The sequence below is a fragment of the Lepidochelys kempii genome, chromosome 8, assembly GCF_965140285.1.
Source record: "Lepidochelys kempii isolate rLepKem1 chromosome 8, rLepKem1.hap1, whole genome shotgun sequence".
Classification (NCBI taxonomy): Eukaryota; Metazoa; Chordata; order Testudines; family Cheloniidae; genus Lepidochelys; species Lepidochelys kempii.
Window position 1 is genome coordinate 92,215,472 of NC_136387.1, and position 72,089 is coordinate 92,287,560.

Sequence of the window (72,089 nt, forward strand, 5' to 3'; positions counted from 1 at the left end):
GAGGAGCAGAGCAGGTTGGGGCCAGGTTGCTCTATTTACCACTGCCAGTGAGTGCAGGGAGCCCGACCCCTGCTGCTGTCCTCAGGGGAAGGGCTGGCTGGAGTGGGGGGTGGGGGTGGGGCTGGGCCAGAGCAGGGGCAGGAAGAGGCAGGGCAGGGGTGGAGCTGGGGTGGGGGCTTTGGGGAAGGGGTGGAGTGGGGGCGGGGCTGGGGCAGAGCAGGGGTGGGAAGAGGCGGGGCTGGGGTTGGAGGCCATGGGGAAGAGGCGGAGCAGGGGCTGGAGTAGCATGCAGCTGTATACTTTGCATGTGGGTAGGGACGGCCCTGGGTGTAGATACCGCTGTAAGTTGACCTAAGTTACAAAAACTTCAGTTCCATATCTTACGTAACTGAGCTAGCGTAACTCAGAATGACTGACAGCGTTAGTGTAGGCCAGCCCAAACAATGAACTTGATTCACTCCATGAGTTGATCAAAACCTTGTGGTGATTTCTCTTCGATTCGCTTCCTATTCCAGCGGACTGCTTTGAAGTCCTGGCAATAATAAAGCTACTCGAGGCAAAGAAGAGCTCTGAGGATCTGGGCCATAGTGATTATGAAGTATTTTGGGTTCTTTGAACCACAGGCATTATGGAAGTGCAAATGAATATTTAATTGGAAAATTGAGTGATCATGGCTGGAGTCAGTGTGGGCACTTACTGGTTCCTATGTCATTTCATCATGCCCCAGCCATTAGGTATAACACTAAATTAATTCATAGCTTATGGGATGAAGATCAAAAGAGCCTTTGTTTGTCTTTGTAAAATCAATTCTCATTGCTTTGTATAACTTCCACTGGATGGCGAAGGATGAAGTTGCTATCTTGAATAATGAGCTGCTGTTGAAGAACTACTGTTGATTATTGTAATTCCCTGTATCTGTGTGTGAAACTCCCAATGTTAAAAAAGGTGCAATTCGTTCAGAGCACAGCATCCTGTTAGCAGCAACTCATGCTACCGAGAGATGTTACCCTGACGTTACTCCATTCTCTTCACATTCACTGCACTGAATGTTGATTAAATTCAAGATTTCAGTTCTCATCTTTGAAGACCCATGTTACCTGAGGGATTGTCTCACCCATGTTATCATGGCCTCCCATGACAGCAATAATCCAGGGAGACAACAGGACTGCCAACCTCAGAGCGAAACCCATGGGTGCAGGAGGTGGAGCTTTCTCAGTGCCTAGCCCACAAGCCTGGGACTCACTCCCAGGTAAGATCAGAGCATCTGTGATTCTCAGCACCTACAGAGCAAAAAATGAAAACACCAGGTATTCCTACAGTCTCACTACAAAAATAAGAGCCAGACTAGGGTGACCAGACAGCAAATGTGAAAAATCGGGACGGGGATTGGGGGTAATAGGAGCCTATATAAGAAAAAGACCCCAAAATCGGGACTGTCCCTACAAAATCAGGACATCTGGTCACCCTGTTAAGCCAGACAAAAAACAAAGCTGAGTCCTGCTGTCTGAATCACAGAGAAAGAGAAATATAATGTGGCATGCTTAATAACTCAGGAAAACACTTAGGCCCCAGTTCAAGAAAGTAAATACGCATGTTTAATTCTTATTACCTTCAATGGGATTTAAGCACATGGTTAAAGTTGAGTCCCTTGCTGAATTGGGCCTTAGATGGTGGTATAAGCATCGTATAGAAACCTAGTTGGATGGAAATCAATATTAGGTATTTTTAGGCTTTGCAGCGCTATGCTTCATTTATGAATAACTCCCTGATCTTTAAAAATATCCATGTAATTTACAAAAATACTATGGGTTTTGTCACTGACATAAATTCTGATCAGCAGAGGAATTACAGCTAGGGTTCTTTTTCTTCTCTTATTAAAGATTGTTCTTCGATCCAAAGGAGACGTTCTGATGTTTTTTTCATCTCAGTCCAAATTCCAAAACCTTTTTCTCCTTAAAGAATGAGCCCCAGGACTGCATTTGCATTTATAAAGAGCGTGTGAGGAAAAAACAGACTTCCTACATCATGTTTGGACTTAGGATTCATGGGTAGGTAGCTTTTATTTTAATATATATTTGACACGAGTGTATTATTCATTATAGCTCCATGAATAGAGCCCTTTATATCTTATTTTATTTTGTACCTGGCACACATTTTATTACATAATAGAGTACTGTATCTTGGTGCTTATTAATATCTTCTAAAAGAGGGTGAAGTTTTCACTGTCTTCAACTGTGTAAGGCGGGGGTGGGAGGGGAGGCAGGGGGAATCTCTTTCCAGGTACCTTTTAATGTGGTATTTATTGTTACCACGTTTTGGGCTCTTGTCTATTAAATGTGCTACTGAAGACTGGAATGAAGTCACTTACATATTAATTTCCTCTGTGAACTCTATTAAAGTACTAATGTTCATTTACTTAGGTGTCTTGCTTAGAGCAGGGTGCTGAAAAACTTTATGAATGGGAGAATGGCATCATTTAAAAAAAATAACTTTAAGTCCCTACGGAAGATCTGTTCCCTGGCATTCTGAAAGCAGCATACAATGTTCCACTGGTCTGAAGCCAACCTATTTTGATTTATGCTTTTTAAAATGTAAGAAACAATATGATAAAAACATACACAAACTTGGCATCAGGCTTAAATAATCATTTTTTCCTGCAATGTCTGATTTGGGTCATAAAAAAAAAATCTGAAAGATGACACAAATTTTATTTTGCTATCATATTCTGTGAGTGGTTTCCAAGAAATATTGTTTCATCAATGCAGGGAACCAGAACTTGCTAATACCAGAGCCAAGGAAAATTTCTGAAAATTGTTATTGTAATGTTTCAGAGTAACAGCCGTGTCAGTGTGTACTCGCAAAAAGAAAAGGAGTACTTGTGGCACCTTAGAGACTAACCAATTTATTTGAGCATAAGCTTTTGTAGCTCACGAAAGCTTATGCTCAAATAAATTGGTTAGTCTCTAAGGTGCCACAAGTACTCCTTTTCTTTTTGTTATTGTAATGTTTACCTAGTGAGATCATTTTTTTCCCTGATGAAGCACAGGTGCAAAATCTAAATACACTGGTTCCAGTAGTACAATTTTCTAACCATTGCCTTTCTTTGCAGGCCTAGCAAACTTAGCCTACTATTAACAGGATACCAAGGAACCCTCTGACTCTCATTTTCTTCGCTCCACCATGACAAAAAAATCCAAAATCTTTCTGCTCTTGTAGAATTTGTATATTGTCTGGTCATATATTTTTTTCAAGGCCCATTCAACCTATACGATAGCATCTGCTGGGACTGGGGAAGCAGACATGCAGAATCCTCGCAAATGGAAATGCCAGGGATGGATCAGATACCAGATGGTATGAATGTTAACTCTTAATAGGGCTAGGACGTTCTTTTGCCTTCATAAGAAGGAAGGCAGCACCCTCTAGTACTGAGCCTTTGCCACCACTATGATGACAGGAACTGCCAAACATAAATCAGAGTGATAACAGCCTCTGTTGGGGATTCAGACCCACATTTTCCAGCATGGAAGGTAAAATCTTTTCTTGGTTCTTAATTCAATCACATACCCAACTGGCAATCTTGCATATCAAAATGGGAACCCTGGGAGGCTGCTGGAATATGCAGATCAACAGAAGCTAATTAGCATTTACTCGCAGCCATCCTTAACTGATTGGCAGCACAGCTGTGGGGACCAAACAAAACATGCTGAGTTGCATATTTGTAAGGCCACCTGCCACTTGGTGAAATCTAAAATTGTGTAAACTACCACTTCATAATAACTCAGTGACCTTAATTTTGAAGTAATACTGAATGGGCATATTTGGCTAAGTGTATAATTAGTGCTTATTTCACCTGACATGCAGTTCAGCAATAGACTGTGCAGCAATACCTTTTTAATTTGACATGTTGATGTCTTAATTAAGATTGACAACTTGTTAGAGAGGTGCTGTATTTCCAGTGCAGGCTGATATGTACCCATTAGCACTGACTTCACTACCAATATGAAACAATGCACTTTTATGGCTTTATACACATCCCAGCCATTCAAGGTGGAACAAGCAAACATTGAAAGAAAAAAGTCTATTTCCTGTATATGTTTATGTAAGTACTTTATTGCCTTACACTCAGAATATAAATTGGGAGAGGATGGGGGAGGAAGAGAGAGATATGGGGAAATCCCAGAAAATTAAAACATCAAGAAGCATGACAAAGAAAATAGAGGAGAAAGGCGTGTGTAGACAGAAGGAATTTCAGCATTGTGGTCTTATTTGGAACATGATGCTGAAGTGAAAATTATAACAATGATATATCCTAGGTTGTTTAGAGAAGAATGGTATCTTTCATGGGTAGGCAAAAAAGCAGGTTTGTAGACAGGTTGCCTCATCCCCTATCTGGGAAACAGGGCTATCCATGTTTCAAGATGCTCATACTGAAGCAAAACAAAGAAGGTGAGAAAGAGCCAATATGTCTGCATGTGATTAGCCAAATTTTTGACTGGTGTAAGTTGGTACAATTCCATTGGCTTCAGTATGCTGGCTTATACCAACAGAGAATTTGGTCTTAAATTCAGAGTAGACCAAGGAGGGTTGAAAGGGGAGGTATAAATATATACAACAATGTCTGGAAGATTGTGGAGAGATAACATTTCATTCAGAACTGTTAATCTTAATGAAAATAAATTGACCATAGTAAAAATTATAATGTATAGTTTAGGCCACCTGAAAGAGCCAACAACATGATGGTGAACAATAGAGGAGACAGGTCTAAAAGACTTAATAAGAAAGCCAGTGAATCGTGAAAAATAGCTGTTTGGAAACAAGGCATGCTTTCCTTGGAGACAGTACTTAACCAGTGTCACAGTGTGGGGGTAGAGTGCTGTGCTACTGAAGGCCCTAAATAGAACAGAACTGGAATCATAACCACCTGTGGCCATTAATGGCCACAGATCTTTCGCAACTTGAATTTCAGTAGGCTACGTGCAGTTTGCATATTAATTGTGTTCCGTTTATTTAAATCCTCCCCCATAGTTTCAGTGGGATGCACTATTCTTCACTCCTTAAACCTCAACAGTTATACAGCATCTTTGCTCGCTGGTTTGCAGTCGTCATGCTCTGCACCAGGTTGGCTGCAGTTCGGTGAGGGTGGTGGTGAAGTTATTTCTGTGCATTCCATTAAAAAAGGACTTTGGGAATGGAGGTGCAATGAGAGATGCAAAGTGACCTGGCTGTATGAACTAACCCTGCATCCTTCTTTCTTGTAGTTTAAGTTTGAATGTTTGACCTTTGAGCTGACAGTTGTTCCTGAGGAATATAACAAGATATTGAGACAGCAGTTTCCCCGCAAGCAGCAGATGCAGCAGCAGGAGCAATCAGATGCACATAAGAATGATATGGCATGCTGTAGCAGTTAGTTGCCTTTCATAATATCCTTGTGATATGTACATTTATAGGTATTGGGGTTTTTTGTGTGTGGGGGGCATGCAAGACATTTCACGGTTACAAAAATATTGTGCATTTCTGATATGGCACATGAACAGGTAACCATTTACCAGAAAATACCAAAATACCTTGGTGATTTTCATAAATCATAGAGGAAAAGGACTTTTTAGGTCATTCAGTCTATCTCCCTGCCACTGTATGAGTTACTCCTATGAGCCCCTTGATAATGTTTGTTCTGAGCGCTCCTCAATTGTCAGTATCTTCCTGGTAAAGTGGTACCCACAGTTGAAAGCTATAGGGAGAGGGAATTAACTTCCTGCTCTGTGACGTGCGCTTTCTACAGCCATATTGCATTTCAAACCCATGCTTCATAGGTTCACTCAGTAATTATTTCCCAGGTTGCTCCCTCCTACACTGAGTGTTTGTGTTTGTAGAATATTTTACTCCAGATCTATCACACTGCATTTTGGTTTTTACACTCTGCTTCTAAGCACCTCCAAAGCCCTTTGCATTATTTCTCTTTGCTGAATGATGTTTGTAGGTCCTCCCAGAAAAATAGATTTGTGAATTTCATTAGTGTGCTGTTCTGTCCATCCTCTCTCATTATGATATTATATCAAACTAGACATGGCACCAGTCCCTGCTGTTTCCCATGACTATATAGGTAAGCATCACCTCCATTTTAAAAACTCTAAAACTCAAGTTCAGACCAGGAAGTGACTTCTCTCAGAGACACTGTGGTTTAGTGGCACAGGCGTTGGCTTCAGTGTGAAGAGGCCTGTGTTCTAGTCAGATTCTGAACGTACCTTTTAACCTTTCTGAGCTTCAGTTTCTGACTCTGTAAATGGCAGTGATTACACAGATTCACTTCAAAAGTAAATAATAATTGTAAGGTGCAAAGTATCGTGCCTAAAGGCCTTACCTGAGACTCAGGTCTCATTGTGTCAAACACTAGACATAGAGAAACAGGCAGTCTCTGTCATGAAGTGCTTAGTTGGGGGGCAGAATTTCCAAGCCACAAAGGCAAGTTAGGCACTCAACTTCTATTAAATAGACAAGACAAACAAAGGGTGGGCGAGAGGAAATATTATAATCCCTCCCAGAGTCCCCAGTCCAGCCTGCAAGATGGACTGCCTAGACCCACAGACTTCCAGGTCCTTGGCTCAGGGCCAGCAGGACATGCAGGCTACCATAGAGTTGGGCAACCCTGGGCTCCCTAACTCCTGGGCTAGCTGACTGCTTGCAGGGGTGGGAGTGTGGGCGATGCCCTGGAACATCCAAAGTCTCTGGCTTCTTTGAAGCTCACCAGTAGGTAGGGATGCAGAAACAGGGCTTCAGGGCTGACAGAGCTGGGGGCATGGAAGCCCTGAGAGCAGTAGCTGTGAGGACACACTACTTTCCATTAATGATGAAAATAAGTCAATTCACAGAGGACTGCATGCTGGATTTTCATTTAATGGCAAGTATCCATCCCTTAGAACTAACTGAGATCCCAGGAGTTACAGGATGGTTCATGCATCAGGCAGACTATGGCAAATATCTTCATGAGGATTTCTTCTGACCTGTGATGATGCCATTGATTGTTGATGTAATGGTTCCAGTTTAAAGTACTGGGTAATGTCAATGGGAAACCTTTTTCGCTAAAGATTTTGCTTCTTTTTTTCTACCATGTAAAATAACAAAAAAGACTAATCTTAAAAATGTTCTTAATGACTGTAACCAAAATATTAACAGTAGTAAACAAGAATACATTTGCTCATAACTTGTCATATCAGTGTAATAAATTAAGCCAGGAACACATTAACATTTGACAGCTTAAACAATGCAGGAAAAAATACAAACCTCACAGGGACTACGTGAAGCATGTTGGCAGTTTAACAGACATTTTGAGATGCAGATACATATATCAACCTCTCTGAATTTAGTCTTGATAACTCCTTTTCCAGTGTGTGCCAAAACACTGCCATCCAAAGACTAATGAGTTCCAGATTTGTTTATCTATGGTGGCTAAGGCAGATTCATGAGCCCCCTGAACCCATTTTACAGCAGTCATGTGATTTTTATCATACAACAGCAGAGACAGAAATTTCTCTCTAAATTAATGAATATAGAACGTATAAAAAGATCTTATAAGAAAGATTGGCCTGGCCAAAGGACCATATCAAACCTGTTTCGGAGGACTCAGCTGAATGAGTAGTCCTGCACAATTTAATATTTTTTAAGTTTCATCCTTGTTTCTGTTCATGTTCTGATGTATGGTAACAAATATTAGAAGTAAATCTTGTAACCAGAACCACGTGAGCTGATGTGTAGCATCAAGATGGCGTGATGTGCAAGCCACAGATTCATACATATGGATTTCTTTCTTTAACTTTTTGCATTATGTAAATCCTAGGACAAGTAGAGTGTTTACAAAGAAATATTGTGCCCTTACTCCAAATAAGTAAAACTCCCTCCCTTTATATTTCCTCTTTTGGACTTCTGCTGCTTTGTTTCTGCTTTTATTGTTTTTCTGTTATGATTTTATGAATGAGTATTTATAATTCTCTGCTAAGATCTGCTCACTTTTGCTGGTGGTGGGGATTCTGTGAATAAATGTCACCATGCTTAATAGATTGCATTTTGTATAGATTTTTGCAATGCAGCAAAGTAATGGAGTCTAGCAGTTTCCTGTTTCAGGTTCCAGTTGATTAAGGTCAGAAGGGACCATTGTGATCATCTAGTCTGACCTCCTGCAAACTGCAGGTCACAGAACCTCACCCACCCACTCCTGTAATAGACCATAACCTCTGATTGAGTTACTGAAGTCCTCACATTATAATTTAAAGACTTCAAGGTACAGAGAATCCACCATTTACACTGGTTTAAACCTGCAAGTGACCCATGCTGCAGAGGAAAGTAAAAATCCCCTCGGGCAGTGTTTCCCAAACTTGTTCCACTGCTTGTGCAGGGAAAGCCCCTGGTGGGCTGGGCCGGTTTGTTTACCTGCTGCGTCCGCAGGTTCAGCCGATCACGGCTCCCATTGGCCGCGGTTTGCTGTGCCCGGCCAATGGGGGCTGCGGGAAGTGGCGTGGGCCGAGGGATGCACTGGGCACCACTTCCCGCAGCCCCCATTGGCCTGGAGTGGCGAACCGCGGCCAGTGGGAGCCGCAATCGGCCGAACCTGTGGATGCGGCAGGTAAACAAACCAGCCTGGCCCACCAGGGGCTTTCCCTGAACAAGCAGCGTCCCAAGTTTGGGAAACACTGCCCTAGGGTCTTTGCCAATTTGACCCAGGGGAAAAGTCCTCTATGGATTGATTTTTTTTTGTTCAGTGTTTTGAAGATAGCTAGCCAGACACTTGGGCCTTCTATGGCTGCTTTCCATCTCTTTGAAAGCACAACATGAATGCAAAGTTGGCTTAAACAGCCAGTGGAGGAGTCTGTCAGTGTGCGAGGGTTCCTGGATGGGTGATAGTCATTGTAGGAGCTCTTCCATATTGCCCCTTCCAGTTGGAGGAAAAACAGGGAGTGGGTAGGGCACTTCTGAGCACTAACAATCTCTGGTTGCAAGAATGGCCCCTGGGGCTGGCAATGGGGCATAAACTGGAACAGCGCTGAGGTGGTTCTACCTTATGTCAGGGCCAAGCCTAGTCCTGGCCAAGACTGGAGGTTTGTGAAGTCACATTTCCTCCTCTGCCCTGAACTCCTGTGCTCAGTGCAGCTTGGACATAACCCAGTGTTGAGACGGTAAACTGGAGAACAGCCCTAAGTATTACTAATATTATAGCAGGTCCTATGGCCAAATAACCCTCTTGCTTTCTAGAGTCCCAAAATGATATGTTTGCATTGAAATTTGGTGTAAAACATTAGATCATGATGTGGTTCTTTTTGCCTTAGCAGGTGCACTTGAATCAACTAATCTATTAGAGTTTGAAATACCACTGGAGTCATACCGCAGCCAGCTGTTTGTTGTAAGTAATATTTTTCCAATGTTTCTTTGTACAATAGTTATTTGATTATGGTCTAGTAGCATTCTTCAGATCTGCAGCGTCAAAATGTTAATAATAAAACTATGAAGACCTTTTCTAAACAAAATCCCAACTCAAGAACAATAAAATCTAAACCCAGCCAAAACAATCTCGGATTTTCTTCAGAAATCTGACTCCAGATCATTTCCTTCCAGTGTTTCGTGCAGCAGTGGGAAGTTGAGGCATTTATGGATATAAAGAGGCTTTGTGGGGGTCTTCTAATTATTTGAAAACATAATAAATCATCTGGATAGTTGGATAGAATTCTTGTTCTCTTGACACTTGGCAAAACAGACTTGAGTCCTGTTCATTGCTACCTCTCTAGGCTAGAAATTCTGCCTTTGCTGCACCCATGCTACCCAGGTGAAATGAAGCAGTGGTCAGATTTGGCTCACAGCAATGCACTGGACTCCAGTCTAGTTAGGTTAGCCACTGTTGTAAGACAGGCCTGAACATCCGCTAATTGATTTTTAAATTGATTACAATGTCCAGCTGTATTGGGTTTCACTAATCCTGGCTATCTTCCTTATTTACTATGTGTATTACAGTCATGTCTATAGGCCCCAGCTGAGATTGTCCTAAGCACTGTACAAATACAAAATGACAGGCATGCCGCGAAGAGTTAACTATGTAAACAGAAAAAGCAGGTGTGGGACGAGGGGAGAGGAAGGATTATTATCTTTGTATTAAATGGGGAACTGAATCAGATAAGAGGGATTGCATGACTCATCCACAGTGCTAGCAGGCATCTGTGACAGAGGCAGGGATTGAACCCTGAGCCCCACTTCTAGGCTTTAATAACAAGTTAAGGGCTTTTAAGGGTACTTTTCCCATATGTATGTCAGGGAGGCTGAAAGCAGCCTCTTAATTCTCTTAACAAACATTAAGATTTGCCATATCAGATCAGACCTAAGCTTTCTGTTAAGTGTGATATCGTTCCATCAGCAATAACTTGTAATGTTTTAGTAGAAACCAAACCTCCACGTATTTTGTACCTTCTGACATATTCATTATAATTTCTTTCTCGAACACTTGGACTTGGATCACACTACTCAATATTTTTATATATCTATATATGTGTTTTTGAAGCTGCTGGGTTTGGGTTATATCTTTTCCATATGCCCAACCCACACAATCCCATCAACACTTTCACACACTAGTCAAACACTCTATATTTGTGTGAAACTCACTGGAGGAAAAAAACCCAACCTATTATTACTATTAATAAAAACTAGTTTCCCATCAGAATTATTAGTATTTTCTTTAACACCACAAAATGGATCCAGTGCATTTGGATGTCTAACTTTTTCTCCATTGACTCAATGTAGATTTATGAATTATAATCAGAATTACCCCATTTCTACCACTGCCTGCCCTTTTTTCTTTTGATTTGATAAAGCTCCCTTTACAAAACTTAATCACTTTCTGTATAAGAAATTCCCTAATACATTTTTTATTCTGTTGTTAATGGGAAATGACGTTCTGAAAGTTGATATCCATTGTGACACCAGGTGTTAAGACAGAGAAGTAGGGAACAAAAGCACTGACTACATGAAGAAGTCTAATAATAGACAATTTGCTCACCTGGCACTGGGTGCATTAGCATTTGAGATGAGCTCATTGTTGTTTGGCAATCAGCTTTTTGCTAGCCCTAGGGATATAAGTATGGAAAATCCAGGTTGTGGAAATAAGGGCTTGCTAATTTTAGCATTACATTATACATTATATGATAGAATTAGAAAGCTACACATTGGCATTTTTTAAAAGAGGAGAGACATGGGATTGTAATTGTTTAGGAAAGTAATTAATAAAGAGACAATCATTATATATATATATTTATACATGTAAGCTTTTTTGGCAAGATTTTATATATATATATATATATATATATATATATATGTTTCTAATTTTTTATGTATAATATATAAAATCTTGCCAAAAAAACTTACATGTATAAACATTTTAGATAGCTTTACAACTGGGCAAGCTGTTCAGGGCAAGCTTGCACTCTGAAGAGCAGCAAAAGCTCTCCCAGGCTCATTGATAATGCAGCCGTTAACCTGGGAAGCTCACCAGGAAAAGCAGAGTTATTCAGAGTGTTCTAAATTGAATCAGTGCTCCATCAAGGTGTTCATACTCCACTGTGCAATGTAGTCACCAGGGCTTCAGAAACCACTGACAATAGTGAGAACACTTCCACCAGTTGCATCACAATATAGCTCAGGGAATAAGTAGTTTTGAGGGATTGAGGCTTTATGCAGCAGCGCGATTAGGAAAAGGGGGAGCATGTATTAAGTACCAGGAAACACTCTTAAGCAACAGTTATTTGGTTGCAGACACTGCCTTGAGTGTTGTTTGAGCCTCCTCCTTAGATGGTGAGGTGAGGACATACCAGAAAGGAAAATCTGAATGGGGGGAAGCAGGAGCTGGTGTTTGGCTGGGCAGTTTCTGGGGCTCTTGATGCATTGGCAGTTGGAGTATGAGGGGGAAAGAGAGGGTAACACAGCTGAGCATCACCCATCCACTTCCTGTCTCTAAACAAATCCTACTCCTGCAGCCAGCTTCCCTTCGGTGGAGGAAGAGGGGAAGAAGTCACACCAGCTCCTTCCAGAAAAGAGAGAAATGCATGTTTATACTTGGTATTTTAAAAAAGTGTTTAAAATCTTCTATAATTCAGCAAATTGCACTAATTATTTCATGTTTCTAATTTTTTTAATGTCAACACGCATTCTCCATTCTAGTGAAGTGGATGATAGCTTTTATAGGAATGGAGATGGGAGTTCTAAAAGTGTTCCCCTACTCACTTCTATAAGCTGTGCCCGCAATTTTGTTTCACTTGCTATGAGGTTATGAATATCTATGTATTTATTTCCTGTAGCTATAATGTCAGACCTATGATGACAACCACCAGATTTGGTGAGCTACCGCTCCTGTCTTGTTGTATGTTAACTCCTGATAAAATCCAATATTTATTTTACAAAGACAGTCCAACTTTACAACTCAGTTTTTAATAAAAACTTTTAATGTCTCAGGTTTATAGGTGCAATTACTGGGAAGTAACAATCTGCTATACAATTCTACCTAAGTTTTATCACATTTGTCATGTGCCGTGGTCCTGGACTACCATGTGTACATTGGGATTAAACCCAAACTATGAGTGTATTGATGTTTGAGTGTTAGTGAACATGTGTTCTTCAGAAAGTCACATCTCCTAATAACAAAAAAATGAAAGTCTGTCAATCATGTTTGAGTCAAACAGGGCTAGTCTAACTTCCATGCAATCACTCAACTGCCAGATTTGTTGTCATGAGCATTCACAACAGAAATCTGATTCTAAGAGTTACACTTATCCAATGAGGGAACAAAGACACACCATGTGTCAATGTATGTACAGTAAAAACACATCGAGATCAGATACCAAATGCTTGTAACGAATGGCTTGCAGTTGAGCTATTGACCAAAAATTATTCGTGATAGTTCTTCACTGTACCACATTTTGAATAACAAATACATTGGAGAAATTAATAATCTATTGGTGTTCAAGTCACAAATAGATAACGAGCTGAAATTTGTTGAATAGGGCCCTAATCCTCCAATGATGACCCTTATGCGGGCATGGAGCTCCATTGAAGTCAATGCCCACCGGCATGTCATTGCAGGCTTGGGTTCAAATAATTAGTTGCTCAATATTAGACAACTTTTTAATCTTCCATTAATTCTTTCTGTATAAATGCCAGTTGGAATTCAGAGTGATGGTATCTCAAGAGAGATTAACGCAGAACAGCAGATCAGGTTGCTTTTCCATGCAAAACTCCTCTCTCATATCCCAACCCTACAGAATGTTATTGTAGTTACATAATATACAGATAACCAAGTGCTTTAAAATGCTAATTAAAATATATGATGCCTATCTCTTAGGTTATGTTATTTTGTTTATGATGGAATAGAATGGGAAAGCAGAGTTATCCATTCTCATGATCAGCAGAATGTTCTTTTTTTCCTGTTCTTATCCAAGTAATATATCTCTCCAATCAAAGGAAGTCAATCCATCTAAGCAGCATAATTTCTAACAGAAGCTTTTACTAAAGACAAGGATTCTTTTTTTGTCCACTTTCCCACCATAGATTGTGAATGGATTGGAGGATAAAACTATCCTAAAACAATACATGCTAAGCCCTTTGGGTTTCTCCATTTGAAAACATGTATTGGAATTGTGATACCCTGTAATGCTTGCAACCCTGCTCACTGTGAGCAGAAATACATTCCCATTAATCAAAGGAAAAGCTGAGTAAAGTGGTATGACATGCAGTCCCATTCAAGAAAATTAAAAGGCAGTATGATTATTAAAAGGCAGTTCTGCTAAATGTTTTCTGATGGAGGGAGAATTGGGACACACTATACAGTGTCCAGTGACTTTGCCAAAAATATGACACCAGGAGACACAATAAATGAATGTATAAATAGGAATTTGTTCTGAAGGGGGTAGTCATAAATCACTAAGCAAGGTGCAAAACATTTCCTTTTTGGTGGTGCTTAAAATGTGATCTACCTTCAATTAAAAAAAATCAGATTTTTCTTTTTTAGTTGCATTAAAATGATATCAAAACTGGAAGCATAATTTTCCCCCTGGGTGAAGTGCTATGCAGGATGTAATACTCCACACTAAACATCAGCCCAGATAACAAGCTTTGCAAAGAGGAGAGATTTGTTGAAGAGTGCAAACCAGCAGTTTGTTGGAGTAAGAGGTTATTAATCATATAACATTTAGGAATCTCTGAGATGATGAAGTTCTGGCCTTGTATCAGCGATGCACTTTAATAAATTGGATTGCATCAATAGGAATAGTTACGGTGCTTGTTTAAGTTCCTGGGGCTGGGGGAGGAGTCCTATGTCTCTTCATCACTGTTTAGATCTAGAAAAACTTTTTCCTTCATGAAGCAATTGGTTTTAAAACTAGAGCTGGTCTTATAATTTGTGGACATCAGTCTGGAGAATTGGGCCCTTCCTTCTCTTTATGACTCATGTGGCTCTGCTGACTGTTCTCCCTCTGAAGGGTTAATCCATCATATTGAGTGATCAGGGGGTTCCCTTTGTTTCCTGAGGGGGCTTCTCCATCAGTAGTTGCATGAGGCTAGGAAGCTGCAGTAACAACTACTTAGAAGCTGAAGTCAGGAAAGTTTGAAATGGATGGAATATGTAAATTAACAGGCAGTAAGTAACCACTGGAATTTATCAGGGGAGGTTGATGGATTCTCCATCACTTTGAGTCTTTGGAATAACATAAGATACCTTTCCAAAAGATGTGATCAAGCTCAACCATTAGTTATTGGGCTAGATGCAGTAATCACTGGGTGAGTCTGTGGCCTGTTCTACACAGGAGGTTAAATTAGATGATCATAATGGTCTCTTCTGGCCTTAAAAGCTGTTAACACCCCCATCCACAGGGCCCTTCACAGCCTACCCCATCTCCCCTATCATGCGGATGCTGGTCTTGAGCTCCCCAGTGCCAGCTTCTTCCATAAATGTCAACCTTGCTTTCTTCTTTCATGCTTCTGTTAATCCACAAAGCCACGACACACTCTCTCCTTTAAATCCCTCCTCAGATCCAACTTGTATTGCGACAGCTCCAAGAAATCAGCCATTCAGTTGTGGCTAGGTTGAGGGACAGGCATGGCTGATGATATGTATCTATGATTTTTGCAATGACTAATGCAATATTAGTTTTATGACCCTCAACTGCCCATTCCCCTTCCTTCCTTATTGTTTGTCAAGCTCACTTTTGTCCTGTTTCAAATTAGATTGTAAATTCATCTAGGGATGGACTGTGACCTGCCATCTCTTGGTACAGTTCCTAACACCATGGGGCTCAAATCCTAATTTAGGCCTTTGGACTCTACCACAATGCCCCAGGGTCACCATAGACTCAGCCTTGGTAGGGAAGGAGCAGTAACATATTGGAGTGTCCCATTAGGCCACAAAGAATCCTCCTAAGCCATGCAGGGGCATGGAAGGAGCATCACCCAGTCCTCTCATCCCTGCCCTGTCACTGGGGTCAAGTAATTGTAGTGGAGACGCCCCTCCCCCACCTGACAACTCAGGAGGATTTGAGATGAAGGGAGCAAGGCCTCCTGACTCTCCTACAGGACTAGGAGAGAATGAGGCCACACAAATGGCAGACAAAGTCCCTCAATCCTTTCACAAGTCCATGAGTGAGAGGAGGAGGAAGATGGTTTTAGGAGGGGAGGTGCTGCTAGTGCCTCCCTAGGCTGGGAGGAAGAAGAAGAGCAGTGGTGTCATGGAGACCAGTTTCCCAGTCCTGTCACCCTTCCACAAGCCCAAGAGGAGGTAACAGGGGCCTGGTGTAGGACCAAGAGGGAGAAGAGGAGCCCCTTTCTTGGTTCTGGCTCAGAAGTGCTTGTTATAAGCAGCTGTCCCAATAGGGGCTCAGTGACTACTGTAGGGTAATTTTAAACTTAAAAATGGGAAATTGATTCAAAATAAATTTGTAGAGTGTTCATTACGTCTGAGCTGCAATTCAAGTTTCACACAGGAGTGGGCTTTTACAGCTGATTTACAATTTCCTGTTGTCAGGGATTTAATATCGGAAAGGCAGACTCAACACATAGGTCACAGGCATATTATTCTGAGACCAAATTGTTAGTTGCCTCACTGGGTCCCTAAACCGATAATATTTACTATGTGATTCAGTCACTAAAGATGCTTAGAAAATGTTGGTGACTGTACAGATCTGAAACATTTGAAGTTAATCTCTCATTCTCATCCAGCACAGGTGATTCAGTCCCATCTCAGCTGCAGATGAGAAGTTAGCCTGGTTGATGAGCTGGCTGGTGGAAGGACATCAGGGAGAGAGGCCAAGATTTCCAAAAGCGATAGTGGAAGTAGAAACAGTTGCAGGGTTGGGAGCTTACAGGGTATTTTTGTTCAATGTGGCCCTCAGATTGACCAACACCTGGTAATAAACAATTACTGACAATGTTGCCATTCTGCTGTTCCTTCATATTGTGTTTTGAATCTATATGACATAGGAAAAATAACCAAATGTGTTGTCAAACTTTTCTCCTGCTGATGCTGGTAGAACTGTGCATATAATCAGTGCTCCAGGCACTGAACAAATAACACCTTTGGCTCAGCAGCTAACTCTTCTGTGCAGGTATGTGAATCTCATCCAATCCTGACGTGTCTTCTGCCTCATTAATATCTGTATGGTTGACCTGCTTCCTTGCTGGAGATCATTCCATCAGTAACTAATCAGCTTTCCAATGACAGGTTAGTCACTCTATAAAATAAAGAAATCTGTCACCATCGTTTCCTTCCTCTCACTCCATTCTGTGTACTACACACCTTCATCCACACCATTAAACCTCATTAAATAAGCATCTGTGAAAGAATGGATGCAGTGCATTTTATGCTATATTTCCAATAAATGAAGAGTTTTTTCCCCCCAATTATTCACCCAGTTTAAAGCTGGGCAAATAATAGGGGAAAATAATTCAAAATATTTTGTTTGAAAAACGTTGCCTGTATATTCATGAACACTCACAAATTATTTGTCCAGCTCTATAAACAACATTAAGAAATAAAAATAGTCATAGAAGATAGAAAAGGAACATTCCTGTTCACTCCAAGACCCCTCAAAGAGAAGTGTTATCTAACTGATGGTAGTTCATCAAATAGCTATAACTAAAACAGAGAATATCAATATGAAAATTCTGGAACTAACAAGACAGGCTCTGTGTCACTGCTCTTTATTGCTTACCAGTCCCATCCCTTGTTTGTACATTACAGGCCAAGCTCCGTAGGCAATTGCAGACCCTATGCTCAGAAGACTGCTCCTTCCTCCAATGCTAATCTGCTTAAAATGGGTCTGGAGTATGGGAACAGCCCTACATTTCCCCCTCCCTCCACAGTGGCCCATGGAGCTGGCTGTGTATGTTAAAGGGAGCACACTTCATCATCCCAAGGGATGATGCAGATTGTGCCTTCCCCTGGGAATTCTGGAAGGTGTCATGACTCCTAATGTGCTCTCTTGTCATAGTTTTGGCCCTGTTTCCCTCCCCACCTGACAGGCTCTGGCTAAATGGTCTGCAAGCCATCCCTGTATAGCTTGAGCTTTTTTTGGGGGGGTGGGGGCAGGGGCATTGTTTTCAGACCTGCCGGTAAAGTGTCTACCTATTATAGAGGTGTTATCAAAATGAATAATCCATAATCATTATGCATTCAATCTTCTGCCAATACAGGACTGTTCCATACAATACATTGTCTAGTATTTTATTCCGTCTAATTTTGTGTGCCAAGTCAAAGGATTTCTTCCACTTTCCTCGAGAGAATCTTCTACAGCCTAATACATCTCAATGTCAGAAAGGTTTTCATGATATTCCATTTTAGTGTTCCTTGTCTATCTCATCCCATTAATCCCAGTGTGCCACTTTGAACATTTTCTCTCTGCATCCCCAAATGCCTTTAAGTCCACTTTATTATGCTAATGGATAAACAAGAATATGGCTGTGTGCTTTGCCTGCCTTCGTTTGAATCTTGCATTGAGCTTTAATTAACAGGATTTAAACCAATTATTTTGGCAGCTGTTTCCTTGTCCAGAAATCCAGCTCTCTCGTTGTATAGCTTTTTCAGAGAAAGGGAGTTACTAATCCTTCAGAAGTTGCCAGGGATTCGCTCCATTGCATCTCAGGATGAGTGAAATGACTTGTCTAACATTAGAATCCCCTCTGTACCCTTGTCTCAAGTTTAAATGGAACTCTTTGGTTTTTTTTAGAGTAACATTTTACCTTGTTATCTTTATAGTCTCATCTGTCTTTGTACTTCTGGGTTCTGTCTGGGAGTAGAAGTTAGAGCTGCAAAATCTGGTCCTGATCCTATAAATTTTACTCATGCATGTGGTTAACTTTATGTGTACTAGTAAAAAGGAAAGGAGTACTTGTGGCACCTTAGAGACTAACCAATTTATTAGAGCATAAGCTTTCGTGAGCTACAGCTCACTTCATCAGATGCATATCGTGGAAACTGCAGCAGACTTTATATATACACAGAGAATATGAAACAATACCTCCTCCCACCCCACTGTCCTGCTGGTAATAGCTTATCTAAAGTGATCATCAGGTGGGCCATTTCCAGCACAAATCCAGGTTTTCTCACCCTCCACCCCCCCACACAAATTCACTCTCCTGCTGGTGATAGCCCATCCAAAGTGACAACTCTTTACACAATGTGCATGACAATCAAGTTGGGCTATTTCCTGCACAAATCCAGGTTTTCTCACATCTAAGAGTAAAGAGTTGTCACTTTGGATGGGCTATCACCAGCAGGAGAGTGAATTTGTGTGGGGGGGGTGGAGGGTGAGAAAACCTGGATTTGTGCTGGAAATGGCCCACCTGATGATCACTTTAGATAAGCTATTACCAGCAGGACAGTGGGGTGGGAGGAGGTATTGTTTCATATTCTCTGTGTATATATAAAGTCTGCTGCAGTTTCCACGGCATGCATCCGATGAAGTGAGCTGTAGCTCACGAAAGCTCATGCTCAAATAAATTGGTTAGTCTCTAAGGTGCCACAAGTACTCCTTTTCTTTTTGCAAATACAGACTAACACGGCTGCTACTCTGAAACCTGTGTACTAGTAGTTTCATTGCAGTAAATACAGCTACCCGTGTATATTAAGTGAAGTACGTGTGTTTCCAAGGCATTGAGTCTACAGAGGGAAGACCTGTCTTTGCAGTATACCCCAGTCTGATCTAAATCAGAAAACACTAGAAAAGGAGGACTTGTGGCACCTTAGAGACTAACCCATTTATTTGAGCATGAGCTTTCGTGAGCTACAGCTCACTTCATCGGATGCATGCAAGAAAACACTGGGAATCTCACGAGAAAGACTTTTGCGTGAGGTTTCAGTATGCGCAGTCTGATGTTGGATGGCAATCTTCTGAACCGTTTGACGTTTCCCAATCTCTATGGCTTATAATAGCCAGGGATGTTTACTTTATTCTCCATCATATTTGTTCTTTTTTGTTGCACCTTCAAGAAAGTAAATTGTGGTGGAGTATTTAGCTTTGTTGCCCCAGTAGCTCTCCTAATAGTTTAGCCTGAAACCAGAGTTACCCATCTGTGACCCATTACCCATCCATTACCCATCCACCCAGAGTTACCCATCCAGTGATCCAGAGTTACCCATCTGTGACCCATTACCCATCCATTACCCATCCACCCAGAGTTACCCATCCAGTGATCCAGAGTTACCCATCTGTGACCCATTACCCATCCATTACCCATCCACCCAGAGTTACCCATCCAGTGATCCAGAGTTACCCATCTGTGACCCATTACCCATCCATTACCCATCCACCCAGAGTTACCCATCCAGTGATCCAGAGTTACCCATCTGTGACCCATTACCCATCCATTACCCATCCACCCAGAGTTACCCATCCAGTGATCCAGAGTTACCCATCTGTGACCCATTACCCATCCACCCAGAGTTACCCATCCAGTGATCCAGAGTTACCCATCTGTGACCCATTACCCATCCACCCAGAGTTACCCATCCAGTGATCCAGAGTTACCCATCTGTGATCCATTACCCATCCATTACCCATCCACCCAGAGTTACCCATCCAGTGATCCAGAGTTACCCATCTGTGATCCATTACCCATCCATTACCCATCCACCCAGAGTTACCCATCCAGTGATCCAGAGTTACCCATCTGTGACCCATTACCCATCCATTACCCATCCACCCAGAGTTACCCATCCAGTGATCCAGAGTTACCCATCTGTGACCCATTACCCATCCATTACCCATCCACCCAGAGTTACCCATCCAGTGATCCAGAGTTACCCATCTGTGACCCATTACCCATCCATTACCCATCCACCCAGAGTTACCCATCCAGTGATCCAGAGTTACCCATCTGTGACCCATTACCCATCCATTACCCATCCACCCAGAGTTACCCATCCAGTGATCCAGAGTTACCCATCTGTGACCCATTACCCATCCACCCAGAGTTACCCATCCAGTGATCCAGAGTTACCCATCTGTGACCCATTACCCATCCATTACCCATCCACCCAGAGTTACCCATCCAGTGATCCAGAGTTACCCATCTGTGACCCATTACCCATCCATTACCCATCCACCCAGAGTTACCCATCCAGTGATCCAGAGTTACCCATCTGTGACCCATTACCCATCCATTACCCATCCACCCAGAGTTACCCATCCAGTGATCCAGAGTTACCCATCTGTGACCCATTACCCATCCATTACCCATCCACCCAGAGTTACCCATCCAGTGATCCAGAGTTACCCATCTGTGACCCATTACCCATCCATTACCCATCCACCCAGAGTTACCCATCCAGTGATCCAGAGTTACCCATCTGTGACCCATTACCCATCCATTACCCATCCACCCAGAGTTACCCATCCAGTGATCCAGAGTTACCCATCTGTGATCCATTACCCATCCATTACCCATCCACCCAGAGTTACCCATCCAGTGATCCAGAGTTACCCATCTGTGATCCATTACCCATCCATTACCCATCCACCCAGAGTTACCCATCCAGTGATCCAGAGTTACCCATCTGTGACCCATTACCCATCCATTACCCATCCACCCAGAGTTACCCATCCAGTGATCCAGAGTTACCCATCTGTGATCCATTACCCATCCATTACCCATCCACCCAGAGTTACCCATCCAGTGATCCAGAGTTACCCATCTGTGATCCATTACCCATCCATTACCCATCCACCCAGAGTTACCCATCCAGTGATCCAGAGTTACCCATCTGTGACCCATTACCCATCCATTACCCATCCACCCAGAGTTACCCATCCAGTGATCCAGAGTTACCCATCTGTGATCCATTACCCATCCATTACCCATCCACCCAGTTACCCATCCAGTGATCCAGAGTTACCCATCTGTGACCCATTACCCATCCATTACCCATCCACCCAGAGTTACCCATCCAGTGATCCAGAGTTACCCATCTGTGACCCATTACCCATCCATTACCCATCCACCCAGAGTTACCCATCCAGTGATCCAGAGTTACCCATCTGTGACCCAGTTCCTCAGGACGAGTTAACCTCTTTAACCCTTCAAAGGAACTGTCTCAAGCAGCGAGGGCATCAGCTATACTCAAACTTTCTGTTTATAGGTCACGACAGTTTGGCTCTCGGGTTCAACATATGGCATCCACAGACCTATATAAACAAGCTGTCTCTGTGGTGGTGTCTTATGAAAGACACACAATGGATAAAATGAAGTCCTCTTCTCAGAAGGGTTCAGTTCATCTCTGTTTTGAACTGGCTGAATGATTATTTAGCCACCTTTTCCTGTTCAAAATTTTAATGTCTTCATTATTCCAAATCGTAACTATATGTAGATAGATTTTTATGTGGCTATTTGAGCTACGGATTGTTTGTAACTGAAGTATAATTATCGGTGTCCTCAGTCACATGGTGTTGGTTTTTGTTCTGCAGCTGGGTGACCAGTTTCAATCGGATTATACTAGTTCTTCTTCTGCTCAAAACAAATTTCTTTTTTGCCATGAAACAAAATTTCTTTTCTTGATTAAAAAATATCTTGGCAACAGGTCTGAAGTCTGACTTGTGTAAACATTTTTGAGAAACAAACAGCGACCTGAATATTCATGATGAGTGAATAATAAACTAGTTTCTAAATCAGTGAACTATTCACAAGCAGTTTATTTCCGGTGTTTTCCCATCAGAAATATTCAGGTACAATTAAAATAATTGAGAGGTGCAGTGAATTAGGCACTAAAGTTTGAATACCTTATAAGTTGTTTTCAGTGAGTGCATCATCTGTTTTTAAACCTGTAGCAAAGAACCATAGAATGCTCTTGTACCATACTGCTGCAGTTGTACTCAGTGGAGTCACTCAAAATAAAAACTTTCTCATTACAGGGCAGTCAACAGAACATTCTGCAAATATGCCTTGGCTCTGGCATTTGTCCCTCTGCCTCCTTCGTATGAAACAGTCCAAATCTACAGATTTTTCTGGGCGTGTTATAAAAAAAAATAACGTACAGTTTTAGAGGAAGGCTGATGGTATGGGATTTTGACTTGGGTGGAATGGGGTATAATGAGTTGCTTTATTTACTGGCTGGTCAAGTTAATTTGCTTTATTGTGCAGGCGAATTGTTTTGCTGCACTCATTCCAACTGAATTGTAAATTTAGCTAATTGCCATGGCACCTAGAGCTTGTGTGTATGCCTCCCCCGCCAAATTAATACCTATAATGTTTTAAAGCATTGTTTCCTCAGCTGGTGACTGGAATATGAAATGGAACAGAAATAAAACTTCTCATTTCACACAGAGCAGAACATTAGCCAGAGCAGAACTTTAATATACTGACGCAGTTTATCCCAAGGGCTGTGCCATGAGAGGATCTTTGCCTTTGATCTCTGAGCTTCACATGGGTAAAGTGAACTCTGCATGGGGAGTTAGGGAAACCCTTCCTGACAGGGACTATCAATTCCTCTTTTAAAAGGACAGTATATAAAACACCACTGCTATAAAAAACCAGTTAGATTTGTTTTGAAGCTGATCGCTGTAGGGCCAGTTTCTCACACAGGTGTAAATCAGGAAATCTCCTTTAAAGCCAATGTAGCTATACTCATGTAAAACCGGTGTGAGGTCAGCACTTGGCCCATTGTGTAAAGATACCCTGAGGGAGCTAGAGCTGGTTTTCTTAGACTAAAGGGCCTGGCTCCACTGATGGGGCCTGGACAGTGTCTGACTAGGGCCTGAGAGCTTGTCTGTCTTTTTTTATTTGCAATCTTGATGTTAAGAAAATGCAATTGGCTGCTGGGATTTTCTAGGAAATTCCCTGTGTGCTTGTTCTAGCTCCAACACGTCTCTCTCTCTCTCTCATGTATCCAGCAGGGCTGCAGGGACCGACCAGGTCTCTCCTCCAGTCCCTCCTCGCACGGCTGCCAGAAGCCATTATGATGCTGGCACTGTGGGCAGAAAGACTCTCCCATACTCCACTTTCAGTGCTCTCCAAAGTGTGGCGATGATGAGGGAGGTGAAGGAAGTGGCTGACTTTGCTGGGGGTGTGTGTGAGAGCAAGAAACCGAGTTCGGGAACAGACGGAAGGATAGGGGCTCTGAAGGTCACCCCTTCAGCCCCTCCTTCCCCGTCAGTGTCTGGTAGGTTCCAGTGTTGGTCAGTTTTACTACATCAGTGTAAGCAGTGTGCTCTAGTTTATCGAGTACTGGACTGGGACTCTGCTCCAACATTCCCTCTAATTTTTGACAGGCCGTGTGCGCAAAAAAATTCTTCTGTGCAAATTGTTGTGCTTCTGTGCAAATTTTTGCGCAAGCGGTGTTTTGGATGTGTGTGTGTGCGCACACGCGCACAGCTTAGAGGGAACAGTGCTCTGCTCTATCCTGTTCTTCTCTTTCGTTCTTCCTGTGTGGCCTCGAATCAGTCCTTCTACCACTCTCTTTCCCCGCCTGTCCTTTGTCTATTTGCATTATGAGCTCTTTAGGGCCTAGACTGTCTCTCACTATGTGGTGTGGCCTTTGTTTCATTGGGGGTTATTATAATAGCTACAATTCATAATAATTATGCACACACAAACATACTTGTCTATCTCATTGAAATGTGTCATGGCAAGACTATTATCAATGCATATACTTTATCATTTTAGTAAGACTTGATATACATTGTCTTGGGAACATGTGACGTTTGGGCCTATTCTCTTTTGCTTTGATAAAAGTGGGGTCCGATTGTAAAATGGGAATGACTGGGCTACAGGGCAGTCCTCAGGGGAAAGTGTTACACAGTTTCACCGAAAACAGCTCATCGCCAATTTTTCTTTGGCATGTTTTTGAGACCACACTATAAACTGTCACAGAAAATGCTATGGAATTCTATAGAATATTTTTTTAAACTGTTCTACCTGGCTTAGCATTTGCTGTTCAACTGTCTAGGTTTTTAGTGTAATTTCAATAGAACCCTGTCATATTTCCTCAAACCACATCAGTTTGATTTTTTTAAATTCTGTTGGTAAATCTCAGTAGAAAGATTTGACATGTTTCCCTACAAATTTGTAGTGCAGCCTGAGATTTTAACCTCCATGGCTTTGCGTTCAGGAGATCAGTGGATACCCTATTTGTCACTACTCTTTAATTACCAGGGAACCTCTAATCCAGGCCACAAATTCCTCACTGCCTGTACTTCTTTTTTCTTCAGAATGCGTATCCAATAGCAACCAATGGCTTTTCCTATTTTCTCACTTGGAATCTGTTTTGGGGGCTTGGAATTGCTATCTAACTGAATCACTAACATCTGTGACTACGGGGCAGCTTGAGTGGGAATAGTTAGAGGGTTAGACAGATTTCCTGCATTTTAAGGCTCTTTTCCTCCGAAGAGATTGCTTTGGGACAATTACATTTAATGCCTATTTCTTTCTTTCTTTTTTTCTTTCTCTCTCTCCCCCCCCCCCCACTTCCACCCCCCGAGTTGTTTGGTTTCAAGAAGTAAAGTGACTTTAAGGAACCATACCAGCATTTTGAAAAGTTTCAGTTTCAAACACATGAAAAGAAAAGTCTGAAGGGATTCCTAGAGCTGTATTGCAGCTTGCAGGTATGGCTTTGATTTTCCTTTTGGCAGGCTTTTGCCATTCACTCTTTCATTGCCCTTCCAAGAAACACTGCTGGGTGCCTAAAGACCACTATGCTTTTTACATTTGGCAAGAGCAGATAACACTAATGCTACAGTTTGTGCTTTGAAAGATTAGAAGCAATATTTATTCCTTACAGGACTTTCAGACTTCCTCAAGCTAATTTGAAATCCATTTTAGAAAATGTTTAAATACTAATACTGTATTTTTTAAAAAATTCAGTATGTACTGCAACTGTTATTTGAAGCAAAGGGGGGTAAATTAAAGCAAGAACAGTTTTAAAAAACTTATTAAATGCTTTGTGCAGCTTTCTCTGTGTTATGGAAAGGAATGTCCTGTCCTAGAATAACTGGTGTCTTTACAATATGTCTGTGAAAGTTCTGGCAAGGAATGATCATGCTTTAAGATTGCAGATTTTATTGTTTAGAATTTTTTTTTAAATTTTTTTGGTGACAAGTGACCTCATTACTAGTTCAGTACACAACAAAAGTATCATTCTCCTGGTTTATGAGACTGCTGTTAAATTATTCATACAGCTAATGAGAAATCTGAATTTTCATGCAAACTGATGGCAGTTTTAAAGACTTGCATCACTTAGTCAACGTTTCTCCCACACCTGCATGCTTAAGGCAATCAGGTGTTTAAAATTACACACACACATTTACCCAGCTCCCCTGCAAGTGATGTTCTTAACAATGGAGTCCTATGGATATTTTGTGTGTGTGTGTGTGTGAATTTCCCCCCTAAACTAATTAGTGTAAGGGGAAAGGGGAATCTAACAGGACTCTGTTAATTAGCAGCAGGGTATCACATCCCTTGTCTTATATTAATTTTCAATGATAAGGTCCAGATGCATTATTATCTTGGTGTTATGTGAATGTTAGGATTTAAGGTCTTTTAATTCCTCCCCCCCATTCTGCTATGGGCCTGATGTTACTTTAGAAAGAGTCTCTATCAGAACATCTCAAAGTAAAGGAAGCTGTTGCTGGAGCTAAGAACTACATGAACTGAAAGGGCTGATGATGTCTATATTACATGTGCTCCTGTGAAAAAATCAAGCCCCCTAGCTAGTGGGGAAAGAAAGGTCACTGGAGCTAAAGAAACAACGGACTCAGTGTCTTAATTCTAAAGGAAATGAGCCCTTTGGAGATGAGAAGGATTTTCTGATATAGTGCAGTGAAAGGCATGTAATGAAGAAAATAAGCTTTTCCTACGATGTTGGAGAATAAAGCAGAGAACCAGAAGGATTGGGGGTTGAAAGGCAAATGAGATTTGCAGTTACTTTTGTCTTTTAATTTGCACATGCTATAGATAAGATGTTGGGGGTGATTATTGTTTGCTATTTATATTACCATAGCACCTACAAGCCCCAGTTATGGACCAGAACCCCCTGGGCTAGGCGTTGTACAAACAGACAAAAAAAGGCAGTCCCTGCCCCAAATACTTTACAGTCTAAGCATGAGACAATAACAGGTAAATACAGATAGACGAGGACAACGAAGGAACAATGAGACAATCGGCACAATAGGCAGTGATCTCAGCAGACCAGCAGCCTAACTGTTGTCAAGTTTTTTTGTAGGAATTACAGCAAAGGAGAGTTTGAAGGAGGAGGAAAAGGTATCTTTGTGGAATGTTTATGGAGAGCTTCTCCCAAGCATGTGGAGATGTATGGGAGAAATCATAAAGGTGCTTATTTGAAAATTTATCAAGGGGGTGATGGAAGCTGGTATCATGGACCCGATGGGAGATGGGAGTCGATCACTCAATAGTGAATGAGAGATGATAGGTAGTTAATGTTTAATGATTAATGCTATGTCATTCTCCTTGTATCTCATTCATACTGCAATTAAAAAAAACACCAATAGGCACGTGAAATATTACAAATAAGATTCCTGGTGCATATGTCATTCTCATGTAGTAAAGAGTTCGCCCACCAAGGTGTGAGACCTAGAAAACTCTTGCCATTTATAACATCTTCAGATTTCCTTCTCAAACTGCCACCTTGCCAATATTCCAGTGTGAGAGAGATGATGTAGAAGGCCTATGGTCTCAAAAAATGTGAGCATTTTAGAAGATGTGAGTCTACAGAAGACGTGAGCCTTTTACAGCTCCTAGCTGCAGGAGCTGGTCCTTTAGACCAAGCTATACAAGTTTGTGCTTTTAGTTCTGGATGTCCCTTGTTCAGTCCTTGATGTCGATCAAGATGATGGTGATCATACTAGATTAGCAGGAGGGCTCATTGGTGTTAGGCAAGAGATAAAGAAGACCAGCTATAGCTGGAGGAACTTCACACCATAGTAGTGTGGAAGTAGAAGGATGGGGAAATCATAGTAGTGTATACATAACATACTTCTATGCAAAATTACTATATCATACAGCAAACAACAAAAATAACCATTTTTCAAAACTAAGTCACTCTTGGCGCAAATTGCAAAATACGAATAGCAAAATACGTTTCTTGGTTCAGTCCTTTAATAGACACACACAGCAAAGGTTGGGACATCAGAAATAAATTAAGAAAGGGCAAATTTGAAAATAGGTATTGGGGCTGATAATTTTTTCTTTCTTCTCTTTTACCTGTTTAGACCCCAGTTCTGCACTTAATCATGTGCTTAACTCCCACTGCAGTCAGTGCTTAAGAACTTTGCTGAAATTTAGGGCTTTAGCTTTTTGGCTTAGGGCCTGACTCTTGCTTTATGCTTGTATGTTGGCTAACACAATGAGGCCACAATCTTGATGGGACTTCTAAATGCTCCACGGATAAAAGACTGCAACCTAATTACAGTAAACATAGGCGAAAGGGTGAGTGACTGCTCAAATGTGAAATCAAAAACCAAACAGGAACGGTTCCTTGGTATCCACTCCCAGTCAGTAGTCACAGGTGCCCCCAGGACACTACCACCTTTCAGATAAGAATGTCCCCATCGCTCCAGCCCCAGAGTAGATCATAGACCTGAAAAGTTCCCAGTATTGGGTCCAGAGGAAGAGGGGAACTGGTACATCAAAGGCAGCTTCCTCTCCCTGCCCCATGCCACTTCCTCATATAGAGAGTCTTCCCCCTGTGTAGAACTAGCAGGGTAATGAAATTTTATGCTGATAGTTTATCATGAGTTTTAAAAATGATCAGGATTTTTAAAATTTTCAAACATAGCTCACTTTTTTAGAATGTTAAGATTTATTCCTTTGAGGACTACTCAGCATGTGTTGCACAAACTACTTATGGCACTAATAAGTCAATGTGTTACCAAGATGTTTAGCCATTATAATTGCAGCCACATGTCCTTTTTATAAATAGTCCAGACTTAATTGTATCAGTTTTCAGAAGGATTTATGTGGACCTCTTTAATTCAAAATTAGTACATGCACAAATGAAGTGCAAACTATTTTCTAGCACTGAATCTAGTACTGCTCAGGAGAATAAAGGTATAGCAACACATTCCAAATCTGATACAACAAGCAATTGGCCTAGTTTGTAATATATAAATTAAGAAAATTAGTCTTTACTGGTTTTAAAAATGTAGGGGAAAACTCAGTAAATAAACTATAAGTTGAACTAAAACCCCCTCCCATTAAAGCAAACTAAATTGTACAAATATCTGTATATTATTATAATTAATAAATTGAAGGATGGGGAAATCATACATCTGTCTTGCTATTTAATAAATGCTGAAAGTTGTTAATATATTATGTGTGTGTGTTACCGAGTACATCTATGTATAATGTGTAAATATGTAATGTTGAGAAAACACTAAAGCTACTTCTACCCTACACACCAGTGTTGGCGGCCTGTAGTTTATTGAAGCCAAGCTGCAGTGAAAAGCAAATTGCATCCATACTATGCTGTGTAGCTACACCTGTCAGTGAAACATTCCGGCAGAGGTGAAATGTTTCAGCAGTTCCCCACTGCCAGAGCCTCTCACTGTGGCTATCTATGCTGGTGGAGGGGGTGTTAAGTGCATATGTACACACATGCTGCTGAAAGAAGTGTGCATTGTAGACATACCTTAAGGTATTTTAGTGTGTTTTTAAAAACATAAGTTAATTTAAGAACATAAGAATGGTCATATGGGTCAGACTAGTGGTCCATCTATCCCAGTATCCTGTCCTCCGGCAGTAGCCAATGCCAGATGCCTCAAAGGGAATGAACAGAAGAGGGCAATCATCAAGCAATCCATCCCCTATTGTCCAGTCCCAGCATCTGGTAGTCAGAGGATTAGGGGCACCCAGAGTATGAGGTTGCATCTCTGACCATCTTGGCTAATAGCCGTTGGTGGACCTATCCTCCATGAACTTATCTAATCCTTTTTTGAATCCAGTTATGGTTTTGGCCTTCACAATATCCACAGCAATGAGTTCCACAGGTTGATTGTGCATTGTGTAAAGAAGTACTTCCTTTTGTTTGTTTTAAACCTGCTGCCTATTAATTTCCTTGGGTGACCCCTAGTTCTTGTGCTATGTGAAGGAGTCAATAACACTTCCTCATTCATTTTCTCTGCACCCGTCATGATTTTATAGACCTCTCTCATATCCCCCTTCAGTCGTCTCTTTTCCAAGCTGAACAGTCTCAGTCTTTTTAATCTCTCCTCAGGTGGAAGCTGTTCCATACCTTTAATCATTTTTGTTGTCCTTCTCTTTACCTTTTTCAATTCTAATATATTTTTTTTGAGAGGGGGGTGACCAGAACTGCACACAATATTCAAAATGTGGGTGTACCATGGATTTATATAGTGGCATTATATTTTCTGTCTTATTATCTATCCCTTTCCTAATGGTTCCTAACATTGTCTTAGCTTTTTTGACTGCTGCTGCACATTGAACAGATGTTTTCAGAGAACTATCCACAATGGCTCCAAAATCTCTTTCTTGAGTGGTCACAGCTAATTTTGACCCCATCATTTTGTATGTATAGCAAGGATTATGTTTTTCAATATGCATTACTTTGTATTTAGTAACTTTGAATTTCATCTGCCATTTTGTTGCCCAGTCACCCTGTTTAATGAGATCCCTTTGTATCTCTTAGTAAAGTCCAAAGCAGACTAAGATCTTGAATAATTTTGTATCATCTGCAAACTTGCCTCGCTGTTTGCCCCCTTTTCCAGATCATTTATGAATATGTTTAACAGCACTGGTCCCAGTACAGATCCCTGGGGAACACTGCTATTTGCCTCTCTCTGTTCTGAAAACTGACTATTTTTCCTACCCTTTGTTTCCTGTCCTTTAACCAATTTCTGATCCATGAGAGGATCTTATTCCATGACTGCTTATTTTGCTTAAGAGCCTTTGGTGAGGGATCTTGTCAAAGGTCTTCTGAAAGTCCAAGTACTCTACATCCACTGGATCACCTTTGTCCACATGTTCGCGGACCCCCCCTCAAAGAATTCTAATAGATTGGTGAGGCATGATTTCCCTTTACAAAAGCAGTGTTGACTTTTCCCCAACAAATTGTGTTCATCTATGTGTCTGATAATTCTGTTCTTTATTATAGTTTCAACCAACTTGCCTGGTACTGAAGTTAGGCTTACTGGCCTGTAGTCGCCAGGATCATCTCTGGAGCCTTTTAAAAAAAAATATTGACATCACATTAGCTATCCTCCATCTGGTATGGAAGCTGGTATAGCTTACATACCATAGTTAGTAGATCTGCAATTTCGTATTTGAGTTCCTTCAGAACTCTTAGGTGCATACCATCTGGTCCTGGTGACTTATTACTGTTTATCTGATTTATAATAATCACTTTGAAGTTTGAAATTCACTTGACTTCAGTGGGATTACCCACATGCTTAAAAGTAAGCACATGCATAAATCTTTGAGAGATTGGGATCTAAAAGCCTAATCCTGAATATATTGGATGAAATCCTGGCTCTGTTAAAGTTGATGGAAAAATTCCCATTGACTTGAATAGGGCCAGAATATCACTGATTTACTATTGAGAGTAATGCTTACTACAGTGAGTAATCTCATTGATTTCAATGGGTGTACTCATGGTACCTAATGGGTGGAAGCCAGGAAAAAGCCTTATGCATCACTTAAGTGATGAAAGTAGGACTTAAATGGGATTTAATCAGTGCATAGTCTTGTTCTGTCCCTCTGCCTGGGGATGAATTTCAGTCATGCACTTTCCACAGACCTAACTTTTCCTCTGTTGAATAGAAAAATAATTTCCTTTAGTAGAGACTTCTTAATGGAAGCATGTACAGCTGAAATGAAGGGACACTGCCAACTTTGACGGCCTTTTTTTTAACTGAAGACTCAAAACACACATTAAATTAAATACAACTTCCTTGTAAGCTTCCATATTTGTATGATAGATCTTGGTGTGAACTAAAAAACAGGCTTTTGTTAATAAAATACATGAACACAGAAAACAGACTTTGTTAAAACTCCACAGCTCTGAGATTTAATTGTTTGAAAAAAAATTTCTTTGCACTTACCAGTGGGCCACAGTTTCGAATGTGATCTCTGAATTGCTCATATAATTACCCAATGTACATATGCGAAAATGTGCTTTGAACATGCCAAAATTTGCATGGTGCAAAATTGCAGGCATGAATTTCAGTCTGGATGGAGGATGTCACAAAATGATGCAGCATGGAGGGTATCTTCCATTTCCTTCTGTTTAGGACTTCAGTAATTCATGCCTTTGTAATCTCAAGACTACATTACTATAATTTTTGCTTTGTGGTGCTGCACATAGAAGCTTCAATTGGTTTAGAATTTGGTGACTCATTTCTTGAATGGAGGTGGGTACTAAAGAGCATATAACATCAATGCTCCTTACTCTGCACATGTGTTGTTTCCAAGTTCAGTTCAAGGTGGTGTTATGATGTGTGAACTCCCATGTCTGAGAGAGCCTATTAAAATGGTTATGATCTGCTGTACCACTCCTGCTGGCAGTTCCAACATTTGAACACTCAGAAAATGGCAGTAGGGTGTTCTCCGTAGAAAGCCTAACATTTCTCCGGTGGATCACAAAAGCCAGAAGTTACTGATCTTTGGGGCACAACATAAGATATCTTGTCAAGCTTTGAGTGGCCCCCTGAATTATTTTGGGATCAGGATATGAACATTTATTTAGAGATCCTTTTTAGAATTTTATGAATTTCAGCTTGTAAATCAAAGAAAGGATGCCCCAATGGCTAAGGCAATTAGCACTGTTTATATGGTATCTCTTTGTCACTCTATTTGTCTTTAAGTTACTTTACCCACACAGTCATGTCAGTAATACTTAAGAATAGAACCAAGGAGGCTTGAGTCCTAGACTGATGCTATAACCACTGGCTCACGCTACAAGTAACAAAGCTTAGCACTTATCTAGGACTTTTAAGCACTTCACGAAAAATGGTTCTTTTGCATTATTAGCCCCACTTTGTATGGAGGCACATGACACAGATGGACTGTTTGGAATGTACTCAGAATGAAGATGGGAACTGAAGTGTAGTATTCTTAGAGCTGTCTACATGGGGACACTCCGTGAAGTTAATCCAAATTAACGAAAAGATGTGATTTACAACTGGATTAGTTAAGCTGCATTAAACTCCTATGTGAACATACTCATTTGACACTGAAGTGGTCTCAGTTTAGTTTAGCTTTGTTAATTAAGGCATACCAAATTAAGGCCACTTCAGGTCTGAATGAGAGTCTCCACACAGGAGTTTAATGCAGTTTAATTAATTCACATATTTTAGTTAATTTGGGTTAACTTTACTGAGTATCCCCATGTCGACAAGCCCCACCTACAAATAGGGAGCATTCTTAAAAGCTAGGATACGCTTATCTAAAGGACTATAATAAATTCAATGGGTGAGCTGTTGCTTTTATAGTGGACTAGTTTGGCCACATTTGGGGTGAAATTCACCCCGTGCAGAGGGTTTATGTACCACTTAAACCCTATACGTGTTGCTTAGGCCTTGGAGCACAGTACCAAATAATTGTGATCCTATATACAGAAAGGGTGCAGGCAGGTTCTGCAATATGCTCTGTGACAATTATTATGTTCCATGTATTGACTTTTTTTTCTTGAAACCAACCCTGAAAATTTGGATATTTTTGGAATCAAGCTAGCATTTTCATTATTGTTTGTGTCTCCTCTGCTTCTGAGGTAAAGATATCATGATTTCTCTTACTTTATTGTAGGCTACTGTTTCATTTCAGCATCTCTTTCTTCCTCCTATAGAGTGACCTTAATCTCTTTGAATGCCAGGGGAATGATTGCCATTTGTTGAATGCTTGTCAAACGAACTGCAAACTATGCTGCTGTAATACCCAACAACACTGGTGAGCTACTCAACTGTAGCCAGTTGGGCAACTGGGTGATGTGGAGCAAGGAACCACAACAGCCTGAGAGAAAATGGGTTGTATTTTTTTTCACTTTGAAAATAAAACAGGAAGCAAAATACCCTTTAATATCTGCAAAGCTGCAAGAGCTTTCAAGCCGCTCTTGAGCAAAAAAGGGCTTTGGTAACTGCAGAAATTAATTACTTTCATCCAGGGATTTCTTTGCCTTATAAAAGGAACTAGCTCAGTCCAAAAGATGGAAGCTGTGAGCAGTTTTCTGAAGTTGGATTTTCTGGTGCATCTTGGACATGTGGAAGCAGCAAAACTTGTCTTTGTAAATAAAGGCATCAGTGTTGAAAGGGGACAGGTGGTGTATGTGAGAGATAATGAATTACGTTTTAATGTCGCCGAAGAGAGGAACCCTTGTAAGGTAGAGGTGGTTTTAAATGAGCCAGTTACACAGAGTTGGGAAACCTACACCTCAGGTAAGTGCTCCTTCTCATGGGAATCAAAACCTATCACAATGCAGATGGACTTCTGACCGGTTGCTTCTCTTGTTTTTGTTGTCTGAAATGTAAATCAGCTTGACCAAAGCCCATTGGCAATTAATTTCAGCAGGCTCATCTTCCTGAGCAGGCTCATCTGAACTGAAGTCAATAGAGAGAACAGCTTAGACTGATACGTTAATCAGTGATCCCAGGGGAGACGCACGGTGGTTGGGGGGGGGCCCAAAGGGTTACATGCCCCTCCCCAACTGCCTGGGGGAGGGGCAAGAGGCCAGCAGCCAGGGAGATGAAGGGGTGGGGCCAGAGCCGGAAGGGAAGAAGCGGGGCCAAAGCCTCTCCTCTTCCAGCCACACTGCCTGGGACGCTGCATTGTCCCAGGTAACTGCTGTGCTACACCGGGCAGCCTTTGGGGAGTGGCTCCACATGCCGGGGGGAGCCGGCGCAGTGGGAGGACAGAGCCCCCACCTGAGATAACATGGGGAGGGGAGAGGATGGGGAGAGCGCGGGGGCCCCTGGCTGGGGGTGGGGAGGAGACACGTTGGGAAGGTCACGTGGGGGGCACATGCTCACCCCTTAGCCGGTGCCCTCCTCTGTGTCCCTCCAACATGTCACCTATGATCCCCTATTTCAAACTAGTCAAAATATTCTGGTAACTGCCACTGTGATTTGTTGATGCTTTACTTATTTTTTTACTGCTCCATCCATTTAGTAAAGCCCTTTTATAAGAGCCATCTTCACAGTTTTGATGTTCACTGCACAGTTTGCACCACTCCTCCTGTACACCCATCCTGTGGCCTCCTCTTTTTCTCCGTAACGAGCCCTGCACCTAAAGGGAGATATAGGGATGGGCAAGTATTGAGAAATTGAACTGCCCCAAGTGCCGTTCAGATACTAAGAGACATTGAAGTTAACTAGACCTTTCTGGTTTCCAAGAAATTCCCAGCCATTCAAATTATGATGAATGAAAGAGGAAGATAGATGCTTTCCCTGACATGGTGTGATACATATTAGGAACATAGGAATTGCATACAGGATCAGACCAATGGGTGCATCTAGTCCAATATCCTGTCTTTGACAGTGCCTAGCAGCAAATGTTTCAGACAAAGGTGCAATAAGCCCTGTAGTTATGTTTCCCAATATTGACTGGGTAGTCCCTGCCCCCAGGGAAATTTTTTTCCGAGAGTGAATGGGCCCTGTTCAAGACATCTCCATGAAAGTGGGTGATTTAATGGACACAGTGGTAAGTAATACTTTTTTTACTTGATCTTATGTAGTCATTTTAACTGGATAATTTATCCAGAAAGTGTAGTATGTGTTCAATTTGGCAGTCCAATCCTCAAGCAAAATTCCCACTGGTTTCCTGACTAAAGCCTACAGGATTTGCCTGATAAAACTACATAAAATTATTTTTTGTCAGTTTGTTGATGCCTCTTATCTTAACAGATGTTTGACTGCCATTTCTTGCCCAATGAAGTAAAATATATTCATAATGGCTGCCCACTTCTGGAAGAGGACCATGTGAGGGCTACAAATTTACCGGTAGGCTCTCATTTGTGCAGACATAGCAGATATTTAATTAATTTCCTTTCAAGAGCATATTCATTTGCTGGGCTTCAGGGATCATAACAATAAAAAAACCCTGAAATTCGTTTACAAAATTTGAATGTTAAGGTAGAGCAAAAATGCCTGCCCCTGTATGTGTATTTGAGTGAAATAATTTTAATCTGTAAGAAGAAAATCTGAAAACAAAACAAAATTATATCAAAGTTGATCTGTGAAATTAATTTAGATTTTTGGTTGCTGTTTTTGTTACTTTCCTTCTAGAGTAACTTTAGATGAAAAAGTATGTTCATTTACATCCTTCTCCAGCTCAGTTGTAATCAATGGGAGCTTTGCCATTGATTTCAACTGGAATAGGATCAGGGCTGTAATCCTTTTACAATCCCCAAAATTCATCATTTATTTATAAGACCCCTCCTGCCCAGGTTGCTCAGAACGTGGTGCAGCGTTCTAAATTACAGTAGAAACTTCATCCAAAATTGATCCCCTGCATAGAAAAATCCCTATAGAGGACAGGAAATTCAGGTATGTTGCCCTTGTGAAATTTCAAACATGTTATTGTGTTAGGTGGAGCTAGGTTTGCCCCTCCCTTCTACAGGATGATCCTCAAACTGGTGGTTCTCAGGGGAGCTGCCAGAGACCAGGGCCACTCTGTAGTACCACGCTGCTTCCTATCTTCCTGTACCTCATCCCTGAAGCTCTGTTAGCTTAGGTCTGATTGAGCTCTGCCAACAGGTCTTCTCCTGGGCTGTGGAAGTCCTCCTAAACGTAGGTTCACAACTTGGAAAAGGGATACGACAAGTCAGGACACTCTCTCAGGCTCTATGAACTCTACAGTAGATTGCAATGCCTTGTTAGCAAACCTTCCAAGGCCCATTCCAAGTTGTCTTCTGTGTTATAGACACCTTGTACACTGATTCACATCCCTGTGGTAAGCCCTTTGCTACGTCAGGGAACAGGGAGGTATATGTCTCATAGGCATTTTCTCTTCCCCCCTCCTCACACAACTGAGGTTTTCATACCCTTCACATATGGAGATAAAGGTAATGATTTGACCCATTACTTGCTGGAATTTCAAAGAGGCCTAATGGATTAAGGCACCAACTCCTATTGAAAGACAACAGGAGTTGAGTGCCTAACTTCTTAGATATCTTTGAAAATCCCAGCCATTGTTAACAACCCTCCCCGTACCCAAGTTAGACCTTCTCCTATACTGACAAAGAGCCACTTTGGTCTACGTAATCATGCTTGGATAGCTCCATTTAAATGTGACACGGAGATGAAGAGCTTTCAGTTACAGATAAAGTGTTACAATACCAGCATTTAGTGCAACAGAGGTTTTCTAATATTATTCCTTTTAAATCTGAATTCATAGGTAACCTACCAGTCTAACAGAAGTTGGGAAGAGGACGAGTATAATACCACAGAGTGAAATTCACTCCTGTGCAAAGAGCAAGTATAAGGCCCATGTACCACTTAAGCGCTCTTTGAGGTCTTATTAGGACTTAAGTTATGCATAGCTAGGCCTCTGCACAAGGATGAATTTTGCCATGTAGAATACTGATAGGAAGCAAAGATCTTGTTAGTGAAACCATAGGCATAAGCTAGTATCCTCAAAGACACGTCTCCCCCAGGAAACGGGCAATGATTTTCTTGTCTTTAAATTACATCTTGTTTTAACAGCAAAGCAGAAATTCAAATTCACAGTGATCTCCCAAAGGTTTACTTTGGTGCAATGTACCTATGTTTTTCTGACTTACAACTCTTTCTCAAAGACCATGCACAATGTCAGAGTATTTGAACGTTTCTTTGATATACGGTTTTATTTTAAAATGCTTGTGCATTGAAGATAGAAACAAGATCTTATCTTGTAAATAATTTGCAAAGATTGCATAGATGCAGATGTTTGCATAGATCTTAAGAGAATACTAAGGCAATGAACAGCATGTCAAGGAGCAGCATTGAAAGTATTGATAGGATATTACTGAGTTCAGTAAGGATAGTCATTAGGGGCTAGAGCAGCGATATATGAGTCAGGAATCTTGGGCTCTATCCTCAGCAATACCACTGACTGCCTTTATGTGGTTATGCAGATCCTTTAACCTTAGTGTGATTTACTTATCCCAGCTATAAAATGGGTATATTATCTGTTTCTGGGAGGTATTCTGAACCTTAATTGTATTTACAGAGACAATCCCAGGGAATCAAAAATGTATGGGGTCAAATCTTCAGCTACTGCAAATTGACTTATTGATTTGTGGCAGCTGAGGATTTGGCCCATAATGCAAGTTCAAAGTATTATTTTTAAGAATTTGATTCTGTGAGGCATTGAGCACCCTCAATTCCTATTGATTGTCTATTTACAGTATAGATTTTGCTGAAAGGAAAATTGTACAATACATGCATTTGTAGGTCGCTATATAAATGGCTAAAACAAATTGCATTTCTTTATATAGGATATAATACAATATTAAATCTCTCACATCTAGGTTTACTGAACTGGAAACATTGTAGAGACTTTTGTTCTTCATGTAGAGATCAGGAATCCAAAATCAAGTATTACTCAGTTTGGAAAAAGCTTTCTAGACGTTCCCAAGTTTCTTGGCATATCTAAGCAAGTGGACAGAAGCACTGACTTTCAAGTACAATGCTGATGGGCTCGGTATGGTCTGCACCATCAGGATCATGTCTTCTGAGACATTCTTCACTTCCTGCTTTTGGCCAGATTGTAGCAGAGGATCCCAATATCCATAGGCGTGGCTGGATGAAAAACAAGTGTCTGAAAAACACTAGAGCAAGGAGAGGTGATGCATTTTAAAACACTCAATACATCTACAGTACTTTTTTCGTGGGGCGGAGTGAGCTTCTTTTTATTTGAAAACTTGTTAAAAATGAATGCACTGTATTACTCTTGACAAGGAGATAGAGTTGTGCTGTGGGAGCCTTTCTGACTTTGCTCTACATCTTCCAAATTTCCTTGTGCAAAACCGGTAAATCTGTAGAGCAGAGTTGATGTGAATGGGGCTTTGGGCCATAGAACAAGTGCACAATTCTCCAGAGACAAGGGAACCTTGCCAGCATCCCAAGTAGTTTTACTGATGTAAGAATTGTTTCAAAACAAAATGTTGTTTGAGGAATCATTCAGTCCTGAAAGTAGAAGAAAGATGAAGGCAAACTGTGTTTCCCTTCTTGCAGAAGACTGACAGAGAAAATAAATAAGAGTAACACACATTTTATTTTCTTGCGTTTTTAAGCTGGTGAATGGTTAACTCTTTCTACAAAAAATGCATAACTGTAGAACTAAAGGACAGAAATAACCAGATTGGAAGGGCCCAGATAAAATCATCTCACCGGTGTGAAGAATTTCATTTTGAAATACTGTAGGGTGCAGTATTTGGTTATCTCGTTTGGATTATTATTTAAGGGTTAGGGCTTATTTGGAAAATTTTCTATCAAAACTCTTGACCAGTGACTCCCATGATGGATTACCTCTCCTTTCCAACAGGGGATACAGTGGTTCATCATGGGAGGTGGAGGACAGGAGAATGGGAGCAGGAGGTACCCAAACAACAATTTCCATAGGCCCTGCAAGAGGCATTTCCAAATTGAAATATTGCAGTTTTTTATTTTCTACCAAAAAGTTGGAATCAACTGCATGAAAAAACTTGTACAGATACAGACAGACATCATCTTCCTTTCCAAATGCAAACAGATGGACATCGTACCAAAAGGACTGAAGGTAAAAAATCCATTACAATCTACATACCACACAGACTATGCTGACAACTTGTGCCACAAGCTCTCAAAGAAACTGCGGAATCACCTGATCAACATCCTCTACAGCAAACAGGGAAAGATTAAGAATGAGCTCTCAAAAATGGATACTCTCATAAAAAACCAACCTTACACACAAGCTTCCTCGTGGCTGGATTTTACTAAAACTAGACAAGCCATTTACAACGCACACTTTGCTTCTCTACAAAAGAAAAAGGACACTAAACTTTCTAAACTACTACATGCTACAAGGGGCCACAGCAATGGTTCCCTCAACCCACCTAGCAATATTGTTAACCTATCCAACTATACTCTCAGCCCAGCAGAAGCAGCTGTTCTATCTCGGGGCCTCTCCTTCTGCCCCTCCACCCCCACGAACATGATACAGTTCTGTGGTGACCTAGAATCCTATTTTCGACGTCTCCGACTCAAGGAATATTTCCAAAATACCTCTGAACAGCATACTAATCCACAGAGGTCTCCCTACCAACACTACAGAAAGAGGGATTCTAGGTGGACTCCTCCTGAAGGTCGAAACAGCAGACTGGACTTCTACATAGAGTGCTTCCGCCGACGTGCACGGGCTGAAATTGTGGAAAAGCAGCATCACTTGCCCCATAACCTCAGCCATGCAGAACGCAATGCCATCCACAGCCTCAGAAACAACTCTGACATCATAATCAAAAAGGCTGACAAAGGAGGTGCTGTTGTCATCATGAATAGGTCGGAATATGAATAAGAGGCTGCTCGGCAGCTCTCCAACACGAGTTTCTACAAGCCACTACCCTCTGATCCCACTGAGAGTTACCAAAAGCAACTACAGCATTTGCTCAAGAAACTTCCTGAAAAAACACAAGATCAAATCCGCACAGACACACCCCTGGAACCCCGACCTGGGATATTCTATCTACTACCCAAGATCCATAAACCTGGAAATCCTGGGCGCCCCATCATCTCAGGCATTGGCACCCTGACAGCAGGATTGTCTGGCTATGTAGACTCCCTCCTCAGGCCCTACGCTACCAGCACTCCCAGCTACCTTCGAGACACCACTGACTTCCTGAGGAAACTTCAATCCATCGGTGATCTTCCTGATAACACCATCCTGGCCACTATGGATGTAGAAGCCCTCTACACCAACATTCCACACAAAGATGGACTACAAGCCGTCAAGAACACTATCCCCGATAATGTCACGGCTAACCTGGTGGCTGAACTTTGTGACTTTGTCCTTACCCATAACTACTTCACATTCGGGGACAATGTATACCTTCAGATCAGCGGCACTGCTATGGGTACCTGCATGGCCCCACAGTATGCCAACATTTTTATGGCTGATTTAGAACAACGCTTCCTCAGCTCTCGTCCCCTAAAGCCCCTACTCTACTTGAGCTATATTGATGACATCTTCATCATCTGGACCCATGGAAAAGAAGCCCTTGAGGAATTCCACCATGATTTCAACAATTTCCATCCCACCACCAACCTCAGCCTGGTCCAGTCCACACAAGAGATCCACTTCCTGGACACTACAGTGCTAATAAACAATGGTCACATAAACACCACCCTATACCGGAAACCTACTGACCGCTATTCCTACCTGCATGCCTCCAGCTTTCACCCTGACCACACCACACGATCCATCGTCTACAGCCAAGCTCTGCGATACAACCGCATTTGCTCCAACCCCTCAGACAGAGATAAACACCTACAAGATCTCTGTCAAGCTTTCTTACAACTACAATACCCACATGCAGAAGTAAAGAAACAGATTGATAGAGCCAGAAGAGTTCCCAGAAGTTACCTACTACAGGACAGGCCTAACAAAGAAAATAACAGAACGCCACTAGCCGTCACCTTCAGCCCCCAACTAAAACCCCTCCAACGCATTATTAAGGATCTACAACCTATCCTAAAGGATGACCCAACACTCTCACAAATCTTGGGAGACAGGCCAGTCCTTGCCTACAGACAGCCCCGCAACCTGAAGCAAATACTCACCAACAACCACATACCACACAACAGAACCACTAACCCAGGAACTTATCCTTGCAACAAAGCCCGTTGCCAATTGTGCCCACATATCTATTCAGGGGACACCATCACAGGGCCTAATAACATCAGCCACACTATCAGAGGCTCGTTCACCTGCACATCCACCAATGTGATATATGCCATCATGTGCCAGCAATGCCCCTCTGCCATGTACATTGGTCAAACTGGACAGTCTCTATGTAAAAGAATAAATGGACACAAATCAGATGTCAAGAATTATAACATTCATAAACCAGTCGGAGAACACTTCAATCTCTCTGGTCACGCAATCACAGACATGAAGGTCGCTATCGTAAAACAAAAAAACTTCAAATCCAGACTCCAGCGAGAAACTGCTGAATTGGAATTCATTTGCAAATTGGATACTATTAATTTAGGCTTAAATAGAGACTTGGAGTGGCTAAGACTTGGAGTGGCTAATCTTTATGCAGGGTAGCCTGTTTCCTCTTGTTTTTTCCTACCCCCTCCCCCCCAGATGTTCTGGTTTAACTTGGATTTAAACTTGAAGAGTGGTCAGTTTGGATGAGCTATTACCAGCAGGAGAGTGAGTTTGTGTGTGTATGGGGGTGGGGGGGATGTGAGAAAACCTGGATTTGTGCAGGAAATAGCCCAACTTGATTGTCATGCACATTGTGTAAAGAGTTGTCACTTTGGATGGGCTATCACCAGCAGGAGAGTGAATTTGTGGGGGGGGGTGGAGGGTGAGAAAACCTGGATTTGTGCTGGAAATGGCCCACCTGATGATCACTTTAGATAAGCTATTACCAGCAGGACAGTGGGGTGGGAGGAGGTATTGGTTCATATTCTCTCTGTATATATAAAGTCTGCTGCAGTTTCCATGATATGCATCTGATGAAGTGAGCTGTAGCTCACGAAAGCTTATGCTCTAATAAATTGGTTAGTCTCTAAGGTGCCACAAGTACTCCTTTTCTTTTTGTAAAGGGAGAAACTCCCCATATTTCAATAATCTTTAATAACTATATTACGATAGCATGTGGATGACCTAGTCAGGTTCTGGATTCCACTGTATTAGGTACTGTACAAACATAGGTGCCAATCCTGAAACACCTATGGAAGTGCTTAATTTATTACACTTGAGTAGTCCCATTGAAGTCTATGGGACTACTCAGATAGGTAAAGTTATTTACATGTCTAAGTCTGCACAGGATCTGGGCATTTGTATGTAGAGTGCCTACAGTTATTCCAAAGAGCTTACAGGCTAAATTACAAGTTCATACAAATTATTGGCCAAGCAAAAGATCTTTTTGCAATTATTGCAACAAGATCTTTGTTTGAATTAAATGTACAGTTTAATGCCTGCCATCCAGGATCAAAGGAGGTACATATTCTAAACACCGACTGTGAGGTTCTCCTGGAGATGCAACTCAGATAGCAACACCTCAGCCCTCCCCCCATCCCCTGACACAGATGACATCCCCATCCAGGGGGAGATCAGAGATCAAAAGAGCCTATTTCCATTACAGGTGAGAGCAGATAACAGATTTTGACAATCACTTGGAAAAGCAATAAAATCCTGCCAGCTGGGTGTCTGCACCGTGTTGAATTATTGGTCTTAACTTGGGTGCACCCCTGGGCCTGAGTAGAATGACTCAGGCTTCAGTCTCTCTGGGAGTGGCATTACCCTGGCATGACTCACATTTTGAAGTGTCTTAATGAGACTGTGCAATGTATAGACATATTAGTGATTTCATCACACACATAATTTCTGACATTGCCTGCTTCACGTTTACAAAACTTGTATGAAACTGGGGCAATTTTAATCATTGTTTTAAATGGATTATATTTGTGAAAAGAGAAAAACCACATTTGCAAATTTTGAAAAAGCTGCTGGAGCAAGAGGTGGAAGGGGAGGAGGAGGTGTCACCCATCCAAAAGCCATGTTATCTGGAGAAATGAGCACTGGCTGGGAGTCTGAAGCATTAATAGGAGTGGGCAGTAAAAACATATCTCCTCTTGTTTGACTCTTGCATGGCTAAAAAAAAACGACAAATAGAGAGTGCTTGGCCTGTTATTGATAGGACTGCCTTCTTTCTCCAGGACAAATTACCTACCACCCTAACGCAAGCAATAGTTGTGCCAATGGCTATGAGTGAAATCTGCGCCCCATTGAATTCGGTGGCAAAAATTTCACTGTTTTCAACAGGGCCAGGACTTCACCCCCTCTTCTGAGATTAACAATCTTGCCACTGTCCACTCTGACTAGAGATTTCCCCTTTTGAAGAAGATAATCGAGAAGATGGAAGTTGACCTAACTGAAGCTAAACGTTGATTCCTATAGCTTCCTTGGATCCTATTGGTCTTGCTTTAAACCTAGGTATGACACAAGTCTGCACTTACTTATTTGATGACCATGGGAAGAGATCAGTTGTCCATTATTATTATTATTTATTATTATTAGTAGTATTACAGCAGCACTGTAGGCTCCAGCTGAGATCAGGGTCCCATTCTGCTTGTCAAGTTACAAACACATAGTAAGGGACAGTTCCCAAACTGCTTACAGAATAAATGGCCCAGACCAACAAAGGGTAGGAGAGGAAACAGAAGCAAAGGAAGGGGAGATGACTTGCCTGAGATCACACAACAGGTCAGTGACAGAACTAGGAATAGAATCCAAGCTTCCAGACTCCCAACTGAATGCCCTATCCAGTGGGCTACTGCCTTGCTGCTTTTAGATCTTCCAGCAGTCTTTAATATATATGATAAGGTTGACTCCTTTATGGTGCATGACCAGGGTGAGTGGCTGTGCATTCTTTTTGAAGGTCCTTTGCTCTAGAACTGGCTCTCGCTGGCAATTCTTGAGAGCCTGTGCCAATTTATTATTGTTGCATTGTGCATTTCTGATTTCTTTTCCTTACTTTTCAGGCTTTTCAGTTATTGAATATTTGTTAGTTGGAGGTGTGAAAAGTTTGGGGCAACGTTGAAAGGGATTTAATGGTCAATTGTATATTAGTTGTTTCATTTTGTTTAATAGAGCCCAGGTACTATGGAAAAAACATAAGAATGGCCATACTGGATCAGACCAATGGTCTATCTAGCCCAGCGTCCTGTCTTCCAACAGTGGCTGGGACAGAGGGAATGAATAGAACAGGGCAATTATTGAGTCATCCATCCCCTGTCATCCAGCTTCTGGCAATTGGATGTTTAGAGACACCTACAGCATGGAGTTGTGTCCTTGACCATCTTGGCTAATAGTCATTGATGGACTCATTCTCCATTAACTTATTAATTCTTTTGTGAACCCAGTTATAGTTTTGACTTTCACAGTGTCCCTTGGCAATGAGTCCCACAGGTTGATCATGCATTTTGTGAAGAAGTACTTTCTTTTGTTTGTTTTAAATCTGGTGATAGGTCCCCCAAAATTACTTGCAATGTATACATTTTTGGATATACATATATTTCCTCTTGCAGAAGTGTTTGCAGAGGGATTAACTGGGTTTTCTTGTTTGTAGACAGAAAATGTTTGGATTCTTGTGAGGATAAAGGAAGCCATCCCAAATACACAGGCTCGAGCTGCGTTTATGTCCATGTTCATCTTGGAGATTGATCAGTTTATTCTTACCCCACTTACAATAGCAGCTCTAGATGCTGAAGTTGGAGAAACCGCAAAAGACAGATTAGTGTTCAGCATTACCAAATACCCACTAGAGTGGTATATTACCATCTGGAGGACCACACCAAGGCCATTACATCTTTCATTTGGCAGGATTTATACCACATGAAGATTACCTATCAGCCACCCAACATCACTCATTCTGAGAGACAGAACTATGAGGTGAGGCATGGACCTGGACTGCTCTTAGTCAGAATTACTGTACCTGCATCCACAGCAAGCTTGCCAGTTGCCAAATGCTGCATTCATCTTTCATGGAGTGTTTGTTTTTCTAGGTTGAGTTTCAAGCAATTGCTAGTGCCTTCATGAGCAGTTCTCCTATCATGGTCCATTTTTCAACAAGAAGTGCAAAGACTGATGCTCCTAGGGTTGCATGGAACATGGGTAAGAGGAATTTTATCTAAGGTTGCTTAAAAGTATGAATTCACAATGCTTTGGCGTGTACTGTAAATAATCTGTGTTATAGACACATCTCTGGTATAGAGACTAGCCTGTAGATTCCTCAGTGGGACTACAGAATAACTACTCTTAGCTCTATAATTACCTTCCCTCTCCCCTTCTATTTTTAAATTGGGCCTCTTCATTTTTTTTTATATCTGTCATTTAAGACAGTTATGTTTTGTTACATTGTATTTCGTTTTATTTTCTTGTACATATCTAGCAGGTGCTAGAAAAACAAACATCCAGAACCCCTCCTCTTACATTAGTGTAAATCCAGAGTAATCCCACTGGTAGAGTTACACCATCGTAAGCAAGAGGAGAATTTGGTTTGTTTTTGATGGATTTTTTTTCTTCTTATTTTAGGAGTAGCCAAATCTTCAAACTCCTGATGGACAAAACCCAAAAGATTCTGTGGTTTAGTTAAGATAAGCACGTTTCAAGTACAATGAGATGATGCTGGAATTTATTGAACATAAACGTGCTTCATTCCAGTTTGCACTTGCAACATATGTACTCTGTGAAGTTGACTTTCTGTGTTAAAGTTACCAGTTCTAATAATGTGCCCTTATAGTCACCTACAGTACTGGAGCCTTGAAATTCCACATGTCTGGCAAGAAGGAAGCTTTTTTTTTCTTCCCCCTCCCCACCAGGAACTCTGCTACTTAGTGGATTTCACCCCACAGACAAGCAATTCTCCTCCAGGCCAAACAGAATTGTAAGGCTCCGGGCTGCAGTACAACAGACCACTAATATCTGGCAATCTTCTGGACTCGGTAATCACTCAGCTTGCCTGTTTTAGTACAATGAAATGTTGCAATCTTTTTTTTACTGGGTAATTAACACGGTTCTCGTGAACCCTGCACTTACAAAATTTCCAACAGAAACATGTATATTAATAAAAGATCTCCTCTTCTTAGCAAAAGCAGTTCAGCCTAAAGAGGATGCCAAAGGTACAATACAAATACATTAATGTTAACACAATTAAGGCATGATATAAAGTATGCTTTACTAAAAGTAAGCTGGAGATCTCATGAGAACAGGCTTTCTTGCAAGGTTTTCAGTACTTTCCTTTATTTCTTATTGCAAACACTTTAAAAAACAGCCTTTCCAACACTATTACCTAATTTTTCTATCCTGTCCTGGACAGGATAAGGAAATTCAGGATTTGAGAACTTAAATTTGAGAACACAAATTTGAGAAATATATTGAAACTTGCAAATTCTGGAGTTTGGTTTGACTGAGCAAAGGTTTGAGCTGACTGTGTTTCTTCTGAATTGGTGTTCCTGTTCCTAAGGGCAAATCTTGCCCTCTCCTTCTGTGCCAGGGAGGACTTAAATGCAGCAAATTGTGTGCAATTCTGATATGCAGCAGACAGACGGGATAGAATGGGATTTTATGCAGGGGGTTTTGCACCCCTTCACACTGCAGATCCTGACTCTGAAAAGGTTTCTTCTGTGTTCTTGTGCAGTGGGGTGTTGGGGAAGTGGACCCACCATCTGCTGGTGGTGGAAGGACCACAGCATGGATGGATCACAGTTCGAGGTACATTGTATCACAGATGGGTATGAAGGCATGTGAACTGTCTTGATGAATTGATTATTTAATTTTGAACAGATTGCTTAACTTTGCTTTTCACAGTGAGCTTCCCAGAACAAAATACCAACACTCCTATACCCCGACCACTTCCTTGGGCTGGGTTTGATATTTTGTTTCTTTTTTAAGATGTTCTGGATTAAATAGCTAAAGTTCCCTGAAACTATAAGAATCTGTAAGATTTGTGCTTACTGTTTGATTCACCTATCCCTCCAGCTCTCTGAAACTCTTAACGTGGCCTCATTTTAGAGATGCATCTGAATTGGAACTACTGATCTGAACATCCTTGAACTTTGAGAAAGTTCAGATTTGGATCTAACTCAGACTCTGCAACACTGGTTCCCCAATAATCTCACTGTGAAGAACTGATGTTAGCAATGACAGGTTTCAGAGTAACAGTCGTGTTAGTCTGTATTCGCAAAAAGAAAAGGAGTACTTGTGGCACCTTAGAGACTAACCAATTTATTTGAGCATAAGCTTTCGTGAGCTACAGCTCAGCTCACGAAAGCTTATGCTGAAATAAATTGGTTAGTCTCTAGGGTGCCACAAATCCTCCTTTTCTTGATGTTAGCAATGCAAATGCAGCCTCTCCTGAAGCTTCAGTTACTTGCTTCCAGACATCCATGCATTAAATTCATAGAACCCTTTTCAAACACATGCCCGTAGTGCATTTTGTAGACAAAGGTCTCCTGAGTAGAGCTGATTGAAACATGGAATTTCTGTCCCATGGGAAATTCTGATATTTCATCCCTTGTGTTCATCTTCAATTAGATCAAAAAATCAAAACAGAAAAACATTTTGTGCAATGAAAAGTTTTGAAAAATTATGCTTCAGAATGAAAATGAAACTTCCCATTGAAACAAAATGTTTTAACATTCACAAATCAAAATATTTCATTTCTGTTTGTTGACCCAAAATGAAGCATTAAGTTCCCTACTGATGTTAATCTCAGTTTCTGCCTGAGCTGACCAAGTGCCTCATGAAAGTTTGTAATTTCGGATCCCTCATGTCCCAGTCTTTCCTAGGGTCCAGCTCCTCACCCATATTACATCTCCCTTGATGCACTGCAGTCTCTCTGGTTTGCTTAACCTTATTGTTTTGTTGGAAAATTTTCAACCAGAGCTATTCTGAAAACATACTCCTTCCTTTATTCTGCTTCTGTTGTAGTAATATTAGTGTTGCCAACTTTCGCTCCTTGAGTGTTACCTCAGTGCTTTTCAGGGCTGCTTTTTATTACGCTGTTTCCCACAGACTCCAAGTGGCTGTTTCAGCAGCTGGGAATTTCTGGGGAATAAGGATACTCAGCCACGTGCCCTTTCTCTCTGAAATGCCCTTTTCAATGGAAGCTAGGAGGGGAGGTGGTGTAGGAGTCGCTGCAGTGGCTGTATTCTGCCTAAATATTCTCCTATATGCAGGTTGGATCTTCTGTGTTTCCAGTTGTTTTGAAGGGCCCTCAGTCTGATCCAAGATCCTCCCCCCGTCCTGGGAGTTTAAAATATAAAATAGATGGATGACCAAACCAGACAAGGCAGCATTTCATATGGGCTTGGGAGGAAAAAGAGAATAAGGGAAAACGTTTCCTTGGAGATTATTGTTCACAGTGACTTTGGATGATTTATTTTGTTAGTGTTCTGTGTGTGTGGCAGCAGGGGGAGGAGGAACACCATTATGGTTTTAATGCTTCATTTTTGGGAAACTTCAGATAAACAAATGGATTTGTCCAGAAATAGCTGAAGTATCTTTTTGCTCTAATAAGGGCCTGTTTAACAATCATGTACCTGTTTTAAAATATTTATGAGGAGCTATTAATGCTGTTAAAAAAAACAGTTCTTTGAGTTCGAGTGATTCCTAGATGCATGCTGCCTTGTCCATTTGCAGCGTGCAGATCTTGCGGGTTTCATGGTTTCCAAATTGTCAATCAAGGTCAGTAAGTCAATCAAGATACAATACAGTGTATCTCTGGAAAACATTATCATTCTACTACTTTGGGCCTGGTCTAAAACCTATTGAAGTGAATGGAAAGGGTCCTGTTGATTGCAACAGGCTTTGGATCAAGCCCTTACATAGTGGAGCAGAAGCTTTTTTGTGTCATGGCTGGGCAGATGTGAAAACTTTGTTGGTGATTTACGTTGATCAAAACAGCACATGGTAACTCTCATCCTGCAGTTATATAACAGGAGGCAAAGGCTTCAAGTTCACAGTTAAAGATCTCAAAGATTGAGTTGTTCGTTTTCAGCATGATGATAGTGATGCAACCAAGGACTATGCAATATTCTGAATCTTTGATAGAAGGCACAACATTAGGCACAAGTTTCCAATTAACATCCTCCCTAAAGATGACAGTGCACCATTCCTGGTGAGCAACATTGTCTTTCAGCTGGCAGAAGGGGAGACAGTCCTCATAGAAAAGCATAAAGAACGAGGAATACTTGTGGCACCTTAGAGACTAACAAATTTATTTGCGCATAAGCTTTCATGGGCTAAAGCCCACTTCATCAGATGCATGCAGTGGAAAATACAGTAGGATTCCTACTGTATCTTCCTATTATGTGTGTGTGTGTGTGTGTGTATATATATATATACACACACACACCTATATGTTCTCTCTATGTGTATATATATACACACACACACAGAGAACATGAAAAATGGGGGTTGCCATACCAACTCTTAATGAGACCAGTCGATTAAAGTGGGCTATTATCAGCAGGAGGGAAAAAAAAACAACCCCAACAACTTTTGTAGTGATAATTAGGATGGCCCATTTCAAACGGTTGACAAGAAGGTGTGAGTAATGGTAGGGGGAAAATTAGCATGGGGAAATAGTTTTTAGTTAGTGTACTGACTCATCCACTCCCAGTCTTTATTCAAGCCTAATTTAATGTTGTCCAGTTTGCAAATTAATTCCAGTTCTGCTGTTTCTCATTGAAGTCTGTTTCTTGAAGTTTTTTGGTTGAATAATTGTGACTTTTAGATCTGTAATTGAGTGTCCAGGGAGGTTGAAGTGTTCTCCGACTGGTTTTTGAATGTTATAGTTCTTGACATCTGATTTGTGTCCATTTATTCTTTTGTGTAGAGACTGTCTGGTTTGGCCAATATACATGGCAGAGGGGCATTGCTGGCACATGATGACATATATCACATTGGTGGATGTGGAGGTGAATGTGCCTCTGATAGTGTGTCTGATGTGATTAGGCCCTATGATGGTGTCCCCTGAATAGATATGTGGACAGAGTTGGCAATGGGCTTTGTTGCAAGGATAGGTTCCTGGGTCAGTGTTTCTGTTGTGTGGTATGTGGTTGTTGGTGAGTATTTGCTTCAGGTTGGGGGGCTGTCTGTAAGCAAGGACTGGCCTGTCTCCCAAGATCTGTGAGAGTGAGGGATCGTCCTTCAGGATAGGTTGTAGATCTTTGATGATGCGCTGGAGAGGTTTTAGTTGGGGGCTGAAGGTGGCGGCTAGTGGCGTTCTGTTACTTTCTTTGTTGGGCCTGTCCTGTAGTAGGTGACTTCTGGGTACTCTTCTGGCTCTGTTGATCTGTTTCTTCACTTCACCAGGTGGGTACTGTAGTTGTAAGAATGTTTGATAGAGATCTTGTCGGTGTTTGTCTCTGTCTGAGGGGTTGGAGCAAATGCGGTTGTATCGTAGAGCTTGCCTGTAGACAATGGATTGTGTGGTGTGGTCTGGGTGAAAGCTGGAGGCATGTAGGTAAGTATAGTGGTCAGGAGGTTTCCAGTATAGGGTGGTGTTTATGTGACCATCACTTATTAGCACTTTAGTGTCCAGGAAGTGGATTTCTTGTGTGGACTGGTCCAGGCTAAGATTGATGGTAGGATGGAAATTGTTGAAATCATGGTGGAATTCCTCAAGGGCTTCTTTTCCATGGTTCCAGATGATGAAGATGTCATCAATGTAGCGCAATGTAGGGGTGTTAGGGGATGAGAGCTGAGGAAGCGTTGTTCTAAGTCAGCCATAAAAATGTTGGCATACTGTGGGGCCATGCGGGTACCCATAGCAGTGCAGCTGACTTGCAGGTATACATTGTCCCCAAATGTGAAATAGTTGTGGGTGAGGACAAAGTCACAAAGTTCAGCCACCAGGCATATGTTGATGTCATCTGATTTTGACTCAAGTGATGATTATATTCTCTGCAAGATAATCTCTCTGGCACTGGGTGGCTTGGTTATCAAGAAACACTTTCCAGATGGACCAGGTAGAATGCCGATGGTCTCTGAAAGAAACAGTCAACTCGTATTACTCAACAGTTGAATAACTAGCAACTTTTTCAGACAGGCAGCTTTGTTTAAGGATAAGGAACAGCTATAAAAAACATACTAGGTATTTGCCTCATCCACTAGGATACTACTGTGATGGGATGGGACTACCAGTTAATGGAAGGGAAGAAAAGCAAAGGATTGTTTTCTGAAAACTATTTATGCTGTATCTATTATATTTTCAAGGTATTCCTGTGTCAACCTTCTTGAAAAGGGATGTCTTCCATGGCCTCATTTACTATCACCACCTTGAAGGAGAGATTTTTCAAGACTCGTTTGATTTCATTTTATCTGACTGTCAGGAACCTCCTAATCTTTCAGGTACTCAAGTGAGTCTGGATAGTTTTTTGACAATTGTCAAGCATGCTGTGGTGGGGGGTGGGGAGCCCAGAAGATAGTTCCTTGCTCTGCAATATTATATGTGGATGATGGAACTTTTGTAGCAAATGTCTTGCTTAAAGCTAACTTTATACTTCATTGGCCTGACTCTCATCTCACGCTTGTGTAAAATTAGTTTTACTTCAGTGAAATCAATGGTGTTACTCCTGATTTGCACCAGAATTAAAAAGATCAGGAGCACCATTAAAGATGTAGCTATTAGTTCCCTCCCATGTTTTCTTTGGAAGGATTGCACAAATAAAATAAATGAATAGAAATATCAAGGTATGAAAAGCACAAGATCAAAGGAAAATTGTATTTTTCATTTCCTAACGTGCTTTACTTTTAGCAGCAGAGTAGAATTCTCTAGCTGCTGATGATCAGATTTCATGGTCTATGTCCCCAAATTTTTCAATTCTTATGTAGACTGTAATGATTCATGTTATGCCGGTGAAAGACCAGTTGCCAGAGGAAGTTCCTGGGACTACAAGACAAGTTGTCAAAGAAACTGAGATTGTACACATCACAGAGAATCACCTCCACTTTACAGACCCTGAGTCCCCAGATAATCAGTTAATGTACATGGTTACTAAATCATGTTTCTCTCCATCTTCTCCTGGGTATGTATGAAACTGTCAGGCTAAATTAGACTTTATAAGCCAATTGAGAAAAGATCTAACATTTGCCCCTCTTACAGAATTTATGATGTGGCTAAGCTAATTTTTACAGACAGCATGAAAAGCTATAAACAAGATCCCGCTATTCCTATGCTGACATCTTCATTCAGGTAAACAATTGGAATATTGTATATTACTAGAAATTATGTGGTGCTGTTTTGAGTGGGATTTAAATGGTAACTAGTCATGATGCTGTCCAACTGCAGAGGGCTGGATTTCACCTGTAATGAGTGGTACACTGGGTGCTACTAAACATAAAGTTTTGCAGCTTGGTGGTATTTACTTAAACCACATCTTATGCAGTGTACTTGGAAATATTGGGGTAAATTCACTCCAGATGGTAAGTGTATAATATTTTTAAAGGCACTAATTTTACCAAATCAGATCTTTTGATTGAAGTAGGCATTAGGGGAAGATTTTCAAAGGCACAAGCGGAAAGATAAGCATCAAGCTCCTATACGCTTCCAGTTGGATTTGGGCACCTAACTCTCCTTTGTGATTATGAAAACCTCCCCCCGATGTTTTCATTGTTTCTATGAGTTCATGGTGGCCCAAATTCACTTGTTTCAATGGAGTCACACCAAGGATCTGTTTGGCCCAGCATGGCTGCAATAAGTCCCAATGATCCTGAGCGGTTTGCTTCTTGATAATGTTTCAAAAACATACAAATGCTCTGCTTTATATGTACATCAAGAGGGTCTTGCCACAAGAACTGCTTGGTTGCATTCATTTTGATTACAGTAAGAGAGGTTGATTTATGAGGAATATGCCAAGTGAGTCAGGCTGCAGTGGTTTTCACCGATCCCACATCTCGCATTATGTTCTTCATCCATAACTCAGGAAATTAAACTTGAAAGGTCTGTGTGATACTGTCACCTCAGTTTCCCACCGCTGTAGTACATTTAAAAGTGGCATACATGCCCCCACTGAGAGAGATTGGTCCTGACCCACTGTTTGTACAGTTCGAGTTTTCTGTTAGTGACCAGCAGGAAGGAGTGGTGGCTGGATTCAACTTTAACATCACAGTGATGCCTGTGGATGATGAAGCACCTGAGGTATTTATCAAGTATCCTAATTATCTGTCGACATATGATGCCTTGCTAATGACTTTCCACTGTACAGCTCTAGAGTGAACAGGAGAGTTGTGGGATTTGAATCTATGACAGAAAGGATGATTGATTCAAATATATTCTGGTTAAGTGTGTGCTGGTTTTAGATCATGGTGCTTTAAATATTCAAACCAGTCAACCAATTATTTCTTTGCTTATTTTATGGGGATACATTCCTTTGCCCCACACAATTGTTGTCTGGCTTCTTCCTATGAATTGAGGTCCTTCCAGCATCCAGTCTGAAGCTTTAACATAATTATTCACATGCTCAATTTTTAAAGCCTTTCCCATTCAACATTGCTAATAACTTCTTGACTAAAAAGAACAGCAGCCTTCCATGATAGGGGAGGGTGTTTCTGCTCTCTGTGCATTGGGCTTATTCTGTACTAACAACTTTTAGCGAGAGGTGGGACCCAGCAAGTCCAGCATTGCTTCTCATCCCATTTGGTGAGTTTGCAGTGTCTGCTAAGGTATTTTGAAGCATTTTGTCTCCCTTTTGAGCTGGGACCATTACTTCTGTGATTCCTATGCCTCTTGTTGGCCTAGACAGTGAAAGGGTGAGAATGGGATGTGAATGCAAGACCCTATATGCCAGGGCAGTGGTATGGTACTAATTGGCAGATGAGTCATTCCAAAAGTGGTATGCTTGGACTTTCCAGTGTGCTCTCATTCTTTTGAACAGGCTAAACGTTCTCTGGTCATATTAGTTGGAATTATTCACTGAATTTGCTTCATCTATATTCATGCTCCTATTGTGTATACTTTCCACAAATATTTTAGCAAATGTGTTCCCTGGCAGGAGTGTTCAGCAAAACAGCCAGCTTTCTGTCAGTATTAGAGAATAGCTGTGGAAAGTGACTTTTAAGTACACACTTGGAACCTACTCTTACAGTTAACACGCTCCAGTCAGATAACTGAGTCTTTCCTTGAGATCTATTTGTCCAAGGCAGATGGAATTTAGAATATTAAATACAGTGAACTACTCATGAACAAACTACAAACCTAGAATTATTTGCAGGAAGTATTTGGCAAATAATTATGAATGGTGGATGCTTTTGAGAAAACTGATCTGCCCACAAAAATATTAACAGAAAGAGGCAAAACTCATTGAGCTATTCAGGCAGTTCTAGTCACTGGCAAACTTTTGACAGGTTTCAGAGTAGCAGCCATGTTAGTCTGTATTCGCAAAAGGAGAACTTGTGGCACCTTAGAGACTAACAAATTGATTTGAGCATAAGTTTTCGTGAGCTACAGCTCACTTCATCGGACGCATTGAATGCATCAGATGAAGTGAGCTGTAGCTCACGAAAGCTTATGCTCAAATAAAGTTGTTAGTCTCTAAGGTGCCACAAGTACTCCTTTCTTTTTGGCAAGGTTTTGATCATATTCAGAGTAGAAAATGATCACTGATAATATTCCCAAAATAATAGTAAAAGCTTATTAAGAAGAAAATAAACATTAAGTTTAATTAATTAAAGCTTAGTCACTTTCATTGCTGCTTTTTCTTTGAGTTTTTACTTCAGGCCCCTATTCTTTAAAACTAGTACAGTTATCTAATGTGCATTTGTGCTTGGGGCCATTCTCTGATCTCTGTCTTCTTTATCTAACTATACCCTTTGTGGCAGGCCCCCTCCTTTAACTCAGCGGCCTCAGAGTTTCTCCCTTGGGCAGTGGGAGTCATGGAACAAATCACTCTGGCTCTGGAGGTTTTTTTCTTCAGTTTGGCTTTATTTTTCCCTATTTCCATGGTTGGCCACAGGGTTATCCCAAGAAGTTCTCTTAAGCAAAACAACTTCCCCCCCTCCCCAACTCACAATGCAAACAGAAATACTTTCCCCTGCCCCCTCTCCAGTAGTTACCTTACGCTGGTTCCTAGTTGCCAGACCTTCCCCAAGCAGCTGTTAACTTTCTTTCCCTATCTGGAGGAGAGACAGCCTTCCACCCAGGACAAGCTTTTGCTTCCTGCTGCTGGTACCTCTGCTGCAGGTTCTCTCTTATCTCTCCCCTCCTTTCTCTTGCCAGAAGAGGGGTTTTGAAAGGTCACTGGCAGCCCTTAACTGGCCTCAGGTGTCTCTGATTATCCTGAGATAACCTTTTTTCAGCTCATAGGTCACAGGGCCTTTACCATCCTAGGGCTGATATATCTGCCCTCCACTACTCTCTTATATTCTCTTTGTATAGCCCTCTGACCTCACTCCTGTCCCTGTTTTATCTTTAGTTGTCCCCCGTACTTGCTTGGAATCCCGGACCTGTGGATACTCCCCTTAGGCTGGGGGGAGGTCCTTTAGTAGTGGGCGGAAGCTGGATCCCAATCGGACCACTCTCTGATATCTGTGTCAGGACTGACTTTGTCACACCTTCCAGCCATTGATAGGCCCTGAAAACCACCACAGTGCAAAAAAAAAAAAAAAATCTTGTCCATTAGAAAAGCCTCTTTGATAGAGTACTAGGGCACAACTTGTAGTAGTTTAAGTTATGACTCAAAGATTTCTAGGCAAAAGCATCTAGCCCTTCCTTAGTTGCTCTGTCTGTTATTGAAGCAAGGGGGCAAGCTCTCCTCCTTCTAAGGGAAAGTTATCTTTCTTCATAAGCTTCCTTATATCTCAGTGGACAGTCAGTGGTTTTCTATAGCCCCTGTGCTGTCCCAGTGTCTGTTTATGGGGATGTAGAGCCAGCAAACTTTTCTCAGGCAGGCAGATAGAGAAAGCTTTTTGTTCTAGTTGGAGTTAGAGGAGAAGAGAGAGAGGCTCTAAACAATACTTTACATTATCTGTCTATGGTTTCACTCACTGAAATGGGCAGTATTTTATGAGCAATGTGATGGAAACAAATATGTTATTAAATTGGTTTTCTTCCTGCTCTTTGATTCACAGCTACAGGACAGAAATATTATGACTCACCTGCTAGTGCTAACTACCTTTCATCAAGCTACAGTGCAAGCTTTTCACGAGAGGGCTGGAGATAAGATAACTCATGCCAAGTAGATTTTTGGCAGTACTGTTAAGCTCTAAACCAGGGACTCTTGGGACCTTTGAATCCTACTGATGTGAATGTCAAGCCTGAAAGCCTTCCTGAGGACTGAATGATGTTGTTATCTGCGACCACATGTTCCTCATTGACCTTGTCTCTCTGACGTGCTCTCTTCCCATCTACTTCCTTGAGAATGGGTGAATTCTAAAAGGAAGGCTTTGTCTCCTTGTCTTTTATTTTGCTGGGTTGCTATTAGTTTGCTGTGGAGATGGTTGTTAGTTTCTGTGGTACGACAAATCCACATGCTGCAGACAGCAGATGCAATTAGAACATAAATTACACACGCGTAGGGAGTTGGGAGTAGAACTTGGGGGATTCAGTTCCAAACATACAGGCCTCCACCACTGAGTGCAAGGAGAACTCCTTTAGCTGAAATTAGTAGTGAGTCACTTTATCGTCTCCATGGATGAGCCACTGCAGGGCAGCATCATCCCTACTCATACATACAAAGCGAATACATCACGGCGGTTATTGATGTTCTTGTTTCATTGTTTGACTGTAGGTTTGTGTATGGAGGCTTCTTTGTCTTTGGAATCCTTGGGTGTTTTGGGCCTGTCTGCCTGCAGATGAAGAGGAGCCTCAGTTTAGTCTTTCTGTGAGGGTTTTAGAACTTATTTGAGGGGCTTTGAAAGCACAGGAGGACTGTATGTGCTGATCCAGATTCCAAGCAGTGTTGGGCAAGCCACCTAGTTAAATAAGATCACCTGTATATGTGTTCACTTGTATCTAACTGAGGTGAACTTTTTTGCAGTTAAGAAAAGATTGGTTAAAGACACTTCTGCCCAAACCTCCCTCCTATACAAGGAAATGTGGTAGATCACAATATCCTCCTGCTCAGTTATGGCACTTACTCTCCTGTTTGGTAAATGGCCTGTATTTTTTCGCTTAGTTGGTTTTTAATATCTAACTGTGCTTCTCCAAGAAAAGTATGGGTCTCATCTGATTGCTAAAACAGGTGGTGTTTATCTGTTGAAAGCAGAGATGGGCTGTCATGGTTCTATGTGGGTACAACATTGAAAGCTGTCTCCATCCCAGTCACAGGACAGCAACAATAACCAGAACTACCTTCCCCATATCCATGTGGTGTGATAGCACCATCTGAAAGTTAACATGGGGCAATGTAGGTGGGTTTCTTTCTGGTGAGACGTTGGATGAAATCTGGGAAGCAGACTCTGAACCTGCACCGAGAATGGTTGCAGATCAGTAGGAAATCCAATATAGACACTCCTATGCCAAAGTCTGCCTTTGAAATACTCATTTGTTGTTGACATGTTAAACTCGTGATTTTCACGTCTATATTATTTTGCTATTCCTTATAGTGCCTCAGTGCATTTTGTGAGCTCATCAATGTTTTAGATTTTCACCAATCATCTAACAACAGAAGAAGGTGCCAGTTTCTTCATCTCTGGGGAGAATTTAATGGTGTCAGACTTAGACACCAGGGATGATGACCTTCGAATCCAGCTGAAGAAATGTCCTCAGTATGGGCACATTGAACTGCATGGACTCATACAGGAAGGTGATATGTTTACTCTTGAGGATTTGCAGTCTTACAAAGTCAGGTAATGCATTCGGGTTCCACCTTTTTTAAAAAAAAACACAACACCAATATCTGCATTACAAATAATGTTTCTCTTTCAAAAGAATTAACAACGGTTCTGTTTCTCCAATAGAAATTTTTTGGGAAAAAATCATTTTGTCATTAATTTTAGAGTGCATTTAGAAAACAGGGCTATCTAAATCGAATACTATCCAAAAATATACATGACTGGGGTGTTGGGTTCTTCACCTGTTAGAGGTGAGGACATAAATGTCTTTTACATCATGTCATGTCGTGCAAGACATTTTCACAACTATGCACACATGGGATTTTTTCTTTGTTTATATTCACTAGTGAAGACAATTGTGATTCATGTCATGGACTCATTTCTGTTGCTTACCTCTGAATAATGATCATGATCCAGATCCTCAGCGGGCATAAATCAGTGTAACTCCACTGAATCCAGTGGAGTGATGCTGTTTTATGCTGGCTGAAGATCTAGACCAATATGCTAAGATTAAACAGAAGCATCTCACAGGATCATTTGTAAGTGGTGGGCATTGCTAGACCTTAGTCCTCCCCTCCCCCCCACCTTCTATTTATAGGTTTCTAATTTTCATTACTTAATGAATATCACTTTTCATTATCATGATGTTAAAAGGTACCAGCATGATGATTCAGAAACCCTTGAAGATATAGTCATATTTTCAGCAACAGATGGATTTAACACTGCAGATGGAGTGTTAAGAGTGCAGGTAATAACAAATTCAGCAATGTACTATACTGAAATATAGTTGGAAAGTATTAATCACATATTGGTTACTTCAGCTCGACTAAGTAGATTTTTAATTTTCATCAGTCTTTTTACCAGATTCCCGGAAAGGTTTCAGCTTAGGCTGAGTCTGACTCCTGGGTGAAATGTCTATAAAACAACTCCAGAGTTATTAATGACTGAGGCCCTGATCTTGAAAAGACGTATGCACATGCTTAACTATACACACTAGGAGTAGATCCATTGACATTAATAAGACTGCTCACAGTGTGTGTCTAGCTAAGCATATGCATAAATCTTTGCAGAATCAGGAGCCTACCTATAGATCAAAATGGGGAAAGACACTTTGGTTTTCTCTCTTCCTAGTAGCTATTTTCTCCTGCTATTGAACCTTCTCAATCCTGTGTAACAGACACTGCTGCTTCTTTAAAACCAGGGTAGAAATTTACCATAGCCCTTTTAAAATCTATCTTTGAACAGGTAAATGCAGTTGCACTAGGAGCCCAGTTGGCATTTCAAAGGGAATCTTGCCTCATTAAGGAATGCAAGTTTGATGGCTTTGGTGACTGTTATTTGCATGCTTTCTTCTCATCTGGAAAGATTTCCTTTACTGTAATTCTACAAAATACTACTTCATTTGTGAAGTTAGAAAATAGATAACTTGGGTTACATCATGTGATCTATCTTCCTTCCTTGGGGTTCTATAGAACAATGAACTTTGGAGTATTGAGTTCTGAATATAGCTGTTTGAATTTTTCACAGAAAATTTCAATTTTTTGGCAGAAATTCAAAATCAGAAAAAATATGGATGAAAAATGAACTATTTCTGTTTGGAAATGCTGTCACAGAGCCTTATGGGGACTTGTAGATCATGTGCCTTGTGCTCACATTCTCCGGCTCCCTGGTTGGACTACATATCCCACGATGCACCATGGAGAGAAGGCCCACCATGGTGGGGGAGTACACCGTGGGAGATGTAATTTGGCCAAGGAACCAAATTTGCCCACAGAGGAGAATGGGGATAAAAGACAGCCAAACTGCAACTCACATGAGTCACCATGGCAGCACAGCCAAATTAAAATATTTAGGTTTTGGGGCATTCTTCCCTCACCCTAGCTCCCCCAATGAAAAATCTAAATTTTTCTATGGAAAGCAGACCTTTCATGAAAAACTTCATTCAGTTGAAACTCCCATTTTCTGTTGAATAACAAATTGATGGACATTTTTTGAATGGCTGCAGGTCTGAAATGTAACTCAAAGTGCCATAAGTAATGTTAAAGTTTAATATTTTGTCTGAGAAGCTAGATGCCCAGACATAGATGAAGGTGGAGTTAAGGCTGAGAGAATATACCATCAGAGTGGAGGGTAAAATAAAACTAATGACAATGTTGTAGTTTAAAATAAAAAACAAGTTTTGGAAACCCAGGAATTCAGAATTGAGATAAAATTCAAAAGCAATCCAAACCTCTCACCACCTCTCCCCCACTAAATTCTCTTCCCTGGTCCCTACCTGATCCTTCAGTAAAAGGCTAAAGTGTTGAAGGAAAGGGAGGTAGAAAATAAGTCTTGAAATGGAAGCGTAGGCTAAGTCTTAACTATTGCATCTCAACCAATTGCTTTATAACATGAAATAGTCTTTGTAACCTCCTCTGCACTGTGAGTTTGCTATTCAGGATGCTGATGGAAATGAGATATTTACATAATAGCTCATCAAGATGTTTTTGGTAAAGTTACATTCTAAAGAAAATATTTAATTTTTTTATTTGCACTCTAATTGGAACACGTTTTATAGGATTTCATCTAACTGGGGAAACTACCCAGAATTCATTACATCTGTAGGTGGTGCTGGTGGATTTGTTCCCAACCAACTATGTCCGAAGTTACTGATAGACTCCAGTTCCCAGAAAGTCTCAGATGCTGAACATTTGACCATAACAATTAGAATAAACAGCGGCTGATAACCGTTATGGATCAAATAACCTTCCCAGAGTGTGAAATGTGTTACATGAGTACATCTGAGTGGCACCAGTTTATTGCTTGCTTGTTAGATGAGCTCCCCCATAGGAGTGATAGAGGAAATAAGGTTGTTGTTAGAATAAAATCTAGGCGAACACTGTTTTTTGGACTTTGAACTATACATGAAAATATCTCTCCTCTCCCTCCCCTTCTCATTCTTTCAAGATTATACCAGTTAATGATAAGCCCCCAGAGCTACAGGCAGGATTAAAATCAAGACTGGAGTGTCCGGAGGGAGGATACATCGTTATCACCACAGAATAACTTTATGCAACAGATTCTAATAGTGATGACACAAAACTGATGTACATGATTGCCCGTGGTCCAGCGCATGGGGTGATTCAAAAGAGAGGATCCATGGTGGATAAATTATCCCAGCTAGATGTCACTCAGAGATTGATCACTTAAGTACATACTGGTAATATACAATTCTGATTTTCACAGTTTGCTTGTTCCTTATTAAGTGCTACCTCTATATTTTCTTATTACTAAATGTCACCACAGCTATGGATTATTGTATTATGGTCTGTTTCTATTTTTTTCATTCTAAGCCTTCTTATCAAGAGGTCTATAACTCTGTGATTAAAACTTGCTTGAGACTGGAACCTGTTGTCAAAGAAGATTTGGCTCTTTCCAGCTGGTTAGATTGTATTTTGGTTAGTTTCAGATTCCTCTCTTGGACTCCTATTTTAGGGCCAGATTGTGCTACCCTCATTCACCTTGACTTCAGTGCATGTTTGTGTAGAGACATACCATCACAACAGCTTGACACACGTATCTCATAGGTGTCTGAAACAAACATTTAATCACCTGCTAATGTGGGTGAAACAATTTTGATAGTTTGTTTCTACCCAGTGTATTTGTTAAGCCCTAGACCTGCTCTGTGCCACTTGCTCTGAGTTACCTGGGCACCACAGCACAGGATGAGTTAAGGGTGGAATAGCCGCCTGAATTGTCCTTGTCTTTGCTGTTCTCAGTCAAACCAATATTTTGAATGTTAAATTTTCATTGCAATTCTCTCCTGCACCTTTTCTGATTTTACTTTAAAACTGTGTTTGTATATAGTAATGAGTATTAGAAGATGTCTCCGCCAACCCCCTTTCTTGTGCAGTTTCAGTTGCAATAGAGAACATCAAAAGACTGTCTTTAAAAATACTTTCATTTCAGTAGGAAAAAATCCTTGTTTCTCACATTTTTTTTTTTGCTTTTATGTCCAGATACATTATCATTCAATTCCTCCTGCACAGCAGCAAGAATGCTACTGTTGTACAGATTTCAAGCATAGCAGATTATTGTTCATGCCATCAGCCTGGAGCAGAGCACTACTTCAATACATTAATCTTTCTTTCAAGTTCAAAACCACCTGCTTTCCCTGCTCCTCCTCTCCCACCCTGTGACTGTAGCAGCCTTTGCGATAGGAGACCGCTTTCTCTGTTGCTCTGCTCTTTTCCCCAAGAACACTGCTATTCATCCTATGGGCAGAACGGGCTCTCGAAATATTGCCAGTTGCACACTAGCATTCTGTATGCTCATCCTGGTGGGTACTGTTTTGTCAGTAGATGCCTCCTAGTGATTGTTAAATAATATATCTCCACCTTGAGATCCGCTGCAGCAAGCCTTTATGGACGCAGGGGTCTTTTGTGTTCTCTTGAATTTTCTGACACTGTGTTCTATGAGATCCCTTAGTTGTTGGGATTTTTTTTAGCCCTTTTGTATACTTAAGGATAAAGCTGTTTTTAAGAATATTGGCCTATCTGAAATGAAAAACTGTAACCTGTTAGTTAATAAAGCCCACCCAGTCTAGAGAAACGAATCCTGCTTATATACTGCTATTATTTTAGTACAGTATGGTACATACAATTTATTTTTTAAGGATGGGCAATAAAATTCCACTTATAATGCTTTCTGTGTGTGGCACTTATTGCCTGTTGTACTCAACAGAAGACTCTTGTTATAAAATGGATTTGTGCACTGCACAGAGTTAGATATCAGATTTCTAGCCTCCCCACAGTGAACTGTGTTGTGTAGGGCTGGTCAAAATTTTTCTGTTGAAACTGATTTTAAACAGAAAACTAGGTTTCTGACCAAATGAAATTTTTAGTAAAAAATAGTGTGTGAGTTCTGTAGAAAATTAAAAAAAAATTTTTTTGGTCAAAACACTGAACTATTTCAATTTTGGGTACATTTTTCAGTACTGGAATTTCTGTCAAAAATTTGAACATTTCTGTGGAAAGTTTCGATGAAAAGAATTTTTTGGGGCATCTGTCAAAATCTTGTGAAGGGACACAGTGAGAACACATTTTTTGACCTATATTTTAGACATTCCTGACTCCATTTGTTTTCTTGTGGCTCTAGACCATGACTGAGAAACCAGACATCTGAGGTGTGTTCTGGCTTTGTCACAGAGTTCCTGTGTGACCTTAGACCTATTTTTTTAAGTATCTACTAATTGTGGGTGCATCCATTTTTTGGGTGCAGACATTCAACTGAAGACCCATATGTCCTGACTTTGAGAGATGGTGAGCATCCACAATTTCACTTCATTCAGAACTGTGGGTGCTCAACATCTCTGAAAATCAGAGAAAAACTAGCTGATGATATTGAAAGCTTATCCCTTAAACGCTTTGACTCTGTTCTTCCATCTGTAAAATGGAAATGATAATACAGGACTTCCTTACCTGACAGGCTTGTTGTGATGTTTAATGCGTTAAAGTATGCAAAGAGCTTTGAGCTCCTCACACCGAAGACGCTATAAAAGGGATAATACTATGCACTATTTCGTTTGTTATTCTAGTATTAACTTTCCAGTAATATAGCAAATCTGTAAGATATGTGGGAGAGCATTAAATGGCATCACTTAAGGGTCTGTTGAGCTGGTCTGTTAAATTCAATGGCTGTTATGAGACTGAATTTTATTTGACAGTCAAATCTAAAACATTTCCAAATACACACAAGTTCCTTTGTTTTTTGCTCCAAAGTTCTCAGCCTTTGAAAATACTTGATTGATAGCTTGTTTTCCAAGGAAAAGTCAGATGATCTTTTCTACTCTTCTTGTTTGCTCTTCTGTGAGTGTGATTTCAGTATCTCTATTCTCTGTTTCTTTCTAGGAGGTGAAATAGGACATAGTCCTTGTGTAGCCATCTTGACCCTCATTGTCTCATATGGAGAAGCTACTAGTTGTTGTTTTAATAGAGCTGTCCTTCCACCACTGCCTCTTCACACCAGTCTCCCCGTCTATGATCTGAACATCACAGTCCTCCCCATCAACAACCAATGTCCCACCATTCATCTGGGTATGTTTCCTAACACCGTTTCACATTTTAATGTATTCAACCTGAACTTCCGGACTATAATTTTTTCCAAATTATAATTCAGAAAGTAGATTTCTCACCCACTGCAGCCTACTCTGGTTTGGAGTTACTGTGGGTGACACCAGAATACACACCAAAAGCTTGGAAGTGCTGTTCTGTACTCTAGGTTGTAAAGTTTTTCATGACACAGGATGGAGAGCTGTGCTGTCATAAACCTCATTGCAAAGGACGCAAAAGACATGGAATGCTTCTGTTCAGAGATTAGTCATGCTATCAAAACCGTTTGACTAATCGGTAAACTGAGCTATCTGCTGCTTCGCAGACAATGTAGTATTTGCTTTTTCGTTTGCCTCCACGCATTGATAAAAAATTTGGATCCTTCACAATTAGGATTTGAAGTATAGACAGCATCTAATCCAATTTATCCCATTCACTTTGCCAGTGCAAGTAACACTGACAGTTTAGAGAAAATACTTAATTTGGCTACGTCTTTCTAGTTTACTTCTCAAAATATTAAACATTCTGAAGTCAATAAAACCCTACACAACACAGGCATGAGGTGTCTATAACATTAATCTGCTTTTTCAAGTTAATTACAATAGGCCAGATACTGCTGTTTTTAGGCTAAACGTTTCCTGAAGGCAATAGGAGTTTGCCTGAGTAAGGCCTGCAGGATCAGGCCCAATTTTATTATTTGCCCTACTGTTTAAAAGTAGCATTTCAACATGATTAAAAAATAGCATTTCAGCTCCTAAGCGAAATACAGAACACTGAGGGCTAAATTGTGGACAATATTGTAGCTTGTGGCCTCTTCTCTTTGCACTGCTCAGGTGACGTAAAGGGGCTGGATTCTGGCTGTAGCTGGGCAGTGGAGCATTCCTATTTGTGGAGAAGAACGCTCTGCTGGTGTAAAGCTGCTGAAGCTGGCTCTTTTACCAATCACTGCCCCAGTGAGATAGGAGAGTGGTGCTCTGTCATTCTAGCTGAGTAATTTTAGAGCCACCTTAAGGCTGCTCTAACAGATGCCACGGCTAGATGCACAGAAGTAGGACTCCAACCCACTATTTTGAACAGAGTTTGGATTTAGGGCAGAATTGTGCCCTGTGGCTTTAGCCACTGTGCAGCAGTAGAGAATGTAGAGATGGTAATTTGCAGTCACTGTGCCGGGTCAGGCACTAGGCCTGCAGCGGGCCCCGAGGAGAGCATACAGTGGCAACTGCTTCTAAAACTTTTTAGTAGCTTCAGTATGGGCTTGCCCTGTCTTTCCACGCTCCCAGTGGATTTCTAGCATGGCTGTCAGCATTACGGTATCAGGGCCCTTCTACACTGAGGGAGCTCAGTGATAGGTACTGTGTGTATCCTCTGCATGGTCACACAAAATGGGAGAAGACTCACTCTTCCCCTCACCTTGTACATCTGGACAGGCTAGGTACAGTCTAGTCCTAAGTGACTGCTCCATTTGGAAAACATGAGTGAAAAAACTAGAGTAGGACAGGTTAGAAGTCAGAAAGTCTGAATGAGAATAGATGTAGAGACAGATTCAAAAATCCATGTCTGGATTTGAAACTTCGCAAAGCTTTTGAGACTCTGTGCTCTTTAAGTCAGGTCCATCTCTAGAATAGAGTTCATCAGAAATTACCCATGTCAGTTCTGACTCCTGTATAATCCCATTCCCACTGACAGAAAGCACTTACATATATATGTAAGTGGATCCTTTAAAACCACCAGATAAGAGCAGGTGATTAACTACTACGCTTTCACAGCCTAGATCTCTGATAATGATTACTGACAATCTCCAGTTATAACAAGGGTGATGTACATTTAGTGCTGCAATGTTATGCTGTGCAATGGTGGTTATTCTGCTCACTTTCCAGGGAAATCATTTTCCTGTCTCTCTTTTTTTTGTTTTCAAATGAGTGCTTAAAGACGTTCCTTTCAAAGATGTGTGCTGGCAAATCACAATACCGCTGAGGATGGAAGGTCCGTAGCTCCAGTAGGAGGAAGAAACTTGGAAAAATGGAGTTGGTGCGGAAGAGTGAACAAGGTCACTGGTGACAGTGCTCCGCTCCATCTGTGCAGGCACACACTTAGCAGAAGGATTTCAGCAACATGATATTTTGGAACTCCCTTTAATTCGTCGCGTTATTTTAATTCCTTTTTTTTTTGTTTTTTAAATTATTATTCATTTCTTTGGTTGCATTTGGTAATGAAACCCAAGCACCTCATTGTTCAGTAATTCAACTTGGCTGACCCATTAAATGGAGAAATTAAATGCTATTCTCACTGTTAACCCGGGGATCCGTTAATGCAGGACTCATGCTCCTCTCATAGGAGAAAGGAGCATAGTCTAGTGAGTAGAGCTGGAGAAGTGAGTGGTGCTCAGCACTTCTGAAAATCAGGCTCTAGGCGCCTTTAACTGAAATAGGGAAGAAACCAAAATTAGTGGACATGTCTGAAAATGTTGACCTTCAAATCTCTGTGGCTCTGTTTCTCTTTTTGTAAAATAGGTATAAAAATTACTTAAGGTAATTACAGAGGTTTAAGAGCTCAGTACAGCAAAGCATTTAAGCACATGCTTAACTTTAAGTATGTGAGCAGATCCCAAAGGGACTACTCACGTGCTTATAATTAAACATGTGCTTAAAAGCGCTTCTGGAGCAGGGTCTAATTTATTTCTCTTTATAGAAGGCTTTGCAAACTTTGGATGAAGGACACGATAAAAGTGTAAATTAGAGTTGGTTAGAATTTTTTCATCAGTGTTTTGGTTTTGGTTATTTTTTCCTGCTCCTTTTTGTCCAGGTCTAGTACAAACTAAATAATGATACTAAATATAAAACTAACCTCACTGCAACAGCAAGGTTGAGATAGTGAGCAAACAAAGACCAGGAAATTCTGAAAGTTTAAGATTTCTATTGCAACATTAACTTGTCCCATTAAATTACATATTATAATACACAAGTAATAATTGAAATTACTCCTTCTGGAAAAATACTACAAAATTTAAGATTATCATTTTTTAAAACTAAATTCTATGGATTTCTTTTTTTTAAAGAAAGAATTGTTATAGAGTCCTATTAATTTTTCCTGTGTTACACCACCCAACCTGAGGTCAAAATTTGGACCACTGAACTTTTCTTCATATGACTATTTGTTTTTTGTTTTTTGTTTTCATTTCCCTGTTAATGACAGCTATAAAACCAGCCAATTTAAAAGTTTCTAGCTTTGGCTTATTTTGAGTTATGCAAGCACACATTTAAGGGAGGAAATTATTTTTCATGTTTGTGGAGCTCAAAAATACCTGAAATGATCATAATCAAACTTCCAAAAGGAGTTTTTACCTTTTGGACCACCATCAAACATGGGAAAAGTTCAGCCATAGAAAAAGATTGTCTAAGCTTCTGTCTCCTGATTCTCCATTGCATTCCTCAGTTGTCTGCCAGTGTAACTTTGCTGAAATCAATGGAGTTTTATTCGGATGCAAACAGTTGAGAATCAGGCCCATGGTATTTATGAGTTGTTGGCTTTCAGTTCTTGAGAAGGGGCAGGGACTTCTCTATGAAGATGGCATATTGAAAAGGAAGTCAGTTAAATCTGTGAATAGCCACTGCTGATGCCAGCACCATGGGGAAGATTTGCTTTGATGTTTGTTTCTCTACATTGGTGTTTCTCCCAACCTCCCCCAAATACACAGACGCACATCACCCTTTACCATCCCTTTTGAAAATTCTTGCTGAGTCCTTCTTCAACTATTCTACAGGGCTCAAGTCCTTAGGGCCTGAGAAGTGGGAGGAGTGGTAGATATTCTGGAGGGTAGGGATAGGATACAGAGGGACCTAGACAAATTAGAGGATTGGGCCAAAAGAAATCTGATGAGGTTCAACAAGGACAAGTGTAGAGTCCTGCACTTAGGATGGAAGAATCCCATGCACCGCTACAGACTAGGGACCGAATGGCTAGACAGCAGTTCTGCAGAAAAGGACCTAGGAGTTACAGTGGACGAGAAGCTGGATATGAGTCAACAGTGTGCCCTCGTTGCCAAGAAGGCTAATGGCATTTTGGTCTGTATAAGTAGGGGCATTGCCAGCAGATCGAAGGACGTGATCTTTCCCCTCTATTCAACATTGGTGAGGCCTCATCTGGAGTAGTGTGTCCAGTTTTGGGCCCCACACTACAAGAAGGATGTGGAAGAATTGGAACGCATCCAGCGGAGGGCAACAAAAGTGATAAGGGGACTGGAACACATGACTTATGAGGAGAGGCTGAGGGAACTGGGATTGTTTAGCCTGCAGAAGAGAAGAATAAGGGGGGATTTGATAGCTGCTTTCAACTACCTGAAAGGGGGTTCCAAAGAGGATGGCTCTAGACTGTTCTCAGTGGTAGCAGATGACAGAACAAGGAGTAATGGTCTCAAGTTGTAGTGGGAGAGGTTTAGGTTGGATATTAAGAAAAAGTTTTTCACTAGGAGGGTGGTGAAACACTGGAATGCATTACCTAGGGAGGTGGAGGAATCTCCTTCCTTTGACGTTTTTAAGGTGAGGCTTGACAAAGCCCTGGCTGGGATGATTTAGTTGGTGTTGGTCCTGCTTTGAGCAGGGGGTTGGACTAGATGACCTCCTGAGGTCCCTTCCAACCCTGATATTCTATGATTCTATGAAGTGCTGAGTACTCTCAATCCTCTGTGGCTTCATTGGGACTTCTGGCTACTCATTCAGTTTCAAAAACACGAGTTTGCATCCATTGCCGTGCTCCCTTTTCCCTTCCTGCAACCTACCACTGTACTTTCAGTTCCATCCTGCCCCCTTGCTAACTTCCTAAATCCCATCCTGGCTGTGTCATCATGTGCAGCTCTGCTTCTGTGCTGGGCTTCAGCTCTGTTCAGTTTTCCCTGTGCTCTGTTGCTTCTCTTGTGAGAGGTGCACTGTGGTCCTACTCTGATCGTGGACATGTATGTGGTGATGTGATTTGAGATGAGATATCAGCACTCCCGTAAGATCTTCCAAAAGGACAGGGTCTTAGCAGTAGGGAATTAGAGGCAGGCTAGATACTACAATGATAGGCACGCTACAAATGCCTAGATAGGTCGGCTGGAAGAGGGTGGTTCAGAGGGGCCCAGTGGGAAGTCAGTTCAGACCTCAGTCCCATAATAATATTGACACTAACTGGCACACTGAACTGTGCATATTTCTACAAGTTTGTGGTTTTAAACTCTGCCAGCGCTGTCAGAAGACAATTTAACCTCTGGCATCAACTAGATATGGGCAGAGATACAAGCCAGTGCAGTAGTGCTGATTAATGCATCCTGGGGGGATTTAGTGAGGCACTTGGCGCTACACACCTAAGAAGTGCATTAGCTGGCATGAAGGCTCCACTTGGCTTGTCCAGTCATAAATATAAACCATGTTTCTTAATAAAAAGTCAGGTCTTGCCCATATATCGTAGAATCATAGAAATGTAAGGCTGGAAGGGACCTTGAGAATCATCAAGTCCAGCCCCCTGTGCTGAGGCAGGATCAAGAAAATCAGATGGTCTCTGACAGGTGTTTGTCTAACCTGTTCTTAAACAATCTCCAGTGATGGGGATTCCACAAGCTCCCCTGGGAGCCTAGTCCTGAGCTTAACTACCTTTATAGTTAAAAGGTTTTCCTAATATCAAACCTAAATCTCCCTTGCTGCAGACTGAGCACATTACGGCTTGTTCTACCTTCAGTAGACATGGAGAACAATTGATCACTGTCCTCTTTATAACAGCCCTAAACATATTTGAAGACTGTTATCAGGTCCCCCTTCAGTTTTCTTTTCTCAAGACTAAACATGCCCAGTTTTTAAAATCTTTCCTCAGAGGTCAGGTTTTCTAAACTTTTACCATTTTTTTTGCTCTCCTCTGGACTCGCTCCAGTTTGTCCACATCTTTCCTAAAGTGTGGCACCCAGAATAGGAAACAGTGCTCCACTTGAAGTCTCACCAATGCTGAGTACAGCAGGACAATTACCTCCTCATCTTACATACAACACTCTGATTAATGCACCTCAGAATATTAGCCTATTTTACAACTGCATCATATTGTTGACTCATACTCAATTTGTGATCCACAATAATCCCCAGATCCTCTTCAGCAGTACTACCACCTAGCCAGTAATTCCCATTTTGTAGTTGTGTGTTTGATTTTTCCTTCTTACATTTTGCACTTGTTTTAATTGAATTTCATCTTGTTGATTTCAGAACAATTCTCTAAATTGTCAAGGTCTTTTTGAAATCTGATCCTGTCTACTAAAGTGCTTGCAACCCTTCCCAGCTTGGTGTCATCTGCATATTGTATGAACACACTCTCCACTCCAATATCCAAGTAATTAATGACAGTATTGAATAGTAGTGGACCCAGGACTGACCCTGGCAGGACCCATCTCACTCAAACTCCACCCACAAGAGAAAGTCTATTTAAACCCCTGGGAGACTCCTCTGTTTTGTCTTTATCTTGCTCAAGAGATAGCCTCTCCACCCCCAAGGTTACCTGAAAGAAACTGGAACAAACAACAGTAACTACAGGGGGTGTGAGTGATTGCTGGACCCAGACTAGAAGGAGACTAGTCTGTAAAAAGAAGCTTACTGGAATTCCTTTGAGGGTGAGGTTTTATCTGTATTCAGTTTTGTTAGACATAGACTTGCGTGTTCTATTTTATTTTGTTTGGTAATTCACTTTGTTCTGTCTGTTACTACTTGGAACCACTTAAATCCTACTTTCTGTATTTAATAAAATCACTTTTTACTTATTAATTAACCCAGAGTATGTATTAATACTGGGTGGCGGGGGGAGAAACAGCTGTGTTATAGAGGGTGAAAAATTTATGAGTTTACCCTGTATAAGCTTTATACAGGATAAAATGGATTTATTTGGGGTTTGGACCCCATTTGCGAATTGGGCATCTGAGTGTTAAAGACAGGAACACTTCTTAAGCTAAAAGAACAAGAGTACTTGTGGCACCTTAGAGACTAACAAATTTATTTGAGCATAAGCTTTCGTGGGCTACAGCCCACTTCATCAGATGCACAGAATGGAACATATATTAAGAAGATACATATATACATACAGAGAATACAAAAAGGTGGAGTAAGAGGCTAATTAATTAAGATGAGCTATTATCAGCAGGAGAAAAAAAAACTTTTGTAGTTTAAGCCTACAACATTAGGGGATGTGGTTCAGACCTGGGTCTGGGTTTGCAGCAGGCTAGTGGGTCTGTCTCAGACCAGGGAGGGCTCTGAAGTCCCAGCTGGGAGGGCAGGGAAAGCAGGGGCAGAAGTAGTCTTGGCATATCAGTTGGCAGCCCCAAGGGGGTTTCTGTGATCCAACCTGTCACACTTATTTAACGTGTTCTTTCCCTATTTTGCCTTGAGATTTTCCCTCCTTGTTGTTAATATTGTTTGTGTTGAGTATCCGGTTGCCATTAAGCTTTTTAGTGAAGACTGAAGAAAAATAGGCATTAAACACCTCAGTTTTCCTGATGTCATCAGTCATTAGCTCTCCTTCCTACTAAATAGAGAACCTACACTTTCCTTTGTCTTTCTCTTGCTCCTAATGTATTTAAAGAACCTCTTCTTATTGCTGTTTATGTTCCTTGCTAGGTATAACTCATTTTGTGTCTTAGCCTTTCTGATTTTGTCCCTATGTGCTTCTGTTATTAATTGGTGTATATATATTAAAGAATTATTTTCAGAAATCATATATGCATGTGTAGTTTTTGAGAATATTTTTTAATATGTATGTTTATTTAAATAAATCCTTATAGTACATAGGAAAGGAAAAGTATAGTTTTAAAAGCAAACAAAATAATAAACCTAAATAGACCTCGTAGACCTGATCTAAAATGACTCTTCAGTTAATTTATTAAGACTTCCTGGCTACCATTTCCCTTACTTTCTTTTTTTCTAGAGGGCTTGCTACAGCCCTCACTCCATGGGGGAGCTACCTCCCCTCCTACAAGTTGGCCAGGAGTAGATGGAGCCTGAATTCCAGCTC